At 42.2% G+C, this 72,089-nt stretch overlaps 1 protein-coding gene across 1 annotated transcript; it reads left to right on the forward strand.

Annotated features, from left to right (window-relative positions):
* The first annotated feature begins 28,693 nt into the window (after nucleotides 1-28,693).
* On the forward strand, nucleotides 28,694-51,957 carry si:ch73-12o23.1 (lysosomal alpha-glucosidase). The gene is given in 22 exon segments (XM_034196765.1): nucleotides 28,694-29,020; nucleotides 30,333-30,450; nucleotides 33,028-33,606; nucleotides 35,536-35,681; nucleotides 37,032-37,197; nucleotides 39,358-39,405; nucleotides 39,407-39,455; nucleotides 39,952-40,071; nucleotides 41,642-41,760; nucleotides 41,856-41,987; nucleotides 42,084-42,194; nucleotides 42,910-43,023; nucleotides 43,114-43,198; nucleotides 43,298-43,415; nucleotides 43,503-43,636; nucleotides 44,984-45,135; nucleotides 45,227-45,375; nucleotides 45,785-45,926; nucleotides 46,017-46,115; nucleotides 47,321-47,485; nucleotides 47,803-47,949; nucleotides 50,579-51,957. Coding segments are annotated over 21 exon segments (2,928 nt in total). The 5' UTR covers nucleotides 28,694-29,020; nucleotides 30,333-30,363; the 3' UTR covers nucleotides 50,645-51,957.
* Nucleotides 51,958-72,089: the final 20,132 nt, after the last annotated feature.

The following is a 72,089-nucleotide window of genomic DNA, read 5'->3' on the forward strand; positions in this document are numbered from 1 at the left end:
ATGATCCTGTTGCTGCGGTCCTGTGTCCTGGATCATAAGTCCTGGATGGATATCCTTGTGGATTCATCTTCTTATTATACACACATGCATTTCCAAACATTTGGTCTTCCTATGTTGCAAATGTATTATCTTTTCAATTTACACACGGCATCTATTGCACGTCTGTCCGTTCTGGGAGAGGGATCCCTCCTCTGTTGCTCTCCCTGAGGTTTCTCCCATTTTTCCCTTTAAACTGTGGGTTTTCTCCGGAAGTTTTTCCTTGTACGATGTGAGGGTCTAAGGACAGAGGGTGTCTTATTGTCATACTGATATTCTGTACAAACTGTGAAGTCCACTGAGACAAATGTAACATTTGTGATATTGGGCTATATAAATAAACATTGATTGATTGATTGATAAAGTTATAAATCATTCCAAATCTTGCTACTATAAAACCCTGTCGTTTTAAAAAGGTTTCTTTGGCTATTTTAATTTTTGCCTAATATGTTTTCAGTATATATATTTGAAACTTGAGTCCTTGCGTTTATGGTTCCGTAGATGAATGTGAGAAAGCAAAAACACTGGTTTTGATTCAGAATCATCACTGGATAATGCTCCAGGAGGCTTCTGTTTACTTTTTTACGGTCACGCTTTTGGACAATAGAGTGGCGAAGTCCCGCCCATCTACTTCAGACCCATAGGACCTTATTTCGGAAAAATTATGTATTGAAGTCAATGGAGAGAGAAAGATTATCTTTCGATGCCGTTTGAATTGTGCCACAAATTACACACATGATGTTTGTCAATCTTAAAAAATTATTTCCATGTCAAAAAAATCACAGTTTGTTGTAAAACTGTTGAAATATAAGACTATGAAAAATACGCAACTAGAAAGACTACAAATCCCAGAATCCCGGTCCCGCATGCTGGCTCTTACGGAACCGACTAACTCCCCTTTTGTGTATGTACAGCTCTCAACATGCCCAGAGTAGTGATTTTCACCTCTTTTAATACTTTTCGCCTCATTCTAAAAGAAAGAAGTGAAATGTTCCAACGTGACGGCCGTCTTGGTGTGTGGTGCGAAACGGGAGATGTAGTTCATTGAGCGGTTTCACACAAAAAAAGTGTTACTTCACAGTTTTACGTTAAAATTATCTTTTAAATTGACAAACACCATATGTGTAATTCGTGGCACAATTCAAACGGGATCGAAAGATAATCTTTCTCTCTCCATTGGCTTCAATACATACTTTTTTCGAAATAAGGTCCCATGGAGATCCCCCGGAAAGGGAGGGACTTCGCCACGATGGGCTACACTCAAAACTACTTCAGCACCACGGACAGCACCTTAGATTTATCAATACTCGGCATGAGCTGCGAGCAGGACAGGCTACGGCAGGGGTGCCCAACCTTTTTTGAACCGAGAGCTACTTTTAAAGTTGCCAGTCTGCCGAGATCTACCAGTCCAGATAGAGAGGCGTAGCCATTACTGACAGCCTACTACCAGGTAAATACACACTTCTACTTGTATAAAACTGACCTTTGTACGATTAATACTTCATAAAATACTGCAGATCCTTTATCTTACCTCTTTCTAATCTACACACATGCAAGTATTTAACTGAAGTTACACAACAGTGTTGTTGATACAGAGTTGGAGTGTATTCACACGTCACTACAGTGGGTAATGTTTTCAAGAAACATTGAACAGTGCTGCCACATATGACACAGGAAAAAAAGAAAAGACACTGAACCCTTTCTTTGCCATTATATAAAAATAGTGTTGCTACAAAAGTATAAATTAGGCTTACTAATAAGACAACTCAGATCTGAAGCTACACAGGAATCTGCTGCCAAAGTGCAATAAAAAAGACTAAATTAATAGAATCAAACCCTTTTTTTGTTGCATTTTAGTAGATTATAAAAAGAAATGCCTTTAAAATAGGATGCAATCAACACTAGTTTCTTAACCTGAATTGATAATAGACTATAATCAATTTAAGTTTGCATTCTTATACCATTTTGTACAATAATTATAATGAATAAGTTCAAACAAACTAAAACGTACAGCTGATTAATAACGGTATCTAACTTGAGTTTTTATTATATCAAAAACCTGTTGAAATTCTACTGTTATTTTTACTGTCCCCAAAAAGCGCGTCGGCAGCCACCAGGAAAGCTTCTTTCACAACTTCGCCGTCTTTGAAAGACTTCATGACACGTTAAGATGCTATGGTAGCAGCCTTGCTCTTGTTGTTGGGCCTGGTGGAAATGGACTGCTGTGCATTTAGCTGTGCTCTCAGGCCCCTCCCCTTTTGGGAGCGTAGGGCAGAATTAGGAGGGAATTCCGTCTCGTAGCGTTTGTGCACTGTTTTGAAATGCCGCTCCTAAATTACCATTCTTCGATAAAGCCACACTCGCATTGCAGATGAGACAGATGGACTTTGAATTGGAATAGATACAGAAATAATCATCCTCCCACTCGGAGTGAAAATTATATATTTTGGGCTTTTTTGCTTCTGCCATAATTGCGGTCTTGTGTGTGTGCGGACTGTCACTCCTGTTGTTGAGTGTTGACACCATGGTTGACACGGACAATGTCAGCGAAATAGTGCCCACTGCCCTGCCCACCAGCCACGCCCCGACACATGGGGTCACGCCGGCCAATCACAAAGCTTTGATGCGTTCATGTGCATTATTCTGGCACAGGAAAATTATGTTATAGGACATTAACGATAAAACAGAATATTGTTGTTCTATTTTTAGACACATCTCGCGATCGACTGGGAATCTCCCCGCGATCGACCGGTCACAATAGTCTTAGACAGGGGCGGATCTAGACACATATTCATGGGGTGGCAAGAGCGTGGCAGGAGAATTTCAGGGGTGGCGTTCCCTGGCAGAAGTATATGCTGATTTAATCGCAGTCATATCAATCAATGTTAACTTGGAAAGCCACAATATTGAAATTTTAACTCAATAACAATAGGTGACATTATTGTGGCACATCAGTAAAGCCTTACATATGTGGCAGACATCATTTAATGAATTTTAACTGAACAATAACTGAATGAGTTTGTTTCACTCTTAGACCAGCAGGGGAACCACATCTATGCAGACTGCTGCAATAAGTACATTAATTAACTGTCTCATCGAAGTTTGTCTGAATGAATATGATACTATTAACAATCATATTATTCCTATCAGCTGTCAATCACTGTTATGATTCACATATTCAGTGTTATTATTAAATAAACTATATTTTTGGGAGGAGATAATGATGAATGTTCCTCAAGATGCTTGCTCACCCTCCTTCAAATTTGAAAGACAAGTAATTACTATCATAAATCAAAAGAATCAAAAGAACAATTCAGCGCCCCACAACTTCATTGCAAACAGTTACAACCTTGACTTTACATCAGAAAGAACAAACATTAAAGAAGTGACTAACTGCATCAGTTAGGGTTAAAAAACGTGTATTCAGCTAAAACATAAACATCGCTGCAGTTATTATCCAGTGGAAAGCCCTTACCTACTGGCCTAGTTAAATCAAAGTGGTTACTTTCTTTTGTCTTGGCAGTGAAGTTTTACACACTGTCTTATTTGACTTTCTCAGGACTTGAAACCGTTTTTTGGGGGCAGACCCCAACAAAGAAGAAAAATATATTTACACACGTAAGGTCATCCTCTTAACAGTTTATTATTCTCATCGACTCATCCGTGAGCAGAGCATCAAGTTGGCATGCCTATTACAGCTGAATGTGGCGATTACCATCTTGTTCAGCAAAACGCCTCACAAACTATTTAAAGCTATGGTGCGTTTTGATTCAATGCTGAGTACAGCCAAACTTGACAGGCTCTTCTCTGTCATTGTAGACCGCAAACAGTGGCGGCTCGAGAGTATTTGTGTTGGGTAATCTCTGGTAGGGCTAACCCATGCAGTGGTGGGGCTCAAGTCAGTATTTGCAATGTAATTACATACATGCCCCCCTTGACAGTGAAACGCCACGCGTGAGGTTTAGATTATTTCCCTGTCTCAATCCAAATGGAACTGTATGAAATATAATGGCACATTTGTCTTGTAGTAAATAAAAAGGGCGACCTGGAGCCAATCCTGCAATTTCCCCACAGGTGAAAGAGTTGACATGCTGAAAACCCAACCCCTGCAGGGGGGTCTGGGGGGATTCTCCCCCAGGAGATCTTTTGAAATACTAACATAAAATACACATTCTGGTACTCTCTTGAGAAGAAAAATAAATAAATCTATTACTACACGACATATTTTAAAAAATGAATGTTATTTTAGTTTGTTGTTACTTTGTTCTGAGAGCTGAACCTGCTGCTCCTCACAGAGAGAAGAGGGAAGAGGCTGTGTGAATGACTTTACATTGTGGATAAGGGTGGATAGCCCCCATTGTTCTGTGTGTCAAAATGAAAGACAGCCCACACACCTATCAATCATCAAACCGTGGGGTCTTATTTCATTACGTGTTGATTTCTATCAACACGTAATGTTGTATCAATGTATATAGAGATGTACTACAGCAAAAGTATTCTCCGTCGGGACTTCCTGCAACAACACCATGCCGTTATCTTGATTCTGATTGGCCAGAAGACATTATCAAAGATGTTCTATTGAGAAGACGATCACTACTGAAGAGTTTATCGCCGGCCACTAGAGGGCAGCGTCACTGCTGTCGCTGTCCGGATATGCCGTGCTCTGACCCGGTAGTGCCGAGCGGACATTTTAGTTCAAACATTGGTCATTCATGTAAGATTTGTTTCCACTATTGTTTGGTGTATCTATACTCTGTGTTGTTGAATATATGTGTATTGGTCATGACATGCATGGATGTAGTACTTTGTCAGCTTATCTTGCTGCATTGCTCTGTTTCAGGGTGTCGTCATCTTTGTCATTAAATTACCGAAACTGACATTGAGGAGTGTGTTTCTTCATGACGACACCATGGTCGTTGTTGGATGCCCTGTCCCCGGCTGCGAGTTCGAATCCGAAGACTTGTCTGAAGCACTCGTCATTGCTATATTGACGATTCATGGATTTAGCCACCAGCACGCAGCGCCTGTCATGGCCGCGCCAGCCCAGGCCCCAGCCCCTCACGGCCCGAGACTCGATCGGCCCAAAGTTGATGTGGGCGTGTCGATGGAGGAATGGAACGTGTTCATCCGCCGTTGGAACGTATTCCGTGCCGGCTCAGGCATAGGGGATGCCCAGGCCCCCTTCCAGCTGTTTCAGTGCGCTGGGCCTGTACTTGGAGACAACCTGTTGAAAGCCGTCCCCGACGCCGCTTCCGGACCCTTGCCAGACCTAATCACCGTCATGCGTTCCCTAGCTGTCATCCCAGTCGCTACATGCGTCTTGCGCACCGAGCTACTTCAGTTACGCCAGGAACGCGATGAGACATTCCGCGCATTCGCTGCCAGAGTGCGGGGTAAAGCAGAGACATGCGCATATAATGCGGTATGCGAGTGTGGTAAGGACGTGGACTATACCGACCACATTATCCGTGATGTTCTGCTCAATGGCATTTATGACTCGGACATACGCCGCAAGACGCTGGGGACACCTGACGTCCTGGTCAAGCCAGTTAACGACGTAATTGCACTCGTCGAGAACAGAGAGATGGCCCGTAACACTCTTCCGTCGTCCTCCCTATCAGCCATGTCGTCATTCCAGCGCCTGAAGACGACTTCACAGACGAGCCCCGCCCCGAGCCCTGCGGACGGGGCTAAATGTGCCTCGTGCCCTGAATGTAAGAGCGTCTTTAACGTCTTCACGGAGGGGCCTCGCAGGTGGAATCCTAAGCCTCACCAGGTGCGCATCGGCTGCTACAGGGCCCGCCGACGACAGAGGCGTCAACAGCCGTCATCCGACAGTCAACAGGCCGCCATGGGGTCGGAGCCGGTCTCCCAGGTCTCGTCGGTGCAAGCTGGAGCCCACCGTGGCCGACGTCACGGGAGCCATCGCCGACGCCGCGCCCCTACGTCGCACGGCTGTGTCAACAGGCATGCACCTATCAGACTCGAGCACCACATCTTCTCCAAGGGTGAATGGAGACGAGCCAGGCTGAGAGACCACCCCCGAGCATTTATCACCATCTCGATGGACATGCCAGTCGGGCTGAGGAATGGCACCAGCAACCGGGGCTCAGCCGACGGAGCTCGGATATCCGCCGTCGCGGACACTGGCGTGCAGTCGGACCTTTGGTCTCTGGAGGAGTTCCTGGTCTGCGGTTTCTCGCGGGATGACCTGCGACCCGTCAGCCTCAGCCTGTCGGCCGCAAACCGCTCCCCTATAACCATCGAGGGAGCGTTCTTCGCTTGGCTCTCGACGACCTGCAGCGGGGGGCGTGTTACATCCTGCCGTTCCATGGTATATGTGAGCAGCTCTGTCCGGGCCATGTACCTCTCCTACGAGTCGTTGCTCAACCTCGGCCTCTTACCCGTGAACTTCCGATCGGACGACGTTGCAGGGGGGCCCAAGGACAGGCGTAGCCCTGACACGGCTGACACGCCAGACCAGCCCTTGTCCGTCAATGCGACGAGGTCAGCCAACGGCGGCTGCATGGGGCCAGGTGACCCCAGGGACGCCCAGTGCTCATGTCCTCAGCGCACGGTCCCCCCGGCGCGCCCCGCATCACTGCCGTTCCCTTGTACGCCAGAGAACAACAACCGGATGAAAGGTTGGCTACTCGGGAGATATGCCTCGTCGACATTCAATACTTGCCCCCATCGGGCACTACCATGCATGGAGGGGCCACATATCGAGATGCACGTGGACCCCGCTGCTACGCCTAGGGCATGTCACACCGCGGCTACAGTGCCTCTACACTGGTAGCGGAGGGTCCACGATGACCTCCTGCAGGACGAAGCCCTTGGGGTCATTGAACGCGTGCCATACGGCGAGCCAGTGGCGTGGTGCCATCATATGGTAGTCACTCGGAAGCACGACGGTTCCCCCCGCAGGACCGTGGACCTCTCCCCCTTCAATAAGTTCTGCCAACGTGAGACCTTCGCCACTGAGTCCCCGTTCCACCTTGCGCGCCGCGTCCCGAAGGGCACCTGGAAGACCGTCACGGACGCCTGGAACGGCTACCACAGTGTCCCCCTGCGTGAGTCAGATCGCCACCTCACTACCTTCATCACACCCTTCGGCCGTTGGCGCTACACCAGGGCACCACAGGGTTTCCTGTCATCAGGGGATGGCGACAACCGTCGGTTTGACGCCATCCTCTCGGACTATGAACGCAAGGAACGTTGTGTGGATTACACCATCCACTATGACACCGACCTGGAGCAACACTGGTGGAGGACCATCGACTTCCTGACGCGTGTCGGCCGGTCGGGCATCGTGTTGAACCCGGACAAGCTTCAGTTCGCGGAGAGGTGCGTCAATTTCGCTGACTTCAGGGTGTCGGAATCTACCATCGAACCGCTCCCGAAATACTTGGATGCCATCCGGGACTTCCCCACCCCAGGCTCCACGACGGACATCAGGAGTTGGTTTGGCCTTGTCAACCAGGTGGCTAACTACGCCCAGTTGCGTGACACGATGGCTCCATTTAAGCCGTTCCTCAGCCCACGCTGTGTGTTCCTATGGTCCCCCGTTCTGGAGGAGGCCTTCCAGGCGTCCAAGCAAGCCATAATGGAGGCCATCCGCGAGGGCGTGGAGATCTACGACATGCAGAAGCGTACCTGCCTCCGACCTGACTGGTCCATGCGTGGCATTGGCTACTTCCTGCTCCAGCAACATTGTCACTGTGCCTCGGGCATACCGGACTGCTGTCCAGGTGGATGGAGGATCACCCTCGCGGGTTCGCGTTTCCTGTCCCCTGCGGAGCAGTGCTATGCGGCCGTCGAGGGAGAGGCCCTAGCTGTGGCCTGGGGTTTGGAACAGACGCGGTACTTCACGCAGGGGTCAGACAACCTCGTCGTGGTTACCAACCATAAGCCGTTGGTGAAGATCTTTGGCGACCGTACGCTGGATGAGCAGCGCACCCTCCCATGGCGCTTTGACATTGTGCATCTGCCTGGCAAGAGCAACTATGCCGCTGATGCCACGTCGAGGCATCCTTCCCCCTCAGGCTCAGCGAACGGCCTCTCATTGGGGCTGCCGAGCGTGCCTGACGCCGTGGAGTCAGCACTCATGGCCTCCATCCGCGACGACCCACGGGAGCTCGGAGCCGTCTCTTGGCCCCTCCTCGCACGGGAGACAGCGGCTGACGGATGCCTCGGCCACCTCCTCCAACTCATCGAGCAGGAGGGTGGGATTGACGTAAATGACCATGCCCTGGCGAGTCTGTCATCGGTCTGTGAGTCCGTCTACGCATAGGACGGCGTCCTGCTCTATCGGGACCGCGTCGTGATCCCTCCGTGGGAGAGTCCTTCGGCATCTCCATGCCGCTCACCAGGGGACCTCAGCGATGGGGCAGCATGCCCGAGCCATAGTTTACTGGCCCGGGACATTCAGGCCACCAGGGATAGGTGTGCAGACTGCAACCGCAATGCTCCGTCACAGGCGGCTACACCCCCCCGGCCGTCCTCACCCCCGTCCACGCCATTCGAGGCGGTGTTTGCTGACTTATTCGACTATGGGGGCCGCCACTACCTAGTTATCGGGGACCGGCTCTCGGGCTGGGGAGAGGTCCTGAGCTCTACGGCGGGTACTGCCCTGGCGGGCTCAGCTGGCCTGGTCCAACACCTCCGTTCGTTCTTCGCCACCTTCGACGTACCGGAGGAGCTCTCGAGCCCGAGCCCCCACAAATGGGACAGGTTAGGGATCGTGGTGGAGTCGCCGGGCCACGACCAGTATCGGATCAGGGTTGACGGTTCGGGACGTCTGACACTGCGCAACCGGCGGTTCCTCCGTGCCTACACGCCGGCCACACCCTGCGCCCGTGAGCAGTCGGCTGCGCCGTTGCCGCCGCCCGCTTCCCTGGGCCATCAGCCTCCACCTATCCACCCGGGCTGGGCGACGCCCCAGGGGATTGCTCAGCGGCCGGATGTTGGACCCCGCGACTCGGCTATGGGCGCTTCCCCACCGCCGCCTGCTGGTGAGGCGTCCTCTGACCTCACCGTTCCTACGGGTGCCTTCCTGGGCGCACCGCTCCCGGTGCCGCAGTCGCCGCCGACGCTGACCCAGCCTACTCGGCCAGGCCGCGTGAGGAGGCCGCCTGCATGTTACGAGCCCGAGTCCAGCAGCTGGATTTAGACCGTTAATCTATTCCGGCCCATAGTTTTCCGGTCTGGGGGGGGATGAAGACTTTATCGCCGGCCACTAGAGGGCAGCGTCACTGCTGTTGCTGTCCGGATATGCCGTGCTCTGACCCGGTAGTGCCGAGCGGCCATTTTAGTTCAAACATTGGTCATTCACTCCGCCTCGAGTTGAGACGTTCATCCACTCATTCATGTAAGATTGTTTCCACTAGGGCTGCACGGTATTGAAAAAAACTGACATCGCGGTTTTCCCCCCCCCTGCGGTATATATTGCGTTTTTTTTAACCTGTTAAACCCCAAAGTCCCGGCGGGTACTTTACTTTTTTTTTTTCACGACAGTGTCTCAGGGGATCGTAATATGTAAGAACCTATTCATGTGTTATACCAGATTAACGGAAATAATCTCAGCTAATTGACGATACAAACCATTTTATACCAAAACAAAACACAAGTCTCATAAGAAGCATCTAAATGACCCCTGAGCGAAAAATGCTAACGCACTTTGGCACAGAACTCAAGATAAAAGTACCCTTATTATTACTTATCGTAGCTGCACTTACAAGATATCCGATTAAAGCTGAGGTTCCACAGATTATTTAGGTATATAGTATCATCACTGAGTGATCTGAACTCGGACAGGGGAAGCAGACATCACAACACGTACCTTTACGTAGCTGTCTCACCGTAGATGTCTCACCATAGCTGTCAATCTGATCAAAAGACGTGTTCAATGGCATTAAAACGAGAAAAAACGCGGCTGAATCGGTTAATCCATAGGTTTTTAACGTCTCTGTATAAACAAATGATTTAATTTATAATCCATAATTCCATTTTTATGTAAATATCATAGAGCAAAAGTTAGCTGCTAATGGTAGCCACCAGAGTGGCTGCTGCTTCCGGTCTTGGCAATGCGGAAGTCTCTCACACACACATTACCAAATAAGGACTGTGTGATTTCCCCTCGATTCCATTGGCTCTGACGGTCAGAAAGAGATGTCACATGTCAAAATCCAGCAAGGTGGGCCAGAGATATGGAAAATCCACCCAAATGGCCCCAAAAGAGGGTTTTTGTTGGTGCTAAATCCGTCTAAAAAGGTCAAATATCAGGGGAAGTTCTACACACACCAACACATGAACAAATAAGGAGTGAGAGTGACGACGCGTAGCCAAAACCGGAAGCTGCATACCACCAAGGTGGCTACCATTAGCAGCTAACTTTTGTGCTCCGATTTTTACATACAAATGGAATTATGGATTATAAACAATTGCTTCAAAGCCACAGATACATTATCAACCTATGGATCAACCGATTCAGTCGCGTTTTTTCTTTCTCGTTTTAATGCCATTGAATACGTCTTTTGATCAGATTGACAGCTACGGTGAGACGATCTCCAGTAAAAGCTCCGTAAAAGATACGTGTTGTGATGTCTGTGTTTGCTTCCCCTGTCACGAGATCGGATCGCTTAGATACTATACTTAAATAATCTGTGGAGTCTCAGTTTTAATCGGATATATATTGTATGTGCAGTTTCGATAAGTAATAAGGGTATCTTTATTTTGAATTCTGTGCTAAAGTGCGTTAGCATTTTAAAAAAATGAATAAAACCGCACGTCCCTGCGGTGTGAATACCGCGCATGCGCATACCGCGGTTATCGCCATGACACGGTATATCGTTCAGCCCTAGTTTCCACTATTGTTTGGTGTGGCTATACTCTGTGTCGTTGAATATATGTGTACTGGTCATGACATGCATGGATGTAGTAGCCTACTTTGTCAGCTTATCTTGCTGCATTGCTCTGTTTCAGGGTGTCGTCATCTTTGTCATTAAATTACCGAAACTGACATTGAGGAGTGTGTTTCTTCAACTACGTGACAAAAGTTTTCAAAACCGTTTCTGGTCTTTGGTATTTCCAGACAAGTGGCTACTGAAATCAATCGTACTACCTGCCGTCTGTGCAATTTACTCCGCGCGAGTTGGCGGACTTTATTTGGCTTACTTTAACATCATTTTTCATGGTGGGGCTAAGGTGGGGCTAAGCCATTTCCACGCTCGCGCCAGGGCCGGGGGAGGGGTTACAAGGCTCGCGTCTTGTGCTGCATTCACTTGCACTCGGACATTAGAGATTTTCTCTCATAAATGTCCGATGAGCCACAACTTTTCTTTCAAAACAAAGCTGACAAATGGGGTGGCAGCTGGGGTGGCAAGGCCTTTTTCTGAGGTGGCAGCTGCCACTCCGTGCCACCCCGTAGAACCGCCACTGGTCTTAGAGAAGTGCATCAATAAAAGTGTATTACTGTGTGAAGTATTTTCCTTTCAAGTGACTGAACTGAAAAACCTTCAGCGGGAAGCCTCTACCATTAATTTAAACTTCCGTCTTGTTTTCTCCTATTTTTGACCCAAGGTTTAAGTTGCCAGTGAACCTTTTCCCCACCAAAGCATTGGCAATGAAGCGGACCACAATGGAATATGTTAAACAATACTATATGAAAAGACAAAACTTAATTTTTGTACTATTTTCTCACTGATTAGTATAAGGCAGTGATGCATAACATCCTCAGAAAAGCTCTGACTTGAAAATGTCATGCAAGTAAAATGCAGTTATGGGGCCCTTGGCGCCCCCATCAACCCATCGGTGGCACCACAAATTGAAAAAAAATAAAAAAATAAACCTGGGTTATGTGGTTTCTTGATTTCCTCCACTGACACTGGGAATTCATTTAAAACTATAGGTTACTTTCAATAGGTACAGTTTGAGGATACTCATGTTGCATTATCTAATTTTGGCCACATTAGGGCAGAAAACAAAGCGGTCTAAACACACAAAATGAACATGATATTACATTTGAATAATAATTTACTGAAAAAGACAGAATAACGAAATGAAATAATTGTAAACTAAACCCATCATTAACAAAGTATCACAATTAAATAATAATTTACAAAAAAAAGACAAGAAAAAGTTATCATTGAGTTTTATGTAATTGTCAGACTTAATCTACCTGATTTGAATACAATACATGTATTTATTAAATATATATAATTGAAAAGTCTAACATAAACCACGTTAAAAAAAACTAACAAAAATGGGGCTGTTATTTTGGTTTGAAAAGTTAACCGGAAGTACAGACACTGCTTTAGGTGGCTAGCAGCTAAAGCTAGAAAGGTTATCATCAGAGCCAAACGCTTTTTTAACTTAACTCATGAGTCAGGGGGCATTTATTTGACACATTATGAGGAGATATTGAGCATGAAAATGAGAGAGAAGTAGAAATATATCCCTGTCTTTCATATAAACTTCTGTCGAGGGACTACTTTTTTTTACCTGAGGGGAAATCAATGCTGAGGTTGGTCAAAACGTCTATTGTCTGTTAAACGTTAGCTAGCTGAGATAGCGAGTCTTAAACACGCAAATGTAATGTTTGCAGATAATTACCGTATTCTTTTCACGTTGAAAAGTATAGTGGGCATGTCGCAACTGTTATTTGTTATTGTTGATAAGCGTCTATAGCTTAAGGGGAGGCAACCGTTAGCTAATTGCTAATATCAGCTAGTGAACGTCAATGGCTAGCAGGCTAATAACAGTTTCCTCAGAAGGTGGTCGCTGACCAAAGCGCTGGTCATCTCCTTCAGAGGTCAAATACTGGCTGCTGTGCTGCAAGGAATCCTCATTACAACGGGTTAATTACACAGAATAACAGGCTTGACAATCAGGTTGCTGCTTAACTTAAATCAGTATTAATGTGAGATTTAAAGGGATGTAGAACAAGTGGGTGCCATTAAGCTAGCCTTTGAGCTAACAAGGCTACTCTCAGTTGACATTCACTTACAAGCACTGTCAATTATTTTGATAGTGAGCACCATGACAGTTCCAGTGCTTATAGTGTTGCAGCTGAAATGCATATTCTTTTTATAACACATGTTTAATCTTTAAAGGTAGTCTGTCCATCAGATCAGGCCCAGCCATGTTCACACCCCCCATCACAACAAAGCATCCGCCCTGCTGAAGTGTCCTTGAGCAGGACGAAGGATGTCTTCCAGGGTGGAGGCTCTGTTAGGCAGACAAGAGACACACATTTACCCCAAAGAGATCTGGTGCATTAGGCTGAATATCTAAAGCTAAAAGGAAATAAAAACCACAGTCACTGAATTCATCTTTGGGTATTTTCTTTATAACTGACACGACACAGCTCAATACTGCTTAAACATGAGATATAACACTTGGTTGAAATATAATAATCAAATGTATTGTGTGAATTATAAAGATATCTAAAACAAGAATTCAATGTTCACAACCACCATATGTCACAAATGTTTTAAAAATAATTATTTAACCAAAATTAGAATACACCTTAATGTGATATTTTGAATAAAATGTGAATAAAGGAAAGTCAATTTGTATATTGTTCACAGTCGGATTAGTCCGTCAAGGCAAGTTTGGTTCATGCTAATTTGAAATAATGTGTATTATTAAGTATTTTATCTGTGACAGTTCTATGATTCATTTCCAGCCTTTGAGTGATCAACTTTGCTTGCAAAATATGTTTTATATATACACAATCACCTGTTGTAAATGTTATTGTAATTCATGTTTACTGACTCTTTGGTTTTTTCACCTCTTAAAAGGTTGTATATCTGAGAGATGGGCTCTGAAAACCCAGAAGACTTTGGACCAGCTGTGACCCTCGCTGAGGAAGATCAGCAAGAAATTGGAGGCCTGATCAACTCCGATGGAGAAGAAGTGGAATACTCAGATCTCAGTGAGCAAGTATTTTGTTACACCAACATATACACTTGAATGCAAAAACAATGCAACACTAGTAAATACCAGCTTTGTGAAACGTAATAATTGGAGTTGACACTGAGTTTTTGTAGTTAGTGGTGGACCCCTGAATGTAAATTACATTCACAATATATTAAGAATTCCTTCTTATATAATACTTAGCAATACATTTCAACACGGTAAAGACTAAAAAAAAAGAAATATAACAACTGAAATAGAAGTATGAAAAATGACTTTTACGTAAGGTTTTATTTAATTTCAAATGTTATTGTAAATCATGTGTAAAGATTAGAGATTTTATTCAGGAAAACATTATCATACCGACCTACAGAATACAGGACTTCATTACATGTCTGAACAAAATAAGTATAACTGTTTGATGTGCTCAGGGACTTACTATTGTCTCATCTTTTTGATCAAACAGGAGAGAATGACCTCCCTGGCACTGAACCTGCAGAGTCTCCCTCCAAGACATTCGATCAAAGCGAGAACGAAAAACTGTCGTCCCTTCACAGCTGCTCAGTTTGTGCGAAAGACTTCCCGTACGCCTCTAAGCTTCAGCGACACCTACGCACTCACTCAGGCGAGCGGCCCTTCCCCTGCTCCATGTGTGAGAAGAGGTTTCCAGAGAAGGGCTTGCTAATGATCCATGAACGGGTCCATACCGGGGAAAAGCCCTTCCCATGCACTTTCTGCGAGAAGAGATTTGCCAGTCAGGGTGAGCTCAGGCTGCACCGGCGGACACACACAGGCGAGCGGCCGTATCACTGCTCCATTTGCCTGAAGAGCTTCTCCCGACACTGGCATCTGAAAACGCACTTAGAGGCGATGCACTCGGAGGTTGTAGCGGGCTTCGTGAGGAAGAAGTTCCCGTGTTCGGACTGCGATAAGAGCTGTAACTCGGCCGCCGAGCTGAGAGATCATCAGAGGACTCACACCGGAGAGAGGCCCTACCAGTGCTCTTTCTGCGACAAAAGGTTTGCCTTGTCGGGAACACTAGTGAGGCACGAGCGTCTGCACACCGGCATCACGCCCTACCACTGCTCCGACTGCGGGAAGACGTTCGCTCAGCAGTGGACTCTGACCACACACATGCGGACTCACACGGGGGAAAAACCCTACAGCTGCACACAGTGCGATAAGTCCTTCGTGGCTCCTGGAGAGCTCCGCAGGCACACCAGGATCCACACGGGAGAAAAGCCTTACACCTGCAAGGACTGCGGGAGGCACTTCTCCCTGGCAGGAACGCTCAGAAACCACAGAAGATCGTGCACACTGAACAAGGATGTGTCAGTAACTGGGGACGTCTCAGAGCCAGTTCAAGGTGTAGATGGAGAAGCATCCCAGCAAGAACCGCCCAGCAATACCAACCCTGAGGTAGAGATGATACACAGCTATTTCAGAGTAACATCTCTGTCAGTCATTTATACATAGCTCCTAAACCTCCTATCTAGTGCTGAACCATTTGGAAATGATTACCAATTGCGATTATTTTTGACTGATTGCAATTGTGATATGATTTACAATATTGCATCATAATCCTCATTATCATTGAAGAAAATAGATCTTGGTTTGAGGAGGATCTGTTTAGTTAAGTCTGTAGATTTGTATGGTGGTTTCCTGCAGCTTCAAAATACTTTATTCAAAAGGGGTATTTAAATACATATTTAGTCTTTAACAAATATTATGCTCTCTGCAATTTGAATATTACACGAGTCCATTTTGAGATTTCAATGAAATAACCCCTTAATTATGCAGCCTTACTCCTAACATGATGTTGCCTCTGTTCTTATGAAATTGTCTTTACAGGTGGCTGACAGTCAGAGTTCGCCCAGTGCAGGTGAGCCGCGCGCCTCAGAGGATCTAACCTGTGACAAAGCAGCTCCTCGTGAAACTAAACTGCGAGAACCAGAAGACCGACCAGAGGACAGGGCCGCCAGTCCGCATATGAATGTAATAGTGAAGGAGGAGGAAGAGGAGGAACCTTTGTGTGGTACATAAACATGAGATTACACATTTCTCTCACTATCATTGTTTATCTTAAAGATGCCTGAGGTCTCAAACATCATCAGAATTAAATCTTACTTTCAAGCCATTGATCAGTGCCTTGGTGTGCAATTTTATAAGTAAGTATTTTATATTAAGTGTTATGTTTTAAAGCAAACAAGACATTTACTCTGACCATCTGTACTTAAAGGTGGGGTAAGTAATTCACTTCAGAAACACTTGTTATATTCCATGGAATGCTCTTAACATCCCGATAGCAATGAATACATAAAAACATGTCATCTCTGGAAGCCGTGGCGCTGTAAAAAGCACGACCAATCATCTGAGCCGGCCCGGCTAAAGTAACTGGATGGCCTACCTGCCTGTCAGCCTTCCATCTGTGCACAAACTTACCTCGTGCCCTCATTGGTCATGTGTGTGTTGGAGGAGGGGCTCTGTAAGGAAGTCTGAAGGAAGTGGCAGATTTCTTCCTGTTGTGTACTTTCAAATTCTAGCGCACTCGAGCTGGTTTCTCCATTCTTACCTACCCTACCTTTAAGGTCAGTGATTTATTCAATCATTACACATAGACAGGATTAACATCCAGTGCCACTTTTTCACATTCCCAAACAAGAGATGTCTTTGTTAGATAATCATGTGATTGCATGAAGGTACCTGAATGCACCATGTCTGACAGTTTGCACACAGAATAGAGATGCAAACTGTAACAATCATCTTATATTTTAAGCCTAGTTACCATCGAAAAAGTTCGGGAGCTACTGTGGTAATTTAACCAGGCAAAGAGAGTGGCTGACACATTAAGAGTGTCCTCGAAATAGTAAAGTTCCCCCCCGAACTAAAACCTAGACAGTCAGTCTGGCATCTCAAAAACAGTTTCATTAGCCCAAACACATTCCACACCTCCAACAAAAGTACAAACATAAATTACAACTGGAGTAATTCTCCGGCAATGTCCAACTTAGAATGCAGTCTTCTTGATATGGCTGAATAATCCCAACGAAAGCAAAAATAATAAGTCCAAAGTCACTCCACAAAAAGGTAATCCAATTCAACCGAAAACAGAGGAAAAATCTCCCAAAAGAAGGGACTCACTGGCCGCCGAAAAAGGGAAATAATATTCGTAATCTCTCTGGGTTTATGACGCGAGTCCATGCTGGTCCTCGGGCTCTTTGGGTGTCAGCCCCAACCTCCTCCACCAAAACCTTTTATTTCCCCCCCTCTACAAACAATTCCCTCCCTCGCCCTTTGGGCCCGCCCCCTTTTCCTCACCTGTATCCAATGCACAGCTGATTCCCCTGTCACTCCCTGAGGGAAAGCAGGAGGGGAGAGAAGGACCCACTGCATAGTAAGGACAGCAGTATATTTCTACAGTGATGGCTCTGTCACGTTTCCACTTTTTCTCTCCAAATAGTTAATTGACCTACTTTGCATGATTGTGTCCCTTGTTTATCAGCTATTCTTTACTTTTGGATATTTTCTTGGATCCAACGTCTCAAACCTACTTGGGTATAAATCTGCTGAATTCGTTTTACTCTTAGTCCCATTGGATATATTTGTTTGTTGCTGTGGATAGATTTTTTTTTTTTTACACTTTACTTATGAACATGTTGATGGTTTTAACATTTATGTGTTGTTTCTCTTGTGTTTTTAGAAGAAGCTCTTGAGCAGCTTTCTAGCAGTGAGGATTGCACCATGCAGGAGGAAACTGAGGAGCAGCGTCCGGAAACCAACGCTGAAATGAGGATAACAGTAAAGGAGGAAGCAGAGGAACTTGTTAACAGTAAGGGAATTAAGTGAATTTCAATTAAAATAGCTTAGACCTTGGGTGTTTCTCAATGTCGAGGACGCTTCCTTGGTAGGACATGTCCCTCCGAGTCAGGTCCTTCAGAAGCGAGGCAAGAATCCTTCCTAGCCTCGGAAAACGAAGAACGGTGGAACAGGCTAACGGGTGTGCGTCATATGCGAGGCCCCGCTTTAAATGGAGCGCGATTTCCGCCAAAGATTTGGGAAATTGGTCCGTGCGCAAAGCATTGTGGGGATTTTAAGACCGCGGAGGATACACATGTGCAGCCTCGAAATTTCCCGCAACGAAGGACGCCGGCCTCGGTAGAATTCCAAGGATCCTGGACATTGGAACAGTCCTTCGGCGGGACTCGATGACGTAGCATCCTTGAAATAGTGGCTCTGGAGTATCCTTCCTCGACATTGAGAAACACCCCTTGTCTTGTCTTTAATTCATTTGACTGGGACCTTGTTCTAGTAAATGAATTGATTTAATATGTGTTTTACCTGACTGAATTCAGCCCACCCTTTTCTCTTTTTACCCTCTGTTCTTTGATGCTGAGTCTGCATCCACACTCCTCTGGGTTATGCTGGAAACACTGATAGTATGAAATGCAGTGTCCAATGTCCAAGTGATTTTCTTTAAAGATTTCTGTCACACACAAACCTGTCATCAGAGTCGGTTGGTTTAAAAAAGTGTTAAGGAGTTTAAATCCTGGTTATTTTGGAAAGGATAGGAAAAATGTAATTTTATTTTAGATTAAGCTAGTTAAGTAGCAGGCTTCTCATTTTTAGCCAATATTTTATTTGGCAGGATCATTCCCTGCAACTTAATTCTGAGTTAAAATACATCCTTGGCTTTGGTCTGGAAAATTCGCTTTTTATAAGCTGTTTTTAAACTGTGTTTGTCTCACTACCAAAAGGTGGTTTCTAAGAAGAAGTGATAGAAAGTGGACTGTGTCTTCTTTCAGTTCACTCTGACTGACTCTTTGCTGTCTCTGACTGGTTTGAAAATGAGAACCCTGCACTTGTGGTTAGTGTTGATTTTATATTTCTTCTTATGGCTCCTTCATTTCTAAACCATTTGACCACCTATGTATATTTTGACTATGAAAAACATAAACATACACAAGCAAATGTTCCTTTAGGGTATTACTAAACTGTGTAACCTTGCATCTTCTGAAATAAACCTTTTATTTCTATTTTATATCAGTGGAACACTCCTGAGATGGTTGTACCCTTTAAGATAGCAGTACAATAAATGAGGGATGCAGTATTCTTTCCTAAAACTTTACTATATAATGTCCGAAAATACAAAAACAATTCTATTCACTAAGTTGGTGTCTTAAAATGTGTTTTTTTAAGTCCAAATCTTTTTGTCTTTGTCTTATATGATATCAAATAGAAGAATAAGAAAATCCTTATAACTGAGAGGTGGAAAACTGCATTTTATTGCCAATTATTTTTCTGCCGATCCACCAATCACTGCAGCTTTTGAGCTGCCTGTCCTAGGTGGGTCGAGACATTTGGTGCTGCTTTATTTGCCCTTACATAAACTCACATGCACTTACCTACTTGACTGGACTTGAATTCACACAAATGAGTTGAAGGCTACTAAGTGGATCATTTGTTTTCATCTACTTTTATCTCTTTTCAATCTCGTGTCATGTTGTTGTGAGCCGTGTCTTACCATCCACAAGTTTCAAATAAGTTATTTTCTTAAATCTTGGCTTTTTTTAACTCGTCATTTCTGTTTCCACAGTGTCTGGTGGAGAGGATCCTGAACATGACTCAGACAGCGGTGGGGAAAGTCCTCCTGGCTCCCCGGGGCAGGAACAGGGTGACGATGTGACGAAGAGCTCGTTCTGCTGCGGGCTCTGCGGCAGAGACTGTTACAAGATGTCCGCTCTCCAGATCCACATGCGCATTCACTCTGGAGAGAAACCTTACCAATGCTCTCTATGTGGGAAGCAGTTCACCCAGAAAGGTCAGCTCAAAGGTCACCTGAAGGTTCACACGGGAGAGAAACCGTTCTCCTGCCCCGACTGCGGGAAGAGCTTCGCCCACTCGGGAGCGATGAACCGCCACCGGCTCACACACACCGGGGAGCGGCCATACCACTGCTCCGTCTGCGAGCGCAGCTTCAACCAGTCGGGACGCCTGAGGGAACACGAGAAGATCCACTTTGGGGAGAAGTTTGACTGTCCCCAGTGTGAAAAGAGTTTCACGAGAGCGTCAAGCCTCAAGAACCATTTCAGGCTCCACACGGGGGAGCGGCCGTACGGCTGCGACGTCTGCGGGCGAGGATTCAGCCGCTCGCAAAGCCTCCGCCTCCACAAGCGCAAACACCAGCAGACACACACCGAGCAGGACTCTGCATTCAGTGGGAAGAACGAGGACTTATCAGAGAGTGACGACAACTCCCCAATTAATATGTGTTTAGCGGACAAAAATGACTGATAATGTGTTTATATAAACCATAGAGATATGTACCAGTAGTAGTATGATTATACAACAATTTAAGGCAGGGAAACATGAGCGGAAAGTAAGGTTGAACTTTCACATAAAAAGCTAAAATATTTAACTCCCTGCAATTAATAACACACACTTGTCAGGTGGTGTTCAGCAACTAACTACAGACAAACTCACCAAACTAATATTTACTACAAACACTTCCGTAGAAATCTTGGAAACTATTCAGATGATACATTTTAGTGGACGTATTTACTCGCTTTTATCACATTCACCTATGTTGCATTAAAATATCACTCCATTTAGAGTATTTATTGTAGTTCAAAAATCTAATTTAAGGTCTGTGATTTCAAATCTTTCCATGCAGTACTTGCCATTCAAAATAAGGATGTATGTGGTAATTGGATTACAGAGTAATTATGTTTTTGTATCAGACGTTACCAAGGCCGATGAAGCAGTCTGCGAATCAGGTGAAACTGGAATTCGTTCTTTGATTATGAGCTACCAAAATATAAAAAAATGTAAATGAAGCAGTGAGATTATAATGTTCATCTGATTGTTTGCCGAAACCATTTTTGCCTTATTGTTGATTTATCTGTGTCTCTGTTTATGCTACTCAACAACCACGTTATGAGTCAGGTTCACCTGGTTTGGGAAAGTCTTAAGGCCAAGTAACTATTGTGAAAAAGAGAGTCATCCTATAAGGCTGTGAAACAGAAGGGTATAACTTCAAACCATGTCGATGGTAAATGTTGCCCGGTGCTGCCTCTGTCTAACTGTATTGGACATGTTATACTGAAGAATAAAAGTACTTAAGGCTGTTTTGTTTGCATATTTCTGACTGGAGGAGTTTATGTACTAGAGGTACAAATATGCCTACAACAAGTCCTTCATATTTAATATATCAAATAGTATAAAGCTCTTGTATTCTATTCAAAGGTGTACTGCAAAGGTAGTGCTAGCATTAGTATTAAGCCGAACTGTTTACTCTAGGTATTTTTCTAACTAAAGTAATACATTGTTTCAACCAATCTTACCTGGTTTCAACTCAGCTTAAGCTAGTCCCTTTTCTGCTGGAGGTCAGATAGTTTCTCCCAGAGAAAAAGTCATCTGTGAAATTAAGTAATTGATGTTTGACCCCCATTGTAGTATATTTGCCTGAACCCACTGACATCTGCAGTAGTGATGGGAATTCCGGCTCTTCTTGGTGAGCCGGATCATTTGGCTCGGCTCACCAAGAAGAGCCGGCTCTTTCGGCTCTCAAACGGCTCTTCAGTTTACCACATATTATACCTTTTATAATTAAATCAAATGTAGCCCTGTTTTGACTAATGAATGATTTATATGTGTACACATATATCACTTAAATTATTCAATACATCCTTTGTACTGAAGTATTCAAAAGTAAAAATTACATGTTTAATATAAATGATTTGCTGTGGCCAAATGTTTTCATTGCATTTACAGACCCGTGTAACTCTCTGATACCGCCCAGTGAATGCACTGACTTGCTTGTAGAACCATGCTACACAAAGCAACACCTATAAAAACTTAAACATAGACATTTAAAAAAAGGGGGCTACTGTATCGACATTTTAAAATTATATTTAAAGAAAAGGCCCTTACAAAACAGCAGGGCTCTATTTCAGTAACTATTAACTATAGAAAAAAAGACATCAACAGCTGACATCAAATCTTTGCTGAGCCTAAGGATAATCATAAATAAATAACATAATGAAAATAAATATATTGCAATGCTCAAAACAGCAACATCCAATCGTCTCTAATCCTTGGATATTACATGTCACTGCATGCACGGAGCAGCTGTAGCGCGGAGATCATCATCATCATCATCATCATCATCATCATCATCATCATCATCATTCTGTCTTGTATTACAAAAAAGAAAAAAAAACGGCTCGTTCGCGGGTGCGAGCCGGCTCCCGTCGTTCACTTAAAAGAGCCAGCTCTTTGAGTTAGTTACAACAGATACAGCAAAACGAGTCAGTTCACATTACATGGTTTTATAAAACAGAGCCAAAAATATTCCAGAAATGGGTAGTCTACATTGTATTTTGCCAGGCTATATGAAACACTTTAAACACATATGTTTGGAGCAATGACACATTTGACCATACTTGTTCCCAAAAGCTACTCACATTTGAATGTTGCTTTGCAGGCTTTCACAAAACTTGAGCTTCCCCTGAAGTGTGTCTAGGGCAGTGGTTCCCAAACGGTGTGCCGCGGGAGGCAAGTCCGGGTGTGCCGTGGGATTTTGTGACAACACAAAAATAATTATTTTTTTAATTTACTATCAGTACTTTGTAGGTTTATATGTACGTAATCTGCGTGACTTGCGCATCCACATCTCCACGTGCAGTGCTGCATAAACATGGCTGAGTCAGCGATAACTTTCGAGGGGTGGAGGTATGCCCATTACTTTGAGTTTGTCCGAAGAATAGACAGGAATGTGACGGTGAGGTGCAAACTGTGTCCAGTCCAGAAGCTGTTATCCACTGCTGTAAACACCACGTCAAACCTCAACAAGCACCTGCAAAGAACACATGCTAAAGTGAAGCTACCGCACACGCTATTTGTTGTTTGTTTATATCACGTAGTCTGTTCTTCTTCTCTGTCTTCCGGTTGTTGCCTGTTTTGAATGACAAATACACACTACCGCCGCCTGCTGGTAAGGAAAGTTATTGCCACTCACGCATGCGCAGTTCGTACGTGCTCGGCGAGTAAAGTAACGAGTAAAGTAACGAGTTACTTTATGTAGATAGTAACGAAGTAGTGTAATATATTACTTTTTTTAAAGTAATACATTTATAATTTATAATTTGTAGTTCAGGACCATGGACAATGCAGCTTCCTTGCATTGACAGTTCTCTGTGCTGCATTTCTGCTGAGTTTCCTTTGCCTCATTTTTAATGTTGTGACCTGTCTGGTTTAAATGAGTGTGTTGCTGCTTTGATGAAGCCTAATTTGATAAAGTTTCAAATTAATTTCTGAAATATTTCGTTATATAGTTGTCTTTGTCACATTTTATTTGGCATTAGTAAATAATTATGTACGTTTACAGATATTTTACATGATATGAGTGATAACACGTGTTATAAGGGCTATTTTGCACAATAGGTGTGCCTTGAGATTTTTACTTGTCCTTTGGTGTGCCTTGGGCACAACAAGTTTGGGAACCACTGGTCTAGGGCAGGCGCGCCGGATTCATTTTAGAAGTGGGGGGCCTAAAAAAGTGCGTGTGTATGGCCCAATCCCAAACCACGCCCTACACCTACACACTCCCCCTCCGTGACGGAGTGAACTCCGTGGAGCGACACATGAGGCTCCCTCCTGTCAGATGGAGGGAGTAAATACAGCAGCAAGCTTTGGGACAAACTCCCCTCTCTCCGGCAGAAAACAGAAAATGCCGTAACTGTATAGGCCTAACAACGGTTTCAAATCAGCATCTCTTTGACAACAAATGTAAATGAATAACTCAAATAAAACTCCAAACATCTTTAATTGTGTTACTTTTTTGTAAAGCTCTTTTAGTTTTAAACCTGATGTTTATAAGCTTCTTAGTTTTTGCAATAGTCTGTAAATATACACAACTTTATAATAAAATGCACACATTTACCTTTTTCTAGACTAAACACAGGTATGAAAAAATATGAGGTTATCATGAGGTTGTTAACATCGCAATTTATCACTGTCGTTTAGTGGTTTTGCAAAGAATTAACCACTCTCTGTTTTTGTACCATTCTGCGTTGAAGTACCTTCTCTTTGCTCAAATAATCTACTAGCGGTCTCCTTTTTTCCGATAGTTAGCTGTACAGCTTTACTCGCCTCAATGTCCCGACAACAAACCTCCATGCAGTCGGAACCAGCCTGTTTCGGTTCAACGACGGCGGCGGTGGGGGCGGCGGCGGTTTTGACAATTTCTGCGGCCGCAGAGCTGCTGCTTTTGGGTTCATCTGGCTTCGCTGTTATGATGGATGAAGGTCCAGGCTCCGGAGATGTGGATGTCAGGGATGTGACCTTCCAGTTGTTAAATTTAAGTTTAGATTGACTGTATTTAGTTTTCTTCTGCGCTGGTTCTTCTGACATGTTTGCAAGTGTATATATCATTTCTAGGTTAACGGCTGACACACAAAGAACAACGTAACAAATAAAGTAAACAACATAACAAATAAACAAATCTAAGCTTTTTTATTGGTTGTAATTTACATGGATACATTTGAATGGTGTGACAATGTCCTATTTGATTGGGTTAAAATGTACATATTCTTCCTGTTATGTCTGCCTGCTTTATTTTTACCTAATGCAAAGTGACCTGCTCCATCGAAATCAGTCGCATTGACCCGAAGACACATTTTGATTCCTAGCTTTCTAATGATATCAGGATTGTTTTTGTACTCCAAATATTAAGCAAAATATGTCACATTATATAATGACTGTTACCGAGTCATCATTTTGAGAAAAAGGCCTTTAAAGTTTTCTCTTCTCTGGAATCCATAATTTCTCATCATCAATCATCATGATTGATTATTAGCGGAGCAAATGATCAAAATAGTAGCTACGGAGGGAAGATATTTTCGTTTGGATTACTGCACTCACGAGAAACACCGGCTGTTGTTATGCCTGCTGTGACGGTAAATTACTCCGTTCTCCGCTTGTAATTATGCCGAAGCTTCAAAGTTGTATTTATCATCTGAATTTGCCGAAACAAGTTTAATATTCTGAAAGCCAAGACTTTGCTTATTTGAAATCAGATGAAAACAAACTGTAACGGACCCTGCCGTGTTATCTATGATTGGGAGGGGGAGCGGCGCTGAGGAACAGCAGAGTGGCGAGAGCTGTCATCTTCCCTTTACAAGCTTCAAACATGCCTGTAGCTAATGAGATTGAATATAACAATCAAAAATAACAAAATATACACAGCTAGATCAGATCACGTTTTAGATGCGACTTTAGAGTAGAGGGGAATTATTGAAACGGGATTTGTACAGTTTTCCGCGGCACAGTTTCATGGAAACACGTCAGCTTTTGGACGACAGTCAATATGGATTCAGGAAAGATAGATAATAATAATAATACATTTATTTTGGGGGGCGCCTTTCATAACACCCAAGGACACCTTACAGGGTTACAGATTTACAATTTACATTTACAATTTTGCCTTACAAATTAAAACAGTGGATTTAGTGAAGTATCAGCCGGGGTAAGACGAGACAAACAACAGGAAATTGACTACAAAAGGACACAACGGGACACAGGGTACAGATTATAAAGAAAATGCCAGTTTGAACAGGTGGGTTTTGAGTTGTATTTTGAATGTTGTTATGGAGTCAGACTGTCGGATGTGTAGTGGCAGGGAGTTCCAGAGTCTGGGAGCCGAGCAGCTGAAAGCTCGAGCACCCATGGTTTTGAGGCGATAGCTTGGGACGGTGAGAAGTCCTACGGACGAAGAGCGGAGGGTGCGGGAGGGGGTGTACTCCTGAAGGAGGTCAGTGATGTAGATGGGGGCAAGGTTATGGACAGCTTTGTATATGAGTAGAATGTTTTTGTAGTCAATACGGTAGCATACAGGAAGCGAGTGAGAATGGGGGTGATGTGGTCGGATGAGTTGGTGCGGGTGATGATCCGGGCAGCAGAGTTCTGGATTATTTGCAGTCTATTGAGGAGCTTGATGGGAAGGCCAGTCAGAAGTGCATTGCCGTAATCAATCCGGGATGTGACGAATGAGTGGACCAGGATTTCAGTGCTGAGACAGAGATGAGCGGAGTCTGGAGATGTTCCGAAGATGAAAGAAGGCGGTGCGGGTGATGTTTTTTTATGTGTGGTGCGAATGAGAGGGAGCCGTCCAGAATGACACCGAGGCTTTTCACTTGGGCAGCGAATGGTATGGGGAAGCCGTCGATGATGATGTTTGGTGCTGGGGTGATATGTGAATTGGTGAGGGTGGATTTGGAGCCGATGAGCAGGGCCTCAGTTTTGCTACCGTTAAGCTTCAGGAGGTTCCTGCTCATCCAGCTCCTGATGTCCTCAAGGCAGGTGGTGAGAGAGGTTGGGGCAGGGCAGTGGTGGGTTTGGAGGAAATGTAGACCTGTGTGTCGTCGGCGTAGCAGTGGAAATTAACCTCATGGCGACGGAGGATTTTGCCCAGGGGGAGGAGATATATGATGAATAGGAGTGGACCCAGTACTGACCCCTGGGGGACACCCAGTGAAATAGCACTTTCTTGTGACTTGTGATTACAGAGTTGTACAAACTGTTGTCTGTCAGTGAGGTATGATGAGAACCAGGAGAGTGCAACACCAGTGATCGCAATGCCAGCCAGGCGGTCCAGGAGTAGTGGGTGAGAGATGGTATCGAATGCAGCGCTGAGGTCAAGGAGGATGAGGATGGTGAGAAGTCCGGAGTCAGCTGCACGGAGGAGGTCGTTGGTGATTTTAACCAGGGCTGTTTCAGTACTGTGTTTTTGGCGGAAACCAGATTGGAAGGGTTCATGGAGGTTGTTTGTGTCAAGATGGTACTGAAGCTGTGCGGCAACCACATTACATTACATTACATTGCATTTAGCTGATGCTTTTATCCAAAGCGACTTACAATAAGTACATTCGACCAGGAAGACACAACCTTGAAGAAAACAGAATCATATAAGTACATCAGGTTTCATAGAGCCAAACATTTCAAGTGCTACTCAACTGGCTTTAGGTAAGCCAGTCCTTTATTAGTATAAAAGTGCTTCGTTAATAGTTCTAACGCTCGAAGTGGAGTCGAGTGAACCACCCTATCAAGGGTCTTGGAAATGAAGGGTAGGTTGGAGATGGGCCTGTAGTGGTTTAGATCAACATCTATGGCACTAATGGAATTAAGTGAGGAAATAGCAAACTGCATGGACAATAAAAAAACAAGCAGTGGGAATATTTATAGACTTACAAAAAGCATTTGACACCATAGATCACAATATTTTACTGATAAAACTGGAACGGTATGGCATCAGAGGGGTGGGATTAAACTGGGTGAGAGATTATTTAAACAACAGACAACAATTTGTTGAAATTGGTGAACATAAATTAGAATACATGAACATAACTTGTGGAGTACCTCAGGGGTCCGTGTTGGGTCCAAAGCTGTTCATAATATACATCAACGACATTTGCAGAGTATCAAATATATTGAAATTTATTTTATTTGCAGATGACACTAATATTTGTTGTTCCGGTGACAATTTGAAAGAGCTAATGGAAGTGATAACAGCAGAAATGATTAAAGTAAAACATTGGTTTGACACAAACAAATTATCATTAAATATAAGCAAAACAAAGATTATGTTATTTGGAAAACATAAAACAAATCCACAGGTGGAATTAATACTAGACAACATACACATAGAAAGAGTATATGAAATTAAGTTCCTTGGTGTGGTTTTAGACCACAAAATCAGCTGGAAACCTCATATCACTCATGTAAAAGCAAAACTGGCTAAAACTATCGCAATGTTGGGAAAAGCCAGATACATTCTGGACCACAACTCATTGCATACTCTATATAACACACTAATATTGCCATATCTGATTTACTGTGTGGAGATTTGGGGAAACACGTACAAAACCAACCTACAGCCGTTATGCACATTTCAAAAAAGGGCTATAAGAGTTATCAATAATGTTGGATATCTTGAACACACTAATGTATTATTTTTGAAGTCAAAAATATTGAAGTTAATTGATCTGGTTAAATTTAAAACGGCACAAATCATGTACAGAGCCAGACATAATCTACTTCCTAGGAAATTAAAAACATTGTTCGTAGACAGAGAGGATGGGTATAATTTGAGAGGAAATCTACATTTTAAACAACTCAAGGTCAGAACAACTCTGAGAAGTATGAGTTTAACAATGTGGGGTGATTTTATGGAATGGTTTGGAGCAGGAGCAAAGCACAAGCATAATTCAGTTTAAAAGGATGTACAGAAACACTTTTTTGGAAAAATATGAGAATGAAGAAAGGTGATTGAAGATGAGAAATGATTGTATATGTATAAATGTAAATCTAAGTAGGAATAACTTGCATAATGATTTAAAGGACACTCATTGATCAAGTAAGCGGTGGGAATTAATAAGCATTTGCTTCCTCCTACTCCCTTTCGGACACATATGATTTATTATTATTATTAATATGAAGACTTTTTAGTTTTTTTTGTTGAATATACAAATATTACCATGAATGTGGATAAATACTGTATTATAACAATACGGTATTCTGTTTTTCACATTTGTTATTTTTTATTTATCTGTTCGAAATATAGACTGAAAGAAAAAAAAATCTGCTGCTGCGAAAATGTGGGGCAGGGCTGAAAAGTGGGGGGGGGCAATGGCCCCCTAGCCCCCCTGCTTCCGGCGCCCTTGGGCTAGAGGACACCTGATTTGAAATCAAAACGATAAGTAACAAGACCAATCATACATTAGTACTACTCTCTCTATAGCATAACGATGACGACATAATAATAACATGATCTTTGGAGTTAAATGTACTTTCGGAGAGTCCAACATGGAGATAGTAAAGGGTTCTTCAAACGGAAGTTCCGTAAATTACGAGGTGCAGTGAACGGGACATGAAGATAAACAGACGCACATCATGCAGCAGAAGAAGATTAGCAATGCTACGGGTTATTTAGCTAACGATACATGTATTTAAAGGGGACATTTTCCTCCGTACGCTGCATATTTTCCGTCTCTAAGACTCTAATAATATCCAGGTAAGCGTTTCTGATGTTAATGCCCTTGTCAGCTCACGTTAGCTAAAGTTACACAGCTGTTAAAGTTAGCTAATGCTAAACCGTTGCTACAACAACGTCTAGGGCGACTAATGGTCATTAACGGCTTCTTGTAACTAACTATGATATTGTGTCAGCAGTAACAGCATTGAATTAAGTGGTCAAATGTCTCCCTGGTGAACTTTGACATTCACATGTTTTTTCTGTGCAGCTAAAGTTAGCCACATCATATTGAGCAGAATGTGCAACAGGCCATATCAGTGTGGGCCTCTTGGTACCTGAATGTTACATAACAACAACCAGAGGTGGGAGAAGTACCTGCATTCACAATGTACAAAAGTATTAGCATAAAAATATACTTAAAGTTCCAAAAGTAAAAGTAATCATAGTGCAGATTGGTCCATTTCAGAATAATATATATGATATGTTTTATAATTGTTGATCATTAAAGTGTTCTCAAAGCTGGTAAATTTGCAGCTAGTTTGTATGACTTTGTATACTGCAGGGTAGCTTGTGGATTTACTCCAGGTGGAACTAAAGTCTTGATTATAGTAGTGTAGTAGTATTATATAGTGTTGATTATATTTCACATCATTAATCCAAATCTTCAAAGTAACTAAGGCCATGAAATACATGTAGTTGAGTATTAAAATGAAACCATCAAAATGAAACCATCAAATCAAAGTAACACTCCAGGGTTCTTACGGTCATTAAAAACCTGGAAAAGTCATGGAAATTCAAAATGCTAATTCCAGGCCCTGGAAAAGTTATGGAAAACAATATTTTCCCCAAAGTTTTGGAAAAGTCATGGAAATGTAACTAAAGTTGCATCAAATATAATTTATATTGTATCTAATCGCTGAAATAGTAATACTATAATGATAATAAATACTGTATCGTAATGAAACGTAAAATTGCATTTAACTGACGAGGTGTTTTGCAGTCAGAGATTTGAGTTGCTTTAGCGTGTAGAAGCTAGTAAGCCTTTGATTTGTTTTAGATAGGCACAACATGTTTCATATGCAGACCTTATTTTCCTGTTCCATGTTCAAATAAACCATTTTCAGTGGTACTGCTGAGAGTAATGTTTTTGGTCATGGAAAATTAGGTAAAGGTCATGGAAAAGTCATTGAAAATCATTGGTGAAAAAGTGCATGAACCCTGACATTCATTTTCACTTCACTCGTTCTTATGCACACTTCTCCCCCTGAAATCCAAACAACAGGAAATGATTCTGGCCTTCTGACTGACCTTTGATCTGCTCTCGCTCTCTTTCTGCCTCTCATGTGTTCAGGCGCTCACTTTGACGAACACACACTCTCAGGATGGTGTCGTACAAGCTGCTGAACCCTGAAGATGTGCAGTTTTCCAGTGCCGCTCTGTCCGAAGAGCCGGTCCGGGACGAAAATCCAGTGAGTTTATTTCTACTTCTTCCTCTGCCTCCAACACACGGCACACCGTTTTTTAAAGTGCAAATGGTTGGTTCCTTTCTGTGATTTAAATCCTTGCTGCAGAAACTTCCTGCTCTTTCTTCTGGCTGCCAATGTTTTGTGGCATATTTGACATACTACATGCAATGCTCTCATTATTTGAGATAGTTTTATCTTCCTAAACGCTGAATGTCCTTCCCTACTTTCAGCTTCTCAATTGTGAGAATTTGCTGCTTTTCTTTGACCTAAGTGATAGGAACTAAATGTTTGTTGTTTTTAGACTGTTAGCTGAAAAAAACAGGACATTTGAGACAACAAGCTCATTCTCATGCTTTTCTGGTTATTACCCGTCCCCTTGTGTGTTATGAAGGTTTTTCTGCATGTAAACGGTCTGCAGAGTCACAAACCCTCAAAGTACACCCTGTAGCGAGTAAAACTCTAACACAGAAAATACCTGTCTATGCTGCCCCAGAACGCCTCGTTGGGGATTTCTCTTTTTCCATTGTTTACTTCTTGGGTATAGTGACGTATTTCGGGTATAGTGACGTTACGTCCGTGGAGCCGTTATGTTTGGACCAATCCGCGGATGTTGCGAGGCTCGCTGCTGCGAGGAGTGAACAGTGTGAGCTGGCTCACTGGTGTGGGGTCGGCGAGACAGCGAGACACCGCGGAACTCAGCCTCAACACACACACAAACTCCCAGCCAGGCTGCGGTGTGTGTGTGTGTGTTTCGGGCTGGGTTCCGCTGTGTCTCGCTGTCTCGCAGACCGCCACTGGGCTCACAGGGAGGGGGGGGGGGGGCAGGAGCCCCAACAAGCCGTTGAGGACAGAGAGTGAATACACATACTATACAGAGATGCTGTGTGAGAAACCAATGTGAGTTTGGAACATTGAACAGTATACATCTATTCTAGTAGACCTCAACAATGGAATTATGATCAGTAGAAATGGCCATGACATGGGACCTTTAAAGAAGTTGTACATTTTTCACAATTATTTTCAATTTGAAGAATAAATAAGTGATTGGTCAAGAAAATAATGAATGATTTATAAAAACAAACCAGAACTCACAGCCATAGTTTGTTTCTGTTATTGTTCAAGAAGATGTTTTCCAGTAAATCAATGCAGAGCTGATAAAAGTGTATCCAGGTTCGACCTGTTGTCTTTGAAAATGTTTTTAAGTTGCACTTTAGACTGCTCTAGGATTGTTTTTTTCCGTCTGTAAACGAGAAGAATTTCTGCATAATTTGGGTCTGTGACGCTCAAAATATGTATTTCATAATTAACTAAATGAAAAAAACCTCACTTGTTGGGTATCCATACTGAAGAGGATCAGCCATTATTATCAGAATACATTTGTTGAATGGTTGCCATTTGGTGCTTTTTCCAGTTTTGATTATTTTATTCCTTTTTGTTTTTCCAATATCCCAATTTAGATTGTCCCACATTAGGGCTGCACGATTTTGGGGAAAAAATCTGATTGCGATTTTATCTGACAAATATTGTGATTGCATTTCGATTTGCGATATTTGTTTTTAAGCGACCCAACGGAAGTTCATTGTAAAATGCGGCCATATCTCCGGCTAGGAAGGTCGTATCAACGTACTCCCGTCTCTAGCACCCCCGCAGCCCGAGCTACGAGTGAAAGAACTAAACTTACATGAAGCTTCCGTTGGGTTGCTTTAAAGTCAAGCTTCAGTTTAAGATTCACCCTGTAATAGAAACACGTGATGGAGCATTACTAACCTGACCCAGATGGTCTGTTTCACCAAACCATCTAAAGCTCCATTGGAAGCCATTTGGAAAGGGCAGGCACTTTCAAAAGCACTTGGCAGGTGATTGGATCAATCTGTCTATCACCTTATATCATGGGCTACTTCTGATTGATTAACAATGGCTGGTACATGTGGAGCACAGCACTTCTGATTGGTGTGGATGACTGACACACAAGAAGAACAAACAAACAAAACAAAAATGTAAAAAGAAATCGCAGGCTTTGCGATTTGATAATCGCATTATTTCAAATTTCGATTTCAAATCGATTAATCGTTCAGCCCTATCCCACATGTTGTTTGTGTTTTGAGTCTATACCACACTGCTGTTACTGCCTGTTTTTATATATACCCTCTTGAAAAATACTTCAATACTAAAATATATGTAAGATTCAAAGGTTTTATTGTCATATGCACAAAGCTACAGTGTAGGAATGGCAATGAAATTCTTCTGACCTGAGCTCCTCCAACAATGCAACATATTTAATAAAATACAAAATAAAAAGTAGTGCAAAAAGTCTATACATGTCAATAGAATATGAAATTAAATAATGTAAATGAAGACAAAATTAAATATGGTTTATTGCATTGATAACTATTTATATAAATGAATATTGCAAGATGACAACAGGAATGTTTGTCGGGGCACGGAGCTCAGGTATAGGATAGTTTCCCCATACCTGAAAGGAATCAGATGTTTTTCCTACAGTGTAAAGTATTTGATTGTGTTCCTCTTGGTTTCTTCTCTGACTGTGCTTCCTGTTTATTTCCCTTGTTGTGTGTTTAGGTGCGTGAGCCAGAGGAAGCGTCGCTGCTCCCTCGGCGCCGTGGCTGCTCCGGCACCACGGCGCTGCTGGTGATCGGCTGCCTGCTGCTGCTGCTCTGTGGAGGCTGGGTGCTGGGCACCATGTTCTGGCTGCACCGTCCCTCCAGCATCCAGCCGCACAGACGTCCGTCACCGGCCTCTGGACACACTCCAGACTCTCGAGTAGAAACGGGAGTAAACGACACTGCAGCAGCCACTTCCCGCCGCGAGGCCTGCAGCTTAATCCCCGAGGCGTGGAGGTTCGACTGCTACCCAGAGAGAGGGGTGGTTGTGACCCGAGAGCTATGTGAGGCGAGGAACTGTTGCTTCATCCCAGCATCCTCTCCCTCCTCCTCTGCATCCCGCCCATCAGGGAGGAACGGCATCCCGTGGTGTTTCTATCCCGAGGACTTCCCTTCATACTCGCTTGTGTCAATAAATGACACATCGCTGGGACAAAAAGGGACGCTCGTACGGGAGGTGAAGACCTACTACCCTGCAGACATCCTCACTCTAGAGGTGGAGATACGACACGAGACGGACTCAAGACTACGAGTCAGGGTGAGTCAGGGTGAGGGAGTGAGCATTCAGTCATATTTTAGTAGTAACTGTTATTCTACGGACGAAAAGTTTATTATTCCGCCGGTATTTTGGCCCTCTTCTCCTCCCGCATTGAACATCGCAGAAACTCCGTTCGAACATCAAAACGTTCAGCTCGGTCGGGAATCGGTGGTTATTACTTTTCTCATTCTTAACTTTCACAATTCCAGAGATACATCCCATAATACATCCCATTTTTAAAATCTTCAACTTCAACAAATCTTCATGCGATTCAACTGCTAACTGTTCATTCATACTTTCACTCAGAAACCTCATTCTAACTTTAAAATGTTACACATCTTTCTGACATTATTCGTGTACAACAACTTTTAAATCTGATTCTTACTTTTAGAGATATTAAACATTGTTCAGACCTTGTTTTAGAGGTTTTCTTCAGATTTTAACATTAACTAGAGTGCGTGATGTCACAGCTAGAGGGTAGAAAATCATGAAATTTGCCTTCATATATTTGTTTTAAACTGCCATAATTCCCAAACCCTACATTCCTGAGGCATAATTTATCATGACAAACGTAGGAAAACATCTCGTAGCTTGAAAAATGACAAATAATTAAGCAAAAATAATTAAACAAAATGCTTTTTGAGGGCATGAAGTGACAAAAACTTTCAACATGCCTCCATTAAAGCCCATTGTAATTTCAGGCTGATATTTCCTCACAGCAGCAGCCGCACACCTTTAGTTAAACTACACAAAAATTACACTTCAGATGCTCAACTTCCTTGACATGCTTCACGTTTTGAAATTTCACAGATATCTGTTACGGTTCTTCCACAAAACGTTCACATGTAAGAGGTTCATCTCTCATTCAGAACAATGGAAACCTGTGATCTCTGCACGCCTCGTTAGCTCAAATATAAACACCTGTGTCATGGAACACGATGATGTCATCGCTCCAACTGACATGCTCAGAGCAGCAGACTTCAGATAGCAGTGTGCTAACAGTCCAGCCGTGAAGACATCTACGGGACAGTTTTGAGATTTCTTCAAATGCCATTGCCATGGCAACACAATGCTCGCCATGAAACACGGCTCTCTCATAACTTCAGTGAAAATGCTCCAAACGGCCCAAAACTTCACAGGTTTGGTAACGATGCAGCCATCAACGCATCTAAGCTTATTATGGGGTGTCATCAAATGCCGTTGCCATGGCGACAGATCAATCAAGTTAGTTCAGAAGTTTGCAGTTAAAATATTCTGCTGCTTTTCCAAGCCTTTTTACTTTCTTTTCTTCTCTCATCACACATTCAAGCCCCCAGTGTTCATGTATCATTTCAATCTAAATTCTTCACTTTCTTCTTACACATTACATTTCAGCATAGCAGTTTAGCGTCAGATTTTCAGCATAAAGCATTCCCACTAGCAATTTCTTCAGGAATTGCATTCTCTAGTTTTCTCATACTGCCTGTGCAACAGCACCTCTTTTCACCCTCTGTCTGAAGCCAGAGCCCAGTCTGCCCTGATTCGCTCCGTTGTGATTGGTCAACGGATTAGAGATATCCCGCCCCTTAGCCTATCACGTGCAATGTGTTGGGAGTGGTATCCAATAAATGTGCGAGTGTTACATAGTGATGTCACTATGTTATGGAAGTAAACAAAGGAGTCCAATGGAGGCGTTTCACGGGGGGGGGAAATCCACAAAAACCTACAGTATGTAACACACAACAGGAAAGGGAAGATATTGCCTCTTTAAGAGTAATTTCAGGTAATCTGAGGAAGGGCATTTATTGTCCAATGAGATCAATGCCAATCCTTTGATTAAAGCAGGTGGAGATAAAGCTGTCATAAACTGAAATAGGTCAGTTGATATCATTTTTATTCTGGCCTGTAACTTAATAACCATCTTTATTTTTCTCATGTTTTGCAATCTAGATTACCGACCCGGCTAATTCTCGGTTCGAGGTTCCCATCTCCGTTCCCGCTGCCACGAAGAAAGCAGACAGTCCAGAATACATCGTGGAGATTTCAAAGCAGCCGTTTGGTCTCATCGTGAAGAGGAGATCTACAGGAGCAGTGCTGTAAGGCTTAAATAGGAAACGTTAGGATAAGAAAGAAGGATGTTCACAATCTGATATTAGCAGTGGCGGTTCTAGACCAATTTGACTGGGGGGGGGCCAGTTATTTTCTGAGGGGGGCACAATAAATACAGGACGAAAAAGACAAAGACAGTATGAAGTAATTGCGCATAAGAAAACAATGCAATACAGTTATTGGTATTTGTTTCAGTACACATATGTATTTCAGATACTTATAGTTAGTTTGTACGCTCTAATGCAGGGGTCTCCAAACTTTTTTAGGATGAGAGCTACTTTCAGAAAATAAAACAAGTTGTGAGCTACTTTTATTCCTCTTTTTTTTGTTTTTTGCAGTGTATATATTTAGCACATTTTAACATTATCTGCTTACCTTTTAACCTTTGTGTGCTGTTTGGGTCTGTGGGACCCATTTTCAGTGTTTACTAAAAGAAAATGTATTCAATTGAATTATTTTAGCGGCTTTATTTGGAGGTGGACCTCACCTCCTCTAGGGGGCTCCGGATCTCACCTCCTCTAGGGGGCTCCGGGGCAGGCTCACCCGGGAAGATTTTTTTTTAAATGTTGAAGTTAAATGCTTCAATCTGGTGCACTTTGAGCACAACATGAATGTATGGATACAGCTCTCAACACTCAGATAAAAGGGAGCTGTATACTTTTCAATAATCCAAACATCTTTAGAATATGATCACAACCAATAACAAATCATTTAAACTTGTTTATTCTTATCTTATGTTACCTAGTTAGCATTCTTTCTTTTTATTTATGCATATTTTACTAATCACTCCCCTTTTAAACTGTTGCAAGAACGTGATTGGTCGATATTCATTGTGGGGGTGGGGGGAGGAGGGGTGTTAGATAGATATAGAGTTGTAGTAAGTAGATAGAGTTCGCTATGATTGAGGTTTTGTTTATGCATAGGGTAGATTCTTTTAATTACATTTCCTTTTTTTTGTGTGTATTTTTTACATTTTGGATGAAACATGATAATTATTATACTGTACACACTTAAACAGTGTCACATTTATGAACAAAAAATATGATTGACTTACAAATAGTTAATGTAAACTTTAACACAACATATTTACACAATGAGAATAGTGTTGAAGAATAATTCTCAGTAATGTGGATGTGTTGACTAAGTGGGCAAATAATACAACACTTATTGCATTCTTACACAGCCTGTAAAGCCAAGAAAAGACATCAGTTAGGACATTTCTACGATATCAGAAAGCTCCGTTAACATTTATCATGATCTCCATAAAATATCGTTATATTGCCCAGCCCTATAGATAATAATAATTAACATGATATCACTCTCTCTTCCCTCTGCAGTCTGAACACCACAGTGGCTCCTCTCCTCTTCGCGGATCAGTTCCTCCAGCTCTCCTCCTCCCTGCAGAGTCAGTTCATCTACGGGCTGGGAGAGCATCGATCCTCCTTCCTGCACGACGTGCACTGGAACACGCTCACCATGTGGGCCAGAGACGTGCCCCCCATGGTAGGAGAGGCCTGTTTATGTCACTCTTCTGCTTACAGTTTGAGTTTTTGGGCAAGAGGGTGCCTTTTAATTCAGATGCAGTGTTGAAAGGGGGAGAGAAGGGGGTGCAATTGTAGATATTAACATTCAACTGATAGGACTTTGATTAGGTTTTCAACATTATATCAAATCAATAAACTTATAATAATGATAATAATAATCTATTTGATTTTTAAGCGCACTTTTCATTTGAGTAAACAAAACTCAAAGTGCTACAGAGTGAAATGGTTCAAACTAAACAACAACAAAATATATATATATTTAATAAAGTAAACAACAAAATAAAAACAGTGACGTTTAGGCCGGCATGGCAGCAAGTGGGGGTTTTAAAGGTCTAGTAAAAAGCTATTCTAAAAAGATGTAAAACAAGCCCCCAGGAAGTGCGCCGGACTCTGATGAAAATATTCGTTGTGTCCAAATGGCGGTACTACAACTTCCGTATCAGTCCGTGACGTCACCCGGCCCAGAAAGACTTTTCCCCATTGACTAACATTGGGAAAGAAACGTCTGTAAATCAGCGGATTCTTTTTTAAAAACGAAATAAACTACCCAGTATGAACTATTTTATAGCCCTTATTAGAATCATTATGTCCTTAAAGTTGTAAAATGCACTAAAAGCCGAATCTAGGGCCGTTTCTCAATCTCGAGGATACTGGCTTCCAAGCCAATATTTCAAGGATGCTACGTCATCGAGTGCCGCCGAAGGACTGTTCCAATCTCCAGCATACTTGGAATTCCACCGAGGCCGCGTCCTTGGTTTGGGGGAAATTTCGAGGCTGCACATGGGTAGACTTCGCGTCCTTAAAATCCCCACAATGCTTTGCGCGAGGACCAATTTCAAAAACCCTTGCGGAGAATGGCTGAACCGATGCAGCACACATTTAAATGTAAGTATGTAGTGGCGTAGTAGAACATGTGTTGGTAAATATGTTACTTTGTTACATTTGTTTGTTATCACGAAAAATGTGTTCCGTGAAAGTAAAGCAAGTTCATAATTAGATAGACATCGTGAGGTATTTATTTTCGGTACAGTTTATGTTGAAACCGTTAGAGAGAGTGGCACACTTGTTAGCCTGTTCCATTCTTCTTCATTTTCCGAAGCCGTGGCTTGGAAGTATATTTGCTTCATTTCTGAAGGAAGTGACTTGGAAGTACGCGACTACCAAGCCAGCATCCTCGCGATTGAGAAACGGCCTAGATGTATTTTCTGTCTCCATTCATTCTACTGAGCCGAGAGTGGGAGCTCCGGGGGCGGGGCTTAAGGGGCGCATGCTCTGTGAGCGCACATACGGGTTCTTCTGCTCTGGCAGCCAGGCATGATGGGTAATCTGTGACGTTTCGCTCTCTCAAAAGTTGGGCCATTTTGACTTCATGCGCCAATGAGCAGCTCTCATAGGAAAGAACGAGACCCCGCCTCCCACGCTGTATCCTGTTCTTATTATTTATCCATGGAGTAAAATGGTTCAAACCAAAAACAACAATATATATATATATATATATATTTAATAAAGTAAACCACAAAATAAAAACAGGGACGTTTAGACGGTAGGAACAAACACCCTCTGTTGTTGTTTAAATTAAAGGACTTGCAGTTGTTGAAGGACTTGTTAAATCTAGACTTAGCTGTCTCCTCCTTTTGAAGCCTTTTCCCATCTTTCTCCTATCCATTTCTATTACACAAACATTGTTTTGAGATTTCATGTCACATTTAGCATGCTTAGTGTTTAAAACCCTAAAAGGAGGTCAAATATGAGTGACACATTCTGCATTGGGTGGGTGGAAGGTAAGAAAGATGTGTCTAACAAACACAGGTCTTACACCCCGTAGACTGGTGTTTTTTTCCCTTTTGTGAAACCAAAAGTCAATGTTATTTATCGTAACCTCACATATTTTTGCGAACATGAACCAAAACCTCAACCAAAAAAAAAGTAAATAAATAATAAGTTAACTTAAATAAATACATTAAATGAAAAGTAATGCATAATTAATACTTTTTTTAAATAAAAAATAAAAAGAAGAGGGGTAAAGTGTGAAAGATATCTGTTAAGGAGTTACATTGGGAGTTAAATTGAATCTGTAGTTATATAATATTCAATAATTCTGTTCCGCTCTTTAATATAGGAACAGACCAACCTGTATGGAGCTCATCCATTTTACCTGGCCATGGAGGGGGGGGGGGGACGCACACGGCTTCTTCCTGCTGAACAGCAACGCCATGGGTCAGTCTGGTTTCACTACGTGCACTCACACACATCAGCAGCTGATTCTTCCAGTGTTGCGACAGTTTATGTGACAGGATGAAGCAATACAAACGGAAGTCTCTCAGTGTCACAGAAGCACGAGTTTCATTCAATATGAACTGCCCAGTGTGGTGCAAAGAAGTCATTTGGAGGTCAGGCTGTATTTATAAGATACTAAGCTAACGGAAAGGTGGAATTGATTTGTGAACTAAGTCAAAGTTAAAGTTCATTGATTTAATTTAAGCCCGAAAAATAAGGAATGTTGAAGATTAGCTTTTAATGCTATATTGCAGATATTTTTTCTTTATCAATTTCCATCTGTTTTTTACTAAATATCTAAAATATGTGTATTTACTCATTATTTCCTGTGTAAAATGTTTTATTTATTTGCTTTTTGTTTCATGGATGTGAGTTTCTCCTTGATCCCTTATCGTAGATCATTAACATTTTAATCAGCAGTGTCTCTGTTCCTCAGATGTGGTCCTGCAGCCGGCCCCCGCCCTCACCTGGCGCACCATCGGAGGAATCCTTGACTTTTACGTCTTCCTCGGGCCTGATCCTGCTTCAGTGATTGGACAGTATGTGGAAGTCATCGGTCAGTAAGAGTCTTCTTGGATGTAGTATAGTATTAGTTTATTTGTCCCTGACGGGAAAATGGGTTGCAGCACATCACAAAGGCATTAAAAAAGATAAGACGTACGTCACTGACAACAACATAGACACAGATAAAAACCAACAGACATAAAAAAACAACAGATATCGGCAGACATGACTATCTCATTTGCAAAAAGGGGGGGGGGGGACAGTGCCAGATCAGCTGGGTAAACAGTGCGTGCATCCAATGCAGGAGTTTGATGGCTTGTGGGACGAAAGACAGCCGAGATCTGTTATTTTTTAACAGAGGGGCACGATACCTCCGCCCGGATGGCAACAGTTCAAAGTAAGAGGCAAGAGGGTCCTAAAACTCTGTCCTTGTAAGCATTCTACATTAGCAAATGAGATTCCTGTCAATTTACTGGACAATGTTATGGCCCTCCTGACTGACTTTGTCTGTGCCTCAGTGGCGTTGCCGAACCAGCATATGATGCCGAAGGAGAGCACACTTTCAATAAAAGCATGATAAAACATCTTAACCATTCTGTTGCCGACATTAAAAGACAATCATTTACTTAAAAAAAACAATCTTTGTTGAGACTTAGCATTTACTTTCTCAGACCAAACATCCCATCTGAGCTTGTGGTCAAGCACGACACCAAGATATTTGTACTCAGTGACACATTGAATGGGCTCGCTATTTAAAAGAGTAGGGTTGGGCGATTGTGCTATTCTAAAATGAATTTCCATCTCCTTTGTTTTTGGTGTTTAGAAGCAGGTTTGACTTCTCACACCAGTTAATAAAGAAGTCAAGGACAGGCCCATGCTCCTCTTCCTCATCAAATAGGAGGCTGACCAGGGCTGTATCATCTGCATACTTAATAAAGTGCCTGTTGGGAAAAGTGCTAGTGCAGGAGTTGGTGTATAAAATAAATAAAAGAGAGGATAAGACACATCCCTGGGGTGAGCCTATCCAGGTAGTTATTGTATCAGAAAGTGCCATGCCTATTTTGACCTGCTGAGTTCTACAGCTGAGGAAGTCAACGATCCAGGAGATCAGACCAGGTTCAAGTGAGAATTCTTCAGTTAAAATATTTGCTAAAATGCTTGGCTTGATGATGTGGGACTGTTTACAGTAGCTGCATGACTCTAGCATATCCTACAGTGTGTACAAATAGTAATGTATCAAGAGACAGACCCAAGGGTACACCGATATGAACAGATTGGCTTGCAATGAAAATGTATTTCTGTAGACAACATGACAGAAAACACTAGATTTGAGAAGTCATCTTTTAGTCATTCTTCATTTTGATATTGTTTAATATAAAGTGTTTTGATAAAACGTACGGCAGTTCAATCTAAAGAAATTAGTAAAACACTTATTTTACTCTTGATGTCCTCACTACTCAATTCAATTCAATAGCTTTATTAGCACGACCATAATTACATACAGTATTGCTAAAGCTCGTTATAGTTGCAACATCCATACACAAATACATCCATATAAACAAACTGCTACATTCGGACCATAAGCAAACTACTCTCTCTCTTCTCCCTCCATGTTTCCTCAGGTTACCCAGCGATGCCCATCTACTGGGCTTTAGGCTACCATCTCTGTCGCTGGGGTTACAACACGAGCGACTCCACCTGGGAGATGGTCAAGAGCCTGAGGAATTATAAAATACCCCAGGTTAGGATTACCCAGAAGTCTGTTTGTGTTTATGTCAGTATTTTCTGTTTGTTCTTCTGTGTAAGTAATTATTCTTGGTGTGGATTTGTTCACAGGACGTCCAGTGGAACGACATCGACTACATGGATCAGTTCATGGACTTCACCTTTGACTCCAAAAAGTTCGGCACACTGCCCGACATGGTGAAAGATTTGCATGTTCATGACCAGCGCTACGTCATGATTCTGGTACACATGAGTTTGTATTTGCTCTTCAGTCCAGGTACTTTGTCTGCTCTGTGGTGTAAGTGTTTAACAGCTGTGCCCCCCCCCCCCCCCCCGCAGGACCCCGGGATCAGCAGCTCTCAGCCTGAAGGATCCTACTGGCCGTACGACGAGGGGCTGAAGAGAGACGTCTTTATTAAAGATGCCGAAGGAAAGACACTCATAGGCAAGGTGAGACACTGTAATAATGTTTCACCAACAACATCCCATGACACAATTACTACTCTCGCCTCTCAAGGTTCCCATGGGTTCTTAAGTTCATTAACATTTTATGAATTTGAGGAGAAAAAATCAAGACCTTGAATGTTTTTTTCCTTTGATTTAAAAGGGACCTATCATGCAAAATGCACTTTTGTACGTCTTTTATACATGAATATGTGTCCCCGGTGTGTCAGGGAACTCACCAAGTGTCAGAAAAGACAACCCTCTCTCTTTTCCTCCGTACCCAAATCTCTAAAAACGGGGCTGCAACGGATCTGATTATTATTTGAATTTTTCTGACGTCAGAAAAGGGGTGCTCCGCCTATATGGGCAACTCTCCACCTATCAGGGGAATGAGAGACCGCTCGAAAGCGCTGGAGACGCTGTAGTACATATGCGTTAACATATTGAAAAGTGATTTTATTCTACTCTGTCTGCAGTCTTTCATCCAACGCCATTATGTTTTAACCACAGAAGGCTTCTTAGGCTAAATGTGAATTGTTACTTACAAGCTAAAACAAAAAGGTGTCTGTTTTTTAATTTAACTTTTTATATGTCTTACACTTTGTCACTTTGGACCCTTGCATTTGAGGAAATTGGGCTTTCAAGGTCTTTGAAAAGTCCTTGAACTGGAAGGTGTGAGACTGAGTATATTAGAAATAAGACCTTCCCTCTCTTGCTCCAGGTGTGGCCGGGTCTCACAGCTTATCCTGATTTCTCGAATGAAGTGACTCATGAATGGTGGTACGAAAACCTTCTGAGGTTCCATGAGAAGGTGCCATTTGATGGGTTATGGATTGTAAGTATAGAAATGTCAGACATTATTTAAAAAATGACTCCCTGAACTTCATTATATCTTCTCTTTGACCTCTGTCTCATCCGTGTTTAGGACATGAATGAGCCGTCAAATTTCCTGGATGGATCTACTAATGGCTGTCCGTCAAACAGTCTGGAGAATCCTCCTTACACACCTGGTGGGATCTCAAGCACAAATCTAAACAAACCTGACATATACAACATTACAGAGTACATATAATGGCCAAATTAAAAAATGGTATTTGTCTTATTTTTAGGTATACTAGGAGGTTTGCTCAGAGCCAAAACTTTGTGTGCCACTGCCCAGCAGAAGCAGTCCATTCACTACAATATGCACAGCCTCTATGGACTCATGGAAGCTAAGGCGTCTGCAAGGTAAAGACCCACACGCATAAAACATCTTGAACATAATTTATGTACATCTTCTTATTGTTTTTTCATGTTTTGTGTCCTCTTGTCCAGCGCCATGAAGCGGATCGTGGCGAAAAGACCGTTTGTGATCTCCCGCTCCACCTTCCCCTCTCAGGGCATGTACTCCGGTCACTGGCTGGGAGACAACAGGAGCCAGTGGAAAGACCTGTACACTTCTATAGCAGGTTTGACACATTAATTACACATTTCTACAGTTATGAAAATCACGTTTTAAGGAAATCTATACAATTAGAAGTTTGGTGGTATAGAAAAAACATATTGTATTTTCAACGGGCAGCCGAGAGGTGATTATTAAAGCATTTAAGAATATAAACACACACATATAAGTGTTTATTCTGCATTAATCTGATATTAACATTTGGTTTTTCCAACCTTCATCTAGGAAATATTAGTTTGGTTTGATCGAAATAGACAAAAGGGTTACTTCATTATATAAAAAAGGCTGTTTGTTGACAGTATACATATATTCAGACTTTTTTACAATTGTTCCGAAATTGGGTAGATCAAAAGTAAGTCAGCGGACGAAAACATTCTTCCAAATAACGCACATGTTGCTCATGTCTCATGGGAGGTGTGTGGTGCAGTGGATTAGTGCGTTGGTGTTGGGATCAGGGGAGTACAGGTTCAAACCCCACTGCAGTCAGCATGTCGTTGTGTGTTTCTCAATGTCGAGTACGCTTGCTTGGTAGGACATGTCTTCCGAGTCACTTGCTTCAGAAGCGAGGCAACAATACTTCCTGGCATTCGGAAAACGAAGAGTGGAACAGGCGTGGGTCACATGAGAGGCCCCGCCTTACATTTTCCGCCACAGATTTGGGGAAATTGGTCCGTGCGCAAAGCATTGTGGGGATTTTAAGACCGCGGAGTCTACACATGTGCAGCCTCGAAATGTCTCGCTATGAAGTACGCCGGGCTCGGTAGATTTCCAAGTATGCTGGACATTGGAACAGTCCTTCGGTGGCACTCGATGACGTAGCATGCTTGAAATAGTGGCTCTGCAGCAGCTTTACTCGACATTGAGAAACACCCGTTGTGTCCCTGAAGACACTTCACCCCAAATTGCTCCTGTGGGTATTGCCCACAGTATTGAGTATGTAAGTCGCTTTGGATGAAAGCGTCTAACAAGTGACATGTAATGTAATGTCTGTGAAAGTGTGTGATTTATTTGCTAAGACGTAAGCAAAAGTGACCACAAATAATGAAAAGCAATTTAAAGTGAGTAATCATTGTCATATTGTGCATCAAATGCAAACTAGTCAGCCATTTTGAATATATTTATACGATTTTATGATACATATGTTGTGGTATAACTACTAATTTCAAGATTTCTTCTAAAAAAACATGGTTTCAAATATTTCATTGCACACGCTACTTTACGCTTATTCTGTAAACTGCAGGACCGTTGAGGAAGAGTAACCCCACCACCATGTTTTTTTAAGCATGGTTAAATGTGTCTCTGTCATGTTAGTGCCTGTTTTGAGTCGTCCACCTCTCTGTGTTTTCTCCCTCAGGTATGTTGACCTTTAACCTCCTGGGCATCCCTCTGGTGGGGGCAGATATCTGTGGTTTCAGCGAGGAGCCGCAGGAGGAGCTGTGTGTGCGCTGGACGCAGCTGGGAGCTTTCTACCCCTTCACACGCAACCACAACGCCATCGACATGCGGGTCAGGCGATAACCACAAAGCACAAAAGCTGTTCTGTCCCTCAGTTCTTTATAGAAATGTCCTGTAACACATGTCTTTGTTTTCTCTTCAGCCTCAGGACCCCACAGCGTTCAGCCCTCTGGCTCGGACAGCGATGAAGCAGGCTCTGCTGCTGCGATACTCTCTCTTCCCCGTCCTCTACACACTCTTCCATCACGCACATGTTCACGGACACACTGTCGCACGGCCGCTCATGTTTGAGTACGTATCAGAACTTGCTTATTAGGATAAAACGTGGATGTATGTACCATGTTGTGATATATAAAAGTGAACCGCAATGTCACTGCTCCTTTTGAGGTGAGAGGGCAAATTAAAGTGTCATCCATTATACAACGATGGCTTGTTAAAGCACAGCCAAGAATAAATATGCATACTCTATTTGGAGATTAGTTTTGGATGCAGCATGATAGCCGACATCAGCATAATTGGATATTGGTAAAATAGTTTTTAACGCAAGCTTCTAGCAGTAAATGAAGCCGTTTCTGGATCTTGTTGCTCTCAACATAGTAAACATGGTATTTAAATGAAAGTTCAAAAGTATTGTATTTATTATTTTGGATGGATTAGGATGTTTTTTTCTCATTGTTTGTTTCCTGTATGCACTCCAAAGGTTTCCAAAAGATGTGAAAACCTACGGGATCGACAAACAGTTCCTGTGGGGGAAGAGTTTGTTGGTGACACCAGTGCTGGATCCTGAAGTGGACTATGTGGACGGATACTTCCCAGAGGGCCTGTGGTATGACTACTACACGGTAAGACACACGCAGAGTGCACAGTGAAGTATGATTCAGGAACAACACGGTGTAAACAATCCTCTTCTGTCCACATGTGACCCTCCTCAGGGCGACTCTCTGCACAGTCAGGGGGAAGACCTTCGACTGCACGCTCCTCTGGATAAGATCAACCTGCATCTGCGTGAGGGCTCCATTACTCCAACACAGGTAGAGAAGATTTGTGGTTCAAATTACACTGCAGGTTTTTAATGATAATACATTTCCGCACTTAAAGGTCCCTCTACACTGTACAATGTCAGACAAAGTCGATCACTTCCTTTAGAGATTTTCAGTGCATAGAGTTGCCAGCATAATGGCCACATTTTTGTTATTATATTTTTCAGCTTTTAAATTATTATATGTGCAAATATCGTATACAATGCCATAAATAATAAGTGAGATGAAGAAAATAAAAAATACGATGGCCTGTTAAAGGAACCCACCTAACATTCAAATTAAGATGGCTGAATATGCTTGCAACCAATTTAAAAAAACAGATATACATTTTAGTTATACCACCACTGTACCATCCTTGAAAAACACAATTTCTTGAGTTTGACAATTTTAAGTTTTTTAAAAGTATGTGTTTTCTTTATAAATGTTTACATGGACTGCGTTCTATGTTTGTAAAATGTAATTTTCTTAAATGAGGGACTGCGGATGGAAATTAGCTCAAAGCTAAACCTGGCACTGTTACGCTTGATACATTTGAATGTTTTAAGTGTTCATTACTGTGCATTGTCCCTGGTAAATAAACTATTTAAATACAAAATATATAAATTCAAAGAAAATACAAAATGTTCCACTCAAGAAAAACTAGAGATCTGAAAGAAACAGAAAATCCTCTACCAGGAAAATAAAGGCTGGCATGCAATGGGTGTGAACAAAGATATATTATAATATATCTATTTTTCTGGAGATATTCAAACGAAAACTATTTTTGCAGTAATTTAATATCTACGTTAAATCCATTAATATTATCAAGCATCTGTTTTTTAGTGTCTCTAATGAACGCACACTGTACAATCATTACTTTACCTGTGTGTGTGTGTGTGTGTGTGTGTGTGTGTGTGTGTGTGATGTGTGTGTGTGTGTGTGGTGTGTGTGTGTGTGTGTGTGTGTGTGTGTGTGGTGTGTGTGTGTGTGTGTGTGTGTGTGTGTGTGTGTGTGTGTGTGTGTGTGTGTGTGTGTGTGTGTGTGTGTGTGTGTGTGTGTGTGTGTGTGTGTGTGTGTGTGTGTGTGTGGTGTGTGTGTGTGTGTGTGTGTGTGTGGTGTGTGTGTGTGTGTGTGTGTGTGTGTGTGTGTGTGTGTGTGTGTGTGTGTGTGTGTGTGTGTGTGTGTGTGTGTGTGTGTGTGTGTGTGTGTGTGATCAGGCGCCCAATCTGACGCTGTGGGTGAGCAGCGGGCAGCCGCTCCACCTGGTGACGGCGCTCTCTGAGGGCGGAGCGGCCAGCGGGGATCTGTTCTGGGACGACGGAGAGACCATCGACACCTACGAGAACAACCTGTACTCCTACATCCTGTTCAGCGTCGCTCAGGTGATCACACACAACTAGGTCTGCCTTAGAATGAAAATTGATAAGAGTGGAGAGAGTGAACCAAAACAATAAAGTTGTGGGAAACTAGCATGCTCCATTGAACTCAGGTAAAACATTCTTAGTGGGTTAATCACTATGAAATGAAATACAATTTTAAGACCTTGACTACACTGAACTTCTTAACAAGGGAGCAAGTGTATGTGGTTCATCAGCCCACTTTTCAAAGCGTTTCCCCTCATATTTATCATAGCAGAGAATGTTTACATGTCATTAAAAAACGATGCTATGAAACTAAAATTCATCTGTCTATTTTATAGAACGTGATGACGTCACAGGTTCTGCATAGCAACGTGGAGGCAACCTACATCACCGTGGAGACGGCCTCCTTCTACGGCGTGAAGCAGAAACCGAGCCGAGTGATGGTGAACTCCCAAGATGCAACGTTCACCTACAGAGACAGCCAGGTGAGGAGCGCAGGGTTGGAAACTATCATTGCTGGGTCTCTTGAGCTTAAAGAGGACAGTTCTGATTTTATAAAGTGGGGTTGTATGAGGTGCTTGTAGTCAAGCGTATTAGCAACAACACTTTAATCAACATTCAATAAGTGTTATCAACCACTCCAAGTAGGGAATGAGTCCTTACCCCAAGTGAAGGAGTTCAAGTATCTCAGGGTCTTGTTCTCGAGTGAGGGAACAATGGAGCGTGAGATGGGCCGGAGAATCGGAGCAGCGGGAGCGGTACTGCAGTCGCTTTACCGCACCGTTGTGATGAAAAGAGAGCTGAGCCAGAAGGCAAAGCTCTCTGTCTACCGGGCCATTTTCGTTCCTACCCTCACCTATGGTCATGAAGGATGGGTCATGACCGAAAGAACGAGATCGCGGATACAAGCGGCCGAGATGGGTTTTCTCCACAGGGTGGCTGGTGTCTCCCTTAGGGATAAGGTGAGAAGTTCAGTCATCCGGGAGGGACTCGGAGTTGAACCGCTCCTCCTTCGCGTCAAAGGAGCCAGTTGAGGTGGTTCGGGCACCTAGTTAGGATGCCACCTGGGCGCCTCCCTAGGGAGGTGTTCCAGGCACGTCCAGCTGGGAAGAGACCAAGGGGTAGACCTAGGACCAAGTGGAGGGATTATATCTCTTCGCTGGCTGGATTAAGTCGTGGACTTCGGGTCGTGGCTGAACCTGTCTCTGCGGTCCTGCCTTGGGTCTCGCCATGCTGCTTCCCTGATGGCTTCCACAGGATTGTAACTGACATCCTCGTGGATTCATCTTCTTATTACAGACACATGCATTTCCTAACATTCGGTCTATATGCTGTAAAATGTATTATCTCTTCGATTTACACACGGCATCTATTGCACGTCTGTCCGTCCTGGGAGAGGGATCCCTCCTCTGTTGCTCTCCCTGAGGTTTCTCCCATGTTCCCTTTAAACTGTGGGTTTTTCTCTGGAAGTTTTTCCTTGTACGATGTGAGGGTCTAAAGATAGAGGGTGTCGTTTTTCTCATACTGATATTCTGAACAATCTGTGCTGTTGTATTTGCTGTAAAGTGTCTCTACTGTAGGCTATTTTTATAATATATACAGCACTTTGGCTCGACCAAAAATAGTTTATAAATGTGCTATATATTACATTACATTACATTACATTACATTACATTGCATGTAGCTGACGCTTTTGTCCAAAGCGACTTACAATAAGTACATTCGACCAGGAAGACACAACCTTGAAGAAAACAGAATCATATAAGTACATCAGGTTTCATAGAGCCAAACATTTCAAGTGCTACTCAACTGGCTTTAGGTAAGCCAGTCCTTTATTAGTATAAAAGTGCTTCGTTAATAGTTCTAACGCTCGAAGTGGAGTCGAAAGAGATGAGTTTTCAGTTTGCGCCGGAAGATGTGCAAGCTATCTGCCGTCCTGATGTCAATGGGGAGCTCATTCCACCATCTTGGAGCCAGGACAGCAAACCCACGTGTTTTTGCCGATGGGAACTTGGGTCCCCCTCGCAGCGAGGGCGCAGCGAGTCGTTTGGCTGATGCAGAGCGTAGTGCACGCGCTGGGGTGTACGGTTTAACCATGTCCTGGATGTAGGAAGGGCCAGATCCATTTGCAGCATGGTACGCAAGTACCAGTGTCTTGAAGTGGATTCTAGCAGTTACCGGAAGCCAGTGAAGGGAGCGGAGGAGCGGAGTGGTGTGGGAGAATTTAGGAAGGTTGAAGACCAGACGAGCAGCTGCATTCTGGATGAGCTGCAGAGGTCGGATGGCACATGCAGGTAGACCAGCCAGGAGGGAGTTGCAGTAGTCTAGGCGTGATATAAATAAAACTTGATTTGATTTGGCCTGGGAGCGCCTTGGGATCCCCCAGTCAGAGCTGGATGATGTGGCCAGGGAAAGGAAGTTTGGGGCTCTCTGCTGGAACTGCTACCCCCACGACCCGACCACGGATAAGCGGGAGAAGATGGATGGAACCGCGGGGACACAAATTCAGAACATAAAAAGTGCATTAGCTTTAAATAAGCCAAACCATTTGAAGTGCGACTTTACTTTTTAAATGATGATTTAATGTAAGGAGAAGTTATATGGCACACCAAAGTACTAACACAGAAGCTGAGCAATGTGCTGCCACGGATGAGGGCTTACAAAAATCAATATTAGTTTTAAATGTGCTATATTTTCATTGCTTTACCCTGGCGCCAAACTTACCTTTCTTAAGCCGTTATATCTATCTATGTTCTCTTCAGACTCCTTTGACAAAAAGCTATAATTTAACCTATAAAACGCCGCCTTGACTGGTTAGTTTGTTTCGGGTATTGTGTGACTTTTGGTGAATCCAAACACAATAACATAAAACTAACCGATCATGGCAGCGTTTGACCAGAAGCTCCTACTGTATGTTTTGCGTTGTAAAAATACAGTTTGTCAATTAAGTGCAGCACTCATGCACATGTACCAAGTTATTTTCAACCACAGTTGTGAATACAAAGTGCCGAGTGCACATACATACAGTAAGTGAGGTTACCATGCTTTCATGCATTTCTCTGTTGTATCAGGAAGAAGCTCTTCAGGCTGACTTGTTGTGTTTTCTCTCTGCAGGTGTTAACCGTTGCAGATCTCGGTCTCAACCTCAGTCAGAACTTCACCATCAGCTGGATGTTTTGAATCAGATGTTTTTATTTAATCGTTGGTTTTATTTGCTGTTAAAGTCTCAAGCTGGTACTCTGTACAGTCTTTATGTTGTAGGGAAGTGATGATGTGTAGCTCTGTACTCCAGGACAGTGGAGGTTAAAGACAGGTAAGGCACGTTTATTTTCAAAGGCACATTTCAGCAATAAGGTAATGAAAAAATGCTTTAGATTAACCATAAAAAGCAGTGAGATGAAGTGCAAGACAATCACATTATAAAATGACATTCAATTGGAATTAAAAACTTTATATAAAAGTACAATAAAACAAGACAACCAATAAAAGGGATGATAACTGGTTAACATTTTTGTTTTGGGTGAAAAGACTCACGGACCTTTTTTTTTTCTTTCCTTGAGGCGTACATTTTAAACTGTCGATCTGATTTGGTTGCAAACACACTGAAATGAAAGATCAGATTCATCACTTTAACCTCTGAGTCATTGTTTCAGGCCATAATGTGTACAGAGACAAGCTGTCTGTGTGTCAGAACACACGAACAGATACTCTGGAGTGAGTCAGCTCAAAACACACAAAGGCTGTTGAAACCACAACATGCAGCCATTGACCTGCAGTAGTCTGGACACTGCTTTAAATATCTAATGTATTGCCTGTCAACACGTCGCTGAACTATCCTCTGATTCAAACCAAAAGCTTGTTTTTTATTTATTTCCTGTTTTCAATTCTCATCAGCAGAAGGATTATGTGCAATACGAGAAAGAGAGGATGATGTACCTTTCGAGAATTGGAGTCTGAATATATTTCATGATGTGCTTGAATGCGTCTTTACAGCTTATTGTTGCACTGATTACTTCTGCAGTGTTGTAAAGGTAGATGCAGGTGCCTTATGATTCCTGTGTTTGTGAGCGTCACTGGGTTTTAAAACGCTGCTGGCTGATAGTACTTCTGCCATGCATGAGGATTACTTTAATGCATTATTGCAGAATACTACAACAGCCGTTCATGTTCTGCGTCATGTTATTGTGAGCTTTCGCTGATACATTTCTGTTTGTACAATCTTTTGACCGTAATGCTGTGAAGATCTGATTTGAATTTATGGTCACAGAACATGGCTGAGAAGAGCTTGCACCTTTTCAAAGCAGATCGTCAATGCATGTGTGCTTTAAAAAACAAAACAAATATTTCTACGCATGTAAAATACGATGCAAAGTTTATTTTACTCTGTTGTGTCAAGGTAACTGTTATTGTGCCTCAAAAAATGCAGTATTTTTCATTAATTGTTGTTTTATTTTTGCTTTTTATGAACAAAATAAAAACTATTCGAGCTCTAACGGGTCTGTGTTTTATTTTTTATGACGTGTTTTTTTGGGAAGATGAAGTAGTATTAGTTTATTTGTCCCCGAGGGGGAAATGGGTTGCAGCACATCACAAAGGCATTTAAAAAGATAAGACATACGTCACTGACAACAACATAGACACAGATAAAAACGGACAAACGTGAAAAACAACAGATAAAATAGAAAACGTATGCACAATATTTACCCTGATTTAATTTAAATACATTTATTTTTATTTTGCCTGCATTTGGATTTGCTCCTTGAGGTGCTTCAGCCACTAGAGGACACACTTTCTCACAAAGAGGGATTTATACACTCAATTCTAATCCGTTTTTTAAAGAAGACTGAGAAAATGTGAAGAACAAAATCCTTCAAAGCATCCTTGAACAATGTAGGCTACTTAAAGGTGGGTAGGTAATTCACTTCAGAAACACTTTTTGTTACATTCCATGGAATGCTCTTAACATCCCGATAGCAATGAATACATGAAATGCTTTGGCAATAAATACATAAAAAAACCTCATCTGTGGAAGCCGTAGTACTGTAAAAAGCTCGAACAATCATCTGAGCCGGCCCGGCTAAAATAACTGGATGGCCTACCTGCCTGTCAGCCTTCCATCTGTGCATCACGTGCGCTGCGCTCATAGAGAGGCGAAGTCACTCCCCTTCCGGGAGCCTCCATGGGACCCCGGAAGCGGAAAATTATACATTGAAGGGACATTCTACCAGAAACGTATATTATCTGTCCTGGGATTGTTACAGTGAATACAAATTATAATCTATAACATATCTTAAAACTGATGTGATAGTTGTGTTTTGTGAGTTGTTTGTACATAGGTCTGTGATTCATTAGGGTTTCAGATGTTTTTTAATTCATTGAAAAACACTTTTGAAAAATAGAAGTTCTTAAAAATGGCCTGTCCCCAGCCAAATTGGAGCGAGGGGTTTACATTTCTTAATGAACTTAAAACTTTTATTTTAAAAACAAACGTCATTAATAACACATTTAACTTGTTATCTTTTACCACAGTTCATTGAAAACATTGAATAATGCTTACATTTGACCAAAAAATTGTGTTTTACAACAGTCCCCATGTTTTCGGTCAGTCCTGTCACGCTTCATAAAATACTCCTTACAAAATTGTGTAATACACCTTTAAGAACATGATTGTGAAGGAGTTACATCATCTGAATGAGGAGGAGCTGTCCTTGAGGTGGGTAAATTCTGTCCTTGAATTTTAATATTTTAATCTTGTTTTTACACCTTTTTTTTACGTGGACAAGCTAAAGGGTCAGGTGCTGTCACGTTCAAATATCCCTGAAAAGGATTATATTGTTTTTGTTTTTAAAAAATGTATTAAAGTTCACTAAAATCCCTTGCTAGCAAGCTAACTATTTTTAAGCTAACATGTTGAAATGCTGAGTAATGGCAGTTAAAATGGCCGACGGTCAGGCCCTGTCACGTCAGGCCCTGTCACTGTCACAAAACAGCCAAACACTTCAGAGACATATTTTGTATATCTGAGACCTCTAATATATATGAATGAAAAACAGTCTAATAGGGGACCTTTAAATACCTGTTAATATTGTAATGGGGGTTATTATCTGTAAGTAACAATGGCAGTAATTTGTTTTAATTCATGGAAATTGCAGTTGAATGGCTCCAGTCAGTGCAGCTGAGAGACAGATGCAGTGTCGGGCACGCAGAAATGCAGAACCTGATAGAAAGGAAAGACATCTTCAGAGAGAGAAGGAGAGATGGAGGCAGAAAAAAGAAAGTAGGAAAACTATTGACGAGTTGAGTAAGAGAGAGCAAAGACACAGGCGTAAGTTATGGCGAAAGCAACAACAACGAAAAGGAGTGCAGACCGTTTGGTGAGCCATGGCTGTGACATTAACAATGCAATGGGTCTGTTTGAAGCCTTGGTAAACACAGGCACCACTATTAAACTGTTCTATGTAACTGAAGAGTCCATTGACATGGCAATAAAGAACATGCCAGAAAGCATCCCCCAAGTCCCCTCAACAATGAGAATACACCAGATTCTCACAACCTCTCCTGGACAGATGTTGTACCGGGATGTGAGCTGTATGTGCACTGTAGACAAGATTTACCATTGCACATGCTATAACACAAAGGCATTCAGCTTCAACAAACCAACGACCACACCAGCAATAGAAGAGATAACATGGGGTCCAGATGTTATACAAAAGTGGTATGTAATAAAATATGACAGTGACTTCTATCCTGGCATCATTACTGCCATTGATGAGGTTCAAGTGCAAGTGAAATGCATGCACAGCGCTGGAGTAAACAGGTTATTTTGGCCTACAAGAGAAGACATGATCTGGTACCTATTTGAGGATGTGCTTTGTTTCATTCAACCGCCTCAGCCTGTGACTAGCCGTCATCATGAGATAAAAAAAGAAGTTTGGGCCAAATTGGCAAAATAGAAGATGACATTTTTTTTCCTCGTACGTGTCATTAGCTCCAATTGAAATAATGACATGCATGCAGTGTGTTTTGGTTTTGTTCGCTTTCAAAAACACCTGAAACCCTTGTGAATCACAGACCTATGTACAAACAACTCACAAAACACTACTATCTCATCAGTTTTAAGATCTGTTATGTATTATAATTTGTATTCGCTGTAACAATCCCAGGACAGATTCTGGTAGAATGTCCCTTCTACGAGAAGTGCTTTTCTATTTCATGTTAATGTTCATTGTGTCTGGTCATTTGACTGTTAAATGCAATTGTATTGAACTGTTAAATTACTTGTTTTTAAGCTGACAAATAATCAATTATTAGATTAAATGAATTGTAAATTACCAATGTTAAGTTGTAATATGTGTTTATTAAAACAATGCTTCGAGCAGTTATCAATAAATGTCTATCAAATCTTATCGTGTGTCCTTAAATGATTATTACCACATCAGTCTAATATTGAATCATGATAATAATTTTAAAAAGGAAAACTTACCAAAACAAGATTTAAAAAATACAAACATACATGTTCTGAATCAATTCAATCTATTAAGTCAGCCCTGTCACAGGCTGTCAACCCTGTCACGACAGGGTCAGTCCTGTCACACAGGAAATTATAATACAGAAATTGACTATTTATTTATTTTTTAAGTGAAATAACCTCTACAATTGTGAGCTTGGAGGTGGGGGGTCATATCCACATTAGCTGTTTAGAAAAATAATTGGTGTAAAAGTATTTTCTTTACAACAATATGACTACCTGGTGATTATTCTTTCCTGACCGTCCACTACAGTTAACTGATAGGTTGCTAAGAATTCTTAAAAGGATTAAAAAAACATTTTAGATACAATCAGGGACATGTGATCAATGGGAAAATGTTATTTGTATTAAAAAAATATATTAGGAAGCCATTCTACCGTACTCACATTTGTCTGTGACAGGGCCTGACATCTTAAGGGTGAAACTCATTTAAAAATGGATTTTATTCAATAATAAAAACATGCTGAGATGGGACAATATGTGTTCCTAACAGTTTAACATGTTCTCCATATGACCTGTTATTGAAATTGAAAGAAAGAAATAATTTTTCTTCAGTATATTTAGATGTGGAAATATACGTTTATGGTAGAATGAAAGTCAATGGAGAGAGAAAGGTTATCTTTTGATCCCGTTTGAATTGTGCCACGAATGACACATATGATGTTTGTCAATTTAAAAGAACATTTTACAAGTCAAAAAAATAAAAATGTGTCGTAAAACTGTGAAGTTACACATTTTTTTGTGTGAAACCGCTCAGTGAACTACAGGTCTCTGGTCTCGCACAAAACGCGTCATCATCACAAAGACGGCCGTCACGTTAGCAAATTTCACCTGTTTCTTTCAGAATGAGGCGAAAAGTATAAAACGAGGTGAACATCACTACAAGTCTGGGCATGTTGAGAGCTGTACATATACGAAAGGGGAGTTAGTCGGTTCTGTAAGAGCAGCGGGACCGGCTTTACAAGGTTTCGGTGAATAATATGAGTACAATGTGTAACGTTAATGTCAGCTAGCTAACATTAGCTAACAAGGTACACTAACGTGTTTTGTTTTAGTAACTAGTTTTCTCCTTAAGAACTTCGTTGTCTCTGTGTATGCTGTGGATAACATTAGTGTTCACAAGAACAAGGTACACTCCCGTGTTTTGTTTTAGTTGCTCTTTAGATTGAAGCGGCCAGTTTTATATCGACTATACTGTATGTGTGATCTCCTTTTTCTCGTTGTGTCATTTGAGTTTATTTGCTGTGTGTAGATTCAAGGATTTTGGTTATCTAGGCACAGCTGTGTGTGACTCCCTCTGGTACACCGGTATGTGTTTTCCTAATGTAGAGAGCATTGATTAATTAATAAACTACACACTGAGTCTAGATCCTGACCAAATCTTTTTTTATTGTTGATCAAATGTTTTTCAAAAATGTATTCATACACATTTAGAAAAATACAATGTACAATCACAACCAATACAACACAAATTACAAAAAATACAGAAAAAACAAACAACAACAATCAGACAAAACTATGGAAAAATAAACCCTCCCACCCCCAGATCCGGACCATCCTTGTATTATTGCTCATTCAATCTATTATAGCATGCTAACAAATGGTACTTACTTTATTTTACAGATCTGCATGGGAGACGATGGCGCGATGCAGAGCGCTGTCTGTGATTGTGCACAGGGGATGTACAAATGCAGCCAAGCTGCAGCATTGGCAATATTTGCCATGTGGCAGATCAGCTCCACAGATGTTGAGTGCCAGTGGAGGAAGCCTGGCACTTAAAAAGTAGTCCAGCCGGTGTCTCAACTTTACCAACAGCGAGAGGAGACATACAACCCACTGGCCAGAGACATCGCCAACTGTCAACTGGGGGGTTGTAAACGAGGCCGAAGGGGTGAAGGCTTTTGTGGAGGCCTATCAAGTGACAGTGTTCGAATCGAGTCTGGTCACTTTGTGAGTGAGTCGGGTGTTTAGGGGGCATCACCCAATGGACTTGTGCAGCCATCTGCCCTGCTGGAGGTGAAGTGTCCACACAGCCAGAGGAACATGACCATCGCGGAGGCAGTCCAGTTACCATCCTTCTGTCTTCGTGAGGAGGGTGGGTCATATATTCTCAAGGAGAATCACCCATACTGGCACCAGGTCCAAGGGCAGCTGCATATCACAGACCGGAGTCTCTGCTACTTTGTTGTGTGGACCACGAAGGAGGCGATCATCATCCCCATCCCCAAAGACCCTGCATGGCATGGAAATCTCCTCCTCCTGGAAACATTCTACACCCAGCATATGCTCCCTGTGTTGGCCAGTAGAGAGGAGGACATTTAAATAAACATACTCTTAACAGCCTCGAACTCTGCGTTGTGTTTCGTATGTGTGATGGGGTGTTATGCAGGGGGGAGGAAAACAGGACACAGCAGATTGGGATTGTGGTGGAGATGCTGAGCAGTTATTTAATTGTTGCATGTAATTATTATTATACTACGTGCTTCTTAGTTATTCCATCTTTTGCTGTAACATGGATCTGTATGTAACTCTATATTTACTTGTTATATACCACACTTCCTTCTACATCATACACCATCATTATACATGATGGTGTATATAGGATATATATATTTGTATACATATCTGTAAATTGTATAATTTTATTTAAACGTCTTTTTGATCTCTGTCTATAAACACAAACTGAGTAAGATTGACAATAAAGTTGACTTTGAAAAATATATATATTCTTTATGAAAATAGTTGACTGTTGTCAAATGAATCCAAATGAAACGTTGGACTGAACTACAACTACGCCTTTAAATCTCTACGGACTGTTTTTCAGTGGGATGGCAAGTTCCTATCTTTAAACATTTATTAGTTTTTTCTCAGAACAGATTTGATTTTCTGAAGTTAATTTAACTTTGGCGATCATGTAAGGTCATTATTAAAAGGTACAATCAATTTGTTTAGGGTTGACTAAAATAATGAAAAACATTTAATTTGGATAATTTACTGACAGAATAAGAAACTCAATGATGCTCTACTCACCTGTTCCCTTTTTATAAAGTGAAACAGTTGAAACGATAGATTTTAGTAAACTTAAAAACAACCTTCTCCAAAAGCTATCAAGGAATATACCGAATACTTGTTTTAGAACTTTATTACATATTTGTATATAAATAGTTTGAATGATCCATAATTGACAGAAGCTTGTGTTTACTCATATATTAATGTCTTTGTAACTTCAGTAAACCACTACCTCACTAATTTCTTTCATTCATCACGGTTCAGTAAACTAAGTGATACATGAACCAGTTTAATCATTATAATAACGTAGGATTGCAACTCTTTGAAACTAGGTGGCTCTTAAAAGAGCCGTTGTGTTTGGGTGTGCTGGTCTCAGGTCAGTCTAAGCCCTCTCTCCACGGATGCGGCGGGCCAGCTGGATATCCTTGGGCATGATGGTGATCCTCTTTGCTTGGTTCATCTTACTGGGGGGCAGCTACATGGATGTCGGTGCAGTCCACAATCATTGTGCAGTTGAAGGCAGAATTAATTTATTATTGACTCCGAATGAAGCACAACTTCATGTCATACAATACAATGACTTTATTTGTAATTGTGTAAAAAAATATGAGCATTGATTAGCAAGCAGGACCTGCAGGAACAGAGAATGGTGACGTATGGAGCTGGGAAGAGAGAAGAATAAAGAAAACAGATCAACTTTATTATCGGATATTAAAAATTCAATTTCAAAACAAGTTGCCGCTCCTACAGTTTTCTAGTATGTAAAGATGATTTCACATGACCTATGCAAAATATCACACTCAATACATTTGTGTCTCTGGGGGGTGCATTGTACCTTTGATGTATATAAATAATATACCATAACCAAATACTATTACGTACAGTGGAAATCAGGTTGCCAGAGCAGGTCAGTGTGCATGTTCCTCAACGTCTCAGCCAGGGGCGTCGCCTGGACCTGGAAACATTCGGGGCTTAGTCCAGTGGCGGCGCTACAGTCAAATTTTCTACTGCAAGACTCCCCACACGCACATACACAATTGCGCCATCTGGTGTCACAAACGTGTGCCTGCATTAGCTTTGTTACGGCAATGGATTGTGGGAGATTCTCATAGCACGTGAGGATCTCTTGAGAGTAAGGTGCCTGTATTATCTCGGTGGACAAAATGTATGTTTTTATTTTATAAGGACAATAACGTACTGTTGTGTTTGTTTAGTTTAATGTTAATTGTTTAATGCTCACAGTCACAGCAACATGTTTTTTGTGTGATTGGTTATTTGTTTTATATGATTTATCAACGTGATCATCAATAGCTAATCTGAGCACCAAAACCCAGCTCACGAGTCCTTTTATGCTGTCCATTGAAATGCAGGTATGTGAGTTTTGTACACCAGTTTATTTATGTTTAATGTTTCACATTGCTCCACATGATGCCTTGACTACAACGTCTTCCATGTTTCTACGCTTCTTCCTCTGTGTCACAGTTTCGGCAATATCAAGATCATTGCACAGGGCCTTGGTCTTGTCATAGACCTCATGTGCTTTCTCGTTACTTTGGTAACTTTTCAGTGTGTTCTCAACTGCTGTTTTGTAATCTACTGCCTGCACCAAGTCAAGTGTTTCTTTCTGCAGGTATTCAAGCAGGCCCTGAGTGGTTGAGAGCAGTGTCTGGAACATGACAGCATGTAGATGGTACTGAATTTTCAAAGCTTGCTTTCCAGTCCCTTTGCTAGAGGGGCTGAAAGGCTCCCTAAAGTCTTGATCAAAGCAGGAGGTTTTTGACATGCCCAGCGAACAAGTTGTTTGTCCCCTACCTCTAGCTGTTTCTGAAATGTTTGCAATCTCTGATGGTGGACAAGAGATGTGGAGAAGAAAGAGTAGAGACACTCCAGGAGATCAACGCAGGTATGTGAGTTTTGTACACCAGTTTGTATAAGTTTAATGTTTCACATTGCTTGTGAAAAATATACTACCACTATACGATCACTGATGTTTTGTTGTTGACTGGACACTAATTTTGTAAAAGAGATAGCATGAGAGGATCTCTTAAGCAATGCAGCTCACGTGTCCTTTTTATATTTATATTTTATCCTTTTCCATTGAAATGCAGGAAAGTAATCACCAGGTCTGAGTGATCTGTTGCCGAGGGGACACTACACCGGAGTTACATAAGCAGAGATAAAGTGCTATTTTGGGGGGAACTCACCTCCTCTGGGGTCCCCCAGGAAGATTTTTTTTTAAATACTGAAGTTAAAAGCATCAATCTTGTGCACTTTGAGAGCAACATTAAGAGATATGGATAGATCTCTTAACACCCATATGTCAAAAAGAAATATCAGAATCAGAAACGGGTTTATTATTTAAAAACACTTAATTTTCCAATTAAATCATAAACTATGTCAAATTATTAGAAGTTGTTAGTAATCAGATTAAACAGAAAAAAGGGATGGAAGGAGGAAATAATAATCTCTCATCTCTTGCTGTTTGCGGTTGAAATGATCTCTTTTGCTGGCCAAATGGAAAGCAGTGATGTCTCACTTGCCTTGGCCCCGTATCTGCAGTCCCTAAATCAGTTCCCCAGTTACCCATTGCCTCTTGTCTGTTCTGGTGTTCCTGTTCATTGTTGTCTCCATTGTTGTTCTTGTCTGTTGTATCTCCTTCTTGTGTGTCCCTTTCTCCTGTTCTCCTTTCTTCATCCTCTACTCTGTTTGGCTCATCTGTGATGACTGTGTAGGTAAACACAAACAAGTATGTAAGTCAATCAGTTTCCAGCTCTGTCAAATAAATGAATTTCAAGATACACACCTTTGTCTTCATTAAAATGAGTGTCACCACACTGTCACAAAATGTAATACTAACCAATTGAAAATAGTTAAATTTACATTGGAAACCTCTTGTAGATATCACTATTAAGAGTAGTTATCTGCCAATAGGACAGAATTATTCCTATACAAATGCAGTTTGAGTAATTCACTTAATTTATTTACTTAAAACTTTAATATAGTCATTTTCACTTAATACTCTAATATAGTCATCTTTCTGCATTCAACACTAAGGAAAGCTGTACAATTTGACATGATAATGAGGAAAAAAGGCCTCCGACAATGCAGATCATTTTTTGATCATATCAATTTTAAGATGCGGGTCAAGGCTTAATATTTGGGAGCATAGTGTCCCTTGCTCCCTTTCAGGAGCCCCACTGGATTGGCTTTGATCTGAAATATTTGTATAAAAAGCTTGTTAGCTGGCTGTCCATCTCATAATGTTCACATAGAAACTAGCTGTCAATAGGAAATATCAATCAGAAGAATTATATTTTCATGCAAAATCTGTCACAAAAAGAGGTTGCACATTTAAATGCAGGTGTTGTTATGGCAACGTCAGTGGCCAAACAGCCACATTTACTGCTGCAAATACGTTCAAACATGCTGTAAAGCAGTGGCAACTATGCCACCATTTCAGCTGACTTTTTCTCAGAAATACTGTCACATAACATCCATAGGCTATATATATATTTCAGTGCTAGGTTGATGCTTAGCTAAGCTAACTATGAAACACTTTAACTGACAGGACTCAGGATCAACTGTGTACTACTGTAAGGTAGCTTCTAACTTCATGTCGAACACAGACAGTAAGTCAACATTTCCCAGAGAGCTTTCTTTGAAATCACCAAGTAACGCTAAAAAACACAACATTTAGATTGTATGACAAAGTATTTATTTAATATATCTGGCTAGCTATAGCTACTTGCTAACGGTTTAGCTTACCCGCGCGATTCAAAGTAACGTCAACGTAGCTATAATTTATGCTTTGCTTACATGTTCGCATAACTTGTAAGTTTACTGACAGGTACATACCTTGTTCATCTGGCTCAGGTGGTGGCTCTGGGGTTGTTGTGTTAGCCACCACTTGAGAATTGCCATCTTTTGTATTAAAGAAATGTCTAATGTCCATCTTCAGAATCTCCGCGTCCGGGACTGACAGTTTAAAGTTTAAACATTGTCACAGAGGAGAGGTACGTACCTGTCAGCCAATAAAACACGTTTATTTCCATGCAACTCTCTGATTGGTCTGGTGGCGTCGTCTTGCCTCTGTGTTGCATTCACTGAACATGGGAAATTACAATCCTACCGTCCGTCCTATAGGTAAAGTAGGTTAATGTATTATATTATTGAGGGAGAATTTGTCCGGGGCTAAAGAAAAAACATCCGGGGCTAAAGCCCCGGATGCCTACCCCAGGCGACGCCCCTGGTCTCAGCAGTTACAGGCGAGGTAAAGAAAATAAAAGAGAAAAAGGTCAGTAACAACACTTTAAAGTAACAGCACTTTGAATAATTATCTCTTCTAACAATTTTCTCTCAATAAGCACACAACGACTGTCTTTCCAACAAACAGATTGACTCACCCTCACTGTCATCACAATGAAACACGTCCAGAAGAATGTCATGCAAAGCTCCATGCCTGCCTTCGACTCTCCCTGAACTGCTTCCTTAGCACCCGGTGGAGGGCGCAGTAGGCTACTCTTCAAAAGTTTCACGAAATACTTACCATCATCTTTGGTTACTGTTTAACATTTTGGTTTACTTCATGTAATAAAATAATAACTTCATGGTAAGGCTACTAAAAATGACAAGGCTAAGTAATGTAATGCTAACTAATGTGCTCGCTACTCGTCGCTACTAGCTAGGTAGCTAACTTGACTATGTTCCATGCACAACATGTATATTACCTATGATATTACCTGATATGTCTGATCCAGCGACTCCTGGTCCTTTCATCAGACGGGAAGCGATAGAACGAGCAAGTGGTATGATCACTTTTGTGATTACAACCTGGTACAAAGCACACAGGCATCTTGTAAAAGTGAACCAACCACTTGGAGCATTATCGCCGGTGACATCACTTACGCGACCCAGAATGGGATTTGGGATTTGTAGTCTTTGTAGTCGCGTATTTTTCATAGTCTTATATTTCAACAGTTTTACGACAAAATGTGACTTTTTTGACATAGAAATGATTGTTTAAGATTGACAAACATCATATGTGTAGTTCGTGGCACAATTCAAACGGGATCAAAAGATACGTTTTCTCTCTCCATTGAATTCAGTGGCGGCGGGTCATTAGGGGCAGGTGGGGCACAGCCCCACCTAGTGTCAGAAGAAAGTATTACAAATAATGATTACAAAAAAATACTAAAAAATAAATAAAAAAACATATAAAATATATTTTAAGGTCATGTTTAATAATCTGATTCGTCTGTACATTTCTGTTTTAGTCTGTGTTCTTCTAATTAGTGTCTAGAGTGCCGTTTTGAGCTGTTTAGAGCCATGTGGGACAAAACCCGATCCTGCCCCTCCCTCTCACAGTCTAAGTGAACGGTGATTGTAAAAACTACACTGCGCATGCTCAGAGTATTTTTCTATTTAATGTGTGTGGCAAAAAAATAATGACCGTAGGGGCATAGTGCTCCCATCCCCACCATACGTCATCTCACATAATTCAGAATTGATTGGCTGTAAGTACTCACGTGTGCAGTGCTGCGAAACGTCACGTGTAGTTTGAAGAGGAGACGAGAGAGCAGCATATAGCTAACATCACCAGCGATTAAAAGAAGTAAAAAACTGAAAGAAAATGAATGAAGTTGACCATTTACTGGAGCACACATTTGAGACACTTAGTCTCGGAGAGAAACTGGAGGTAAAGCGCCTCGGTGCCCACCATCCACCGGATTTCCAAATGGTCCAGACTGCGGGCAAAGTTAAACGTGGGTTTAACGCTGAGTGGTTTGCTAAAAAGAAATGGCTAACGGCGAGCATCCAGAAGAATTCCCTCTTTTGCTTTCCTTGCCTGCTTTTTGGTGAAGATCAAGGTACTTGGTCGAGGACAGGTTACAAGGACTTAAAGCATCTTTCGGAGAGGACAATGAAGCATGAGAGCAGCAACAGTCATTTGGAAAATGCCGTAAAATTGGGATTACTTGGAAGGGTGAATGTTGCAGCTCAGATTGACAGCGCCTACAGACGCGGCATTGATTCTCATAATAGGAAGGTGGAAGAAAACAGGTACGTGCTTGGTCGGATCATCACCTGTATTAAACTGTGTGGGAAATGTGAGACAGCACTGCGGGGCCACAACGAGTCAGCGGACTCTCTGAATCCAGGGATATTCAGGTCAATTTTCGAGACAATGTGTGAGGGCGATTCCAGGCTTCAACGGCACTACGAAGCTCAGCTTGTTTTCAAAGGGACATCAAGCACCATACAGAATGAACTCTTGGACTGCATGTATGATGTGTACAGGGAGGAAATAGCCAAGCAAGTGGACAACACATCATTTGTTGCCGTTCAGGCCGACGAGACAACCGATGTCTCCTGTAAATCGCAAATGGTGATTGTGCTGCGATACATTATGCCTGACCTCACAGTTACAGAGCGTTTTTTGGAGTTTGTGGAAGTAAAGGACAAAACTGGTGTAGGTCTCTCTAACAGCATCAAGGCTGTTCTGGAACCCCTGAAGCTGAAAGAAAAGCTAATCGCTCAGACCTATGACGGGGCGGCCGTCATGAGCGGTAACGTGCGCGGGGTACAGACGGTGATGAAGGAGACGTACCCAAACGCTCAGTTTGTTCACTGCTACGCCCACCAACTGAACCTGACCCTGCAGCAACTGTGTTCAGCAAGGATGAGCATCCTGAAGGTGTTTTTTGCAGATCTAACTGCTTTTTCCACTTTTTTCTCCGGTGCTCCAAAACGTGTTGCAGCTCTTGCAGAGGCAACACAGAGACGCATCCCACGGCCACCGGCTGTGAGATGGAACTTTAAAAGCAGAACTGTGAACGCGGTTTGGGAGACCCGAGATGCACTACTTCAGTGTATGAAGCATATACGCGCACAACCAGGATGGGATGCGGTCACCATAAGTGAGGCATACGGCCTGTCAAAGAAACTGCGGGACCGAGCATTTATGCAGCTCCTGGAGTTTTTTTCGTTGCTTATGCCAGAAGTGGATGTTCTATACAACACTCTGCAAAAACGAAGCATCGATGCACCTGGGATCAACAGCGCGCTCTGCCGTTTCAAGGAAAATGTTCAGAAAATGAGGCAGAAAACTGATGCATTGGCCGCCACTGCTCATGATGGAACAGACGAGCCAGGCCGACGAGTCAGCAGCACAGCGCCGGTGATGAAGGAGGCTTGTGACACAGTCATCTCACAGGTGGAACAGAGGTTCTCACAGAGTGACCATTTGATCGCTGCAAAGCTTGTTGACAGCTCATTCTTCCCACAGCATGTCCTGTCATTTCCTACACCTGAGCTTGACTGCGCCGTGAAACTGTGGCCTGCGTTGGGAAACAAGGAGAAGTTGAAGTCTGAGCTGACCACGCTCTACCGCCACAGTGAGCTTCACACTGGAAACACTGCCCTGTCTCTGTTGAAATCCATTCACGAGAACAACTTGGAGGAAACGTTTGCTGAGACTGTTATTTTGGTCAAAATAATAGTGACAACTCCGATGACGACATCCGAGTCAGAGAGGAACTTTTCCACCCTCAAAAGGATAAAGACTTTCACTCGCAACACCATGGGACAGCCGCGACTTAACGCATTGGCCATGCTTTCAATTGAAAGCCAGTTGATCCAGCAACTACAGGACTTCATCCCCAAAGTGATAGACACATTCTGTCAGAGGAAGGACCGCCGTGCCGCTTTTCTTTTCAAGTGAGCCTTCAGCTTTGGTAAGTTCATTTATGTCATATATTTTGTTGATCTTCTGTGTTTTGCCTCTGCTGGATCGATTGATATTGTGACCTCGATGATGAGTGTCTGTGTTTTCCTTATATTTACAGTCTATGGTGTTTTAATGCTAAAGCATTACGGTTGTTGTTATTGTTAAGAATTACTTTGTGATGGTGACCTTTACTCCATGTATGAAGGTGCATTACTATGACATCCCCACGCTGTGTACGTAAATGTATGCGCTCACAGTGTTGCTCCTGTGGTCTTCAGTATGTAATTTGACACTCTCTCTCTCCTCCCCCCCCTCTCTCTCTCCTCCCTCTCTCTGTCCCCCCCCTCTCTCTCTCTCTCTCTCTCTCCCCCGACCTCTTTCTGCCCCCCCAGTTTTGTACACCTAGAAACGCCACTGAAAAAAAGTCAAAATGTGACTTTTTTGACATAGAAATGATTGTTTAAGATTGACAAACATCATATGTGTAGTTCGTGGCACAATTCAAACGGGATCAAAAGATACGTTTTCTCTCTCCATTGAATTCAATGTATAATTTTTCGCTTCCGGGGTCCCATGGACCGGAAGTAGATGGGCGTGACTTCGCCTCTCTATTGGTCATGTTCGTGTGTGTTGGAGGAGGGGCTCTGTAAGGAAGCCTGAAGGAAGGGGCAGATTTTTTTCGGCTGCGTACTTTCAAATTCTAGCGCACTCGATCTGGTTATGACCGTCTTCTCTTTAACACCCATTGTTAGAGGGAATTCTTTCACACACAGTGACGTCACAGCTACCCACAATGCAATGTGCGCCATATATTTTTTTATAAAGACGCCATTTTTCTGGAGGTGCAAAAATCCTGGCGATGCTAATATAAACAGCTAGCTAACGTAGCCAGGCAGAGCGCACTAGGTTTTTTTTCTGAATTAACGACCGAAGAAATCGCTGCATGTCTTCGGATTACATCTCTGGACTTGAGGGGTGTGCTCTAGGTCGTTACCAGCGTAAACTAGAGCTGTGTGGGTTGTTGGATGTACAATGTATGGAATTACGACCCTCAAAAGTGGCCTTCGGTCGATTTTGGCAGCATCTACGTCAGGGATCACCAACTACATTTGTCCAAGGGCCAAAATGTATCCAAACAGACACTATCGCGGGCCAGCGATTTTTATATAGTCCACAATGCTAGTGGAGCACGCTCAGGTGCGGACCGCATAAAGCTTAGCAGACTCTTCACGCTAACGAAGCATCACTTCTAGGCAGGTTTGGGAGGGTTACTTTGTAAATGTAATCAGTTACTGAATACATGCTCTGAAAGTAATCAGAATACAGTTAGTAACGTATTCAGATTACTTTTAGAATACTTTTGGAATACTTTCTTTTTCCATAACAGATGGGTATGTTTTGGTGAACAGGAGACACGTATTTTTCTATTTAATGGCTTATCAAGAACTCAAACACAACATCTTGGTGTCATTCTGGACAGCTCCCTCTCATCTGCACCACACATAAAAAACATCACCCGGACTGCATTCTTTGTACTGCCTTAAAACTTTCCTTGGAATATGTTATGAATTGTAAGGTGTCCTTGGTGCTTTGAAAGGCGCCCCTAAATATAATGAATTATCATTAGGGCCCGAGCACGAAGCGCTAGGACCCAACGGCGTCCTAGCACGAAGTGCAAGGATACCTATTGTTATTCGTGGAATTATTATTATTATTATTATTAGGGCCCGAGCACGAGAGTGCTAGGACCCAACGGCGTCCTAGCACGAAGTGCGAGGATCCCTATTGTTATTCGTGGTATTATTATTATTATTATTATTAGGGCCCGAGCACGAGAGTGCTAGGACCCAACGGCGTCCTAGCACGAAGTGCAAGGATACCTATTGTTATTCGTGGTATTATTAGGGCCCGAGCACGAGAGTGCTAGGACCCAACGGCGTCCTAGCACGAAGTGCGAGGATCCCTATTGTTATTCGTGGAATTATTAGGGCCCGAGCACGGAGCGCTAGGACCCAACGGTGTCCTAGCACGAAGTGCGAGGAACCTATTGTTATTCGTGGAATTATTATTATTATTATTAGGGCCCGAGCACGAGAGTGCTAGGACCCAACGGCGTCCTAGCACGAAGTGCAAGGATACCTATTGTTATTCGTGGAATTATTAGGGCCCGAGCACGAGAGTGCTAGGACCCAACGGCGTCCTAGCACGAAGTGCAAGGATACCTATTGTTATTCGTGGTATTATTATTATTATTCCATATTTCAATGCTTATTTTCAGGCCTTTAGGATGCTGAGAAAGTTGTATAATTTTGCACAGATTCCAGAATCGGTGAAAAATTTGATATTCTGGAGTCAATGTGTTCAAATTGTCCAACATGCTCTCTAGCGCCACCTATGGCCATTTCCGTTTTTGGAAAGATGTACAAAGTTGCACCGTAACTCCAAATGACCTGAAATTTTTCACACTTACTCGGGTGGACCTGCTCTACATATAAGGTCCAAGTACCCGTAAGCTCCGCCTACTTTATTTTTTTTTAAATTAGCATAATTTGAAAAACAGTTAAATATTCACTTAAATTTCAAATTTGGGTTTTTCAACACCAAACTCAGTATACAGTATCGCCGGAGGGTCAGACACATTATCGTAGGAAATGAGCATGTTCAGTTGATAAATGTGGTCGTCATTACTCTAAATGTCTTCGCAAAAAGGCGGGGCTTAGATATAAATGCTCATAACTCATCAACAATGTACCAAAAAAACACACATTTTGGTGGTAAGGTTCAGTCTGTATTGGGGAAGAAGCACAAAAAGTAATTTCCATTTTGGACTATAGGGGGCGCCAAAAACATGACAAATGTCTAACTCATGAACTGATGGACGAAATATTTTTCTTTTTTTGTAGACATACTCTGGGGATGAGTATGGACTTATATTTAAAGTGTCACAACGAATGACAAATGTGGGCGTGGCCTGTACTTTTTTTTTTATGACGATGAGCTAAAATGGTTTTCGTTACGCAAAAATTGGTACACGAGTCACAGCCCACGACCTTTTCCATAATGTAAAAAAAAAACCTACATTTTCAAAAAAACTGCTCACTAGCGCCCCCTATTGTGTGGTAGTCGCATATAGTTTCTCAGAACTTCACGAATGTTGGCACAGATATTCCTCATGGAATTGCGGACATATTTGTACATACATTCCATTAGCCCCGCCCCCCAAAAAGTCGGCCATTTTGAAATATGTGCGTTTTTTATGCATTTTAAGCACATTCGTGCGGATTCCTCCTAGGGGAATGATCGGAAAAATTCCAATCCAGGACACGTTCAGCCCCTATCCAATATGATACTTAATGGAAAAGAATATTTTTGATAGCTCAATCGTGGAGGTCGTAAGCTAACAGCGAATACACCATTGTTGACGATTTACATGTCGCAAATTACTCCAAATTACTCGGATATAGTTAATCCGATATTCACGAAACGCTGTATACATATTGCTATTATGATTGCACACATATTTCAAATTGCCTTCCATTAGCCCCGCCCCCCAGAAAGTCGGCCATCTTTTAAAATGTGCGGTTTTCAGCCATTTTACGCACGTTCTTGCGAACTCCTCCTAGGGGAATGATCGGAAAAAATCCAATCCAGGACAAGTTCAGCCCATTTCCAATGTGATGCTAAATTGCGAAGGAATAGTTGATCGCTCAAACGACGACTTCGTAAGCGAACGGAGAACTTTCCATTTTTGACGATTTACATGTCACAAATTACTCCAAATACTCGCGTATACTTTTTCCAATATTCAGGAAACGCTGTATACATATTACTATTATGATTGCACACATATTTCAAATTGCCTTCCATTAGCCCCGCCCCCCAGAAAGTCGGCCATTTTGAAAAATGTGCGTTTTTCAGCCATTTTACGCACGTTCTTGCAAACTCCTCCTAGGGGAATGATCAGAAAAATTCCAATGCAGGACAGGTTTAGCCCCTATCCAATAGGATACTTAATTCAGGAGCACATTTTTGAACAATTACTCGTGGAGGTCGTAGGCTAACAGCGAATACACCATTTTTGACTATTCACATGGCGCAAATTGCTCCAAACTGGTCGCATATAGTTTTTCCGATATTCACGAAACGCTGTATACATATTGCTATTATGATTGCACACATATTTCAAATTGCCTTCCATTAGCCCCGCCCACCAGAAAGTTGGCCATTTTGAAAATTGGCCGTTTTTCATGCATTTTAAGGACATTTCTGTAAACTCCTCATAGGGGAATGATCGGAACAATTCCAATCCAGGACAACTTCAGCGCATATCCAATGTCATGCTACATTGAGAAGGAATAGTCCTTCGCTCAAACGGGGAGCTCGTAGGCTAACGGAGAATGTACCATTTTTCACCAATTATATGTCAGATAAGCTACTGAGGCCTGCCTGTTTGCCTGGCACATCAACTCTCACACACACACACACACACACACACACACACACACACACACGCACACACACACACACACACACACACACACACACACACACACACACACACACACACACACACACACACACACACACACACACACACACACACACACACACACACCTACTGTTAGTCCAACAACACCCTTTGCTGGCGGCATATTCATTACAACTGACACCTATACACTCGCTAACCCTAACCCTAACCCTAATGTTTATTTGTAGATATCTCCTAAAGCCTACAAAAAAAGTGTGACATGTAGGCCTGTTACTTTTGTTATTGAGCGATATATATTATACACACTGTTCTGCTTTCTGCACTGACCTCAGCAGCTGTTCTCACTGTAACATCACCTAACATCCAGGGGACATGTGATTAGTGAGTAAACAAACGGTAAAGGGCAGAAAGTCTGATGCACATTTTATCATCTCAAATAACTTATAATCACAACAGGAACAGTTTGCAGAGCTGTGCTTCATTTGACAGAAGTCCAGCCATGCGTCACGCCTCTTTTAAACATCACTGTTGGCTGAAATCGTCTCAGGAGAATACTTCAGTGTACCCTCGGTTATAGCTCCTCCAGAGACACTCCTCTCTCCTCTAAATCAGTGCATCCTCGGTTACGGCTCCTCCAGACAGCCTGACTCGATAATCGATCCTCGACGACCCTTTAGAGAAATTTGTTTTCCTTCGACATCCGTTTCCGGGTCGCTGCCGGAGCACCTGGGAGTCTGGGACGCGAAAATTAGAGAAATGACAAACGGCTCATTTCCCAGGACTCGCGCGCGTCTGCTTGACGCCGGGACGACCTGCCGCCCTCCCCGACAGGCGCACGGACGCGAGGGCCCGCTCATCACTGCGCGCACAAGTGCGACCGCAGTTTTAATTCTTATTTTTCTGCTGGCGTTTCCTGTTTTTGAGGCCTTTAGGACGCTGAAAAAGTTGTATAATTTTGCACAGATTCCAGAATCGGTGAAAACTACAATATTCTGGACTCAATGTGTTCAAATTGTCCAACATGCTCTCTAGCGCCACCTATGGCCATTTCCGTTTTTGGAAAGATGTACAAAGTCGCACCGTAACTCCAAATGACCTGAAATTTTTCACACTTACTCGGGTGGACCTGCTCTACATATAATGTCCAAGTACCCGTAAGCTCCGCCTACTTTATTTTTTTTTAAATTAGCATAATTTGAAAAACAGTTAAATATTCACTTAAATTTCAAATTTTGGTTTTTCAACACCAAACTCAGTATACAGTATCGCCGGAGGGTCAGACACATTATCGTAGGAAATGAGCATGTTCAGTCGATAAATGTGGCCCTCATTACTCTAAACGTGTTCGCAAAAAGGCGGGGCTTAGATAGAAATGCTCATAACTCATCAACAATGTACAAAAAAAACACACATTTTGCTGGTAATGTTCAATCTGTATTGGGGAATAGGCACAACAAGTAATTTCCATTTTGGACTATAGGGGGCGCCAAAAACATGACAAATGTATAACTCATGAACTGATGGACGAAATATATATATTTTTTTTTAGACATACTCTGGGGATGAGTATGGACTTATATTTAAATTGTCACAACGAATGACAAATGTGGGCGTGGCCTGTACTTTTTTTTTTATGACGATGTGCTAAAATTCTTTTCGGTACGCAAAACTTGGTACACACGTCACAGCCCACGACCTTTTCAAGAATGTACAAAAAAAACGTAATTTTTCTAAAATACTGCTCACTAGCGCCCCCTATTGTGTGGTAGTCTCATAGTTTCTCAGAACTTCACGAATTTTGGCACAGACATTCCTCATGGAATTGAAGACATATTTGTACATACATTCCATTAGCCCCGCCCCCCAACAAGTC

This window comes from Gymnodraco acuticeps, unplaced genomic scaffold (genome assembly GCF_902827175.1).
Source record: "Gymnodraco acuticeps unplaced genomic scaffold, fGymAcu1.1, whole genome shotgun sequence".
NCBI classification, from domain to species: Eukaryota; Metazoa; Chordata; class Actinopteri; order Perciformes; family Bathydraconidae; genus Gymnodraco; species Gymnodraco acuticeps.